Consider the following 71,151-nt stretch of genomic DNA (forward strand, 5'->3'; position numbering starts at 1 on the left):
ATACACATAGGTTTAGTGTTTTCTTATTTACTGTTAAACTTTTATTGCGTGTCTTTTTGAGGTATTTTATTAGTAAATATGTTTTTGAAGGTTTAACAATTCTGTTGGTCCCGACAGTTTTACGAAATTATTTATTATGTCCCCATAAATTTTTTCCCTTCAGTTGGGTCCCTACACTACTTTTAATTTTGTAATTAAACGTGCATTTCAATGTAAAATTATTAAAATTAACATAATTATTTTTACCAAAATACATCCGGTCAAATATGTAATTAAGTTTTTAATTATAAAAACCTTTAATAGTGCGCCTTGAGTATTCAATTAACTCTACTATTTTTTACACTGGGAATTACTAAATTACAAAATTAAGGCATAGTATGAACCTAACTGAAAGGAAAAAATGTATGGAGACCTAATTAAAAATTTCATGAAACTAGTAGAGCCATCAGATTAAATAAGCCGTTTTTAAAAATTTATTACATGTGAACGGCAGAGTATGCTTATGTTACAAATTGCACAACGAATCATGAGTTAAAATTTGCAGGAAAAAATAATTTCGAGATGAAATATTAACAAATAATTTTGACCTTTATCAAATGAAAATAATAAATACACCGCTTAGTAGTTATGCTTAATGTATAACATTAGACCAAATTGAACCATAATGTTTTATTGTTAAATTTTTGGTCAACGAACCATAATGTTAAATCCTATGTTTTTGTATAATTTTTTTAGGGCCCGAAGAGATTAATTTTTTATTAAGACTGTAGTTATAATGAACTTAACAAGTGCGTGCGATTTTCTCAAGGTCTAATTAGTAGTGTAAACTATCTAAATTTATCTTTCTCATTTATGTTTTATAAATTTCATTTTTTTTTACACCACACATGATGGACTATTTATTTCCAAATACTCGTGACCTAATACTTTGTATTCAAAATCGTGATTAAGTAGTAGGCCCTTATTCAGAATTTTATATGTGATGTGGTTATTCCCAATAATGTCATTATCTTCCTGAGTCTTATTATTAACCCCGACTTAACCGACTTGGACGGTGGACTCTATAATGTAATTGATTTTCAAGAAACTAAAGAGGCAAAATGGTTACCGTGACCCAATTTGAGGTTGTTTAAAAAAAGCACAAAATTTACTAATCACGGATCTTTATGGATCTGAATCTTCCAAGATTAGTTACAACAATCCCGTTTCTTGAATGGGTTAATAATTCGAGTCATGGAACACCGGCGACATAGCCCCTCGGCAATTTTTAAATTCACATGCCCCGTTGTAACTCAAACTTGTCTTCAGTAATAGGCGTAGCCTGAACCCCTGGGCAAGGGTCGTGTTGAAGGAACAGGAGCTTCCTTCCAAAGATTCACGTGACTCCGGGCGCGAAAATTTTGCCAAATTTGGGAGGGAAGCAGCGGGCTTATAGCGTGGAACGGCCTGTGTGTAGGTAGGATTTGACGTGAGTGACATATCTCATCGGGAAGCCACATTCACAGGCTATCACTGCAATGCCTTTCACCTGTCAAAGACCAAATTGCCCCTGCAAGGAACCCCTGATTTTTTCCTCTTCTTGTTTATGCCCATGTACCTTTACACAATATTTCATGACTTTCCAATTGAGTTTTCAATCGCAAACAGGGTAGCTATACGGGATCACAGACGTGGCCTCTTGGTAACCACAGGAGCTTACGCTCCTATGTCTGCCCAAGCAAAAATCAACGCTTGTGATAATCCAGTACAAGGATCTTCCTAAAGGGGCACGGTTCCCTCATACCACTGACTCAACAGCTACACTGCCAACACACGGGAGTTCTTATCGAGATTCGTTGCTAGCGGAAACGATAAAATTTGTGGTATTTTTGGAAGGACATGGAAACCTATGTGAGGAAGATAACGACAACCCTATCGAAGAAAAGTTAACAATCCTGCGCATCAGCGGCTCCCTCTGCTCACTGCCCATTAAATCTCTGACGGAAAAAAGCAGATTCTTCCCACCGTATCCACATCCCATACGTCGGTTCCACATGTCCTCCCTTCGGAAAGATACTCATACTCTGCACAACCCAGCTCGATCAAATGGTGCTGAACAGTTAAACCGTTCTTCACCGAGGTTAGTATTGAAACAGTTTCATCGTACAATATGGTTGTCTTTAGTCATGAATGTAGATGCATCTTAGAGTCCCCTGTAAACATTGAACTTGTATACGTTAGACCCATCGGCTATTCTTAGGAAACCCTGAAGTAACCGGTGATCTCACCGGAGCTTGTGAATGTGCGTCAAATCCAAGGTAAACCAGGGGTGGTGCACGGTTCCGATCGTGCCCAATAACAATTGCTGTCTTTTTTTTTTTGCCTCTTAACAAAACATAGTTGGGCAATAAATGTCCATTATGGCTAATAAATGATCGGGCCCTCTTGTCCTATTATGGCCAATAAATGTCCATTGTCATCTTACATTTTCAACGGCCACCTGAGTTAATAAAGTTCTTGCTTTCTGATTAACAATTTTTCTGTTTATTGGGCCTATTTCGAGAATTTAAAAAAAAAATGAACCATCATTTGGGACTACTGTGGGAGAGTCGAAAATAGAACCTCACTGATAATACCGTAGCTGCACCTCAGCTATTAACCGTTTTTGTTGTGCATGACGCAGGCGGTTGGCACGCCACCCTGGTAGAAGGTCCACTGCAGGAAATGACTTCTCGAAACCTCCTGTGACAGTGGGGGTTAGATCAGTCACCCCGTCTGCCTCAACGCCATCATGTGCAAGGCGAGCTAGCCCGCACACTCCTAACAGGTTAACAACAGAACCTACATCCCACATGGGATTCCTATTGTGAATGGCTTTACGTATTTGTTTCTGTTATTGAGACTCATAACCGCTCTCCTTATAGCTTGCCAAGAGGGACACATGACCGTTCAAGGCAATCGGTGGTGCGTACAGAATCATCCTATGCCGGCATCCCAAATGTAAGTGTCTGCATCCATGGACTCCTGTAATATGTTATCCAATTTATGCATCTTTAACACTCATTGCACTGCACAACGCGCCGTACCTTAGTAACCGAGTCCCGTGCCCATCTATCCCTTCTGTTTCTGATGGCGTCCATTCCTTGGCATCCTTACACCACCGCCTCAGTATCAAGCCCGGTGGGATCTCTGCCAAGCCCTCATACTTCATCAAGCAGAAAATGTGGAAGCAAGGAATACCTTCACTGTTCCACATATGACAATCACATTCAATCTTCGGCTCACTTGGATCGTATAGCACCCTGTGGACCCTACGACGGTTCACCATATTTGAGAAGCTGCAGACGGACGTCGTGCTTATACTATCTTTCCCCAGAAAGAGTAAACTGCCGACCCCCTTGATTTGTTTCCTAACCTCCTTGAAGACTGTTCTGGTGTATATCTTTGAAGCAAACCCCTCTATGTTATCAAGACCTGTGTTCAGTACGGGCGTGTAATAAGTCGAATAAAACTGGGCCGTCACCTCGTTATTGCGATAATCCTTGACCACCCTATCCAAGCTATGAACCAACACCAGAAGGCTATTTGTCGATTTAAGGAACCCTTTCACGAATGCATTAATCCCCTCACATCTCGAGGTTGTCCTATAGCCAGCGCAAAAACTCCCTCGTAGGTATGCCGTTGCCCAACTATGTCTTAACTCATAGGTGCTTTTTACCCAGCTATTGTTCATTAATCCTAGACTCTGCACGGCCGTTGATGAGCGGATAATTTATACGCTTTTTGGCATTGTTTTTAGTATGTTTTTAGTATGATCTAGTTAGTTTTTAGTATATTTTTATTAGTTTTTAGTTAAAATTCACTTTTCTGGACTTTACTATGAGTTTGTGTGTTTTTCTGTGATTTCAGGTATTTTCTGGCTGAAATTGAGGGTTCTGAGCAAAAATCTGATTCTGAGACTGAAAAGGACTGCAGATGCTGTTGGATTCTGACCTCCCTGCACTCGAAGTAGATTTTCTGGAGCTACAGAAGCCCAATTGGTGCGCTCTCAACGGCGTTGGAAAGTAGACATCCTGGGCTTTCCAGAAATATATGATAGTCCATACTTTTCCCAAGATTTGATGGCCCAAACCGGCGTGGCAATTCGGCCTCAATATTTCCAGCGTTTAACGCTGGAACTGGCATGAAACTTGGAGTTAAACGCCCAAACTGGCATGAAAGCTGGCGTTTAACTCCAGAAAAGGTCTCTACACGAAAATGCTTCATTGCTCAACCCAAGCACACACCAAGTGGGCCAGGAAGTGGATTTTTAAGTCATTTACTCATCTCTGTACACCCTAGGCTACTAGTTTACTATTAATAGGATCATTTGACATTGTATCTGTACCTCATGACACTTTACACGTTTTCTTTGTGTATCTTCCACGGCATGAGTCTCTAAACCCCATGGTTGGGGGTGAGGAGCTCTGCTGTGTCTTGATGGATTAATGCAATTACTACTGTTTCTCATTCAATCATGCTTGCTTCTATTCTAAGATAATACTTGTTCTTAACCTGGATGAATGTGATGATCCGTGACAATCATCATCATTCTCAACTATGAGCGCGTGCCTGACAACCACCTCCGTTATACCTTAGATTAAGTAGTTATCTCTTGGATTCTTTAATCGGAATCTTCGTGGTATAAGCTAGAACTGATGGCGGCATTCAAGAGAATCCGGAAGGTCTAAACCTTGTCTGTGGTATTCTGAGTAGGATTCAATGATTGAATGACTGTGATGAGCTTCAAACTCCTGAAGGCGGGGCGTTAGTGACAGACGCAAAAGAATCACTGGATTCTATTCCGGCCTGATAGAGAATCGACAGATGATTAGCCATGCTGTGACAGAGCATAGGAACATTTTCACTGAGAGGATGGGAGGTAGCCACTGACAACGGTGAAACCCTACATACAGCTTGCCATGGAAGGAGCCTTGTGTGTTTGAAGAAGAAGACAGTAGGAAAGCAGAGATTCAGAAGATGGAGCATCTCCAAAACCTCAACCTATTCTCCATTACTGCAAAACAAGTAATCATTTCATGTTCTTTTGTTTTTTTTTCTTTTTCACAATCAATCCTGATAATTTCTGATATCCTGACTAAGATTTACAAGATAACCATAGCTTGCTTCAAGCCGAAAATCTCCGTGGGATCGACCCTTGCTCACGCAAGGTATTACTTGGATGACCCAGTGCACTTGCTGGTTAGTTGTGCGGAGTTGCAAAAGTGTGATTGCAATTTCGTGCACCAGCCGTCGTCCAATACTCCTCAAACTCGGAAACTTCGAAGTTTGCGTAAATTTCCTTCTTGAACACCTTCCAAAATTCAGGTTCCTTCACCCGTAACACACAATTTTTTTCCAAGTGCCATTCACATAGGTGATTCCTGGCTGAAGGCAGTACTTCCGCTATTGCAGCTCTCATGGCTTTATCTCCGTCGGTCACCACGACGGAAGGCATCTTATTATCCATTACGTCGACAAGATTCAACAAAACCCACCTATATGTACGGACCTCCTCATCCTCAAGTAACGCAAACCCAAAAATTGCTGTCTGCTTGTGGTGATTTGATCCGGAGAAGACTACTAGAGGCTTCTTGTACTTGTTGGACCGGTACGTTGCATCAAATGTAAGCACATCACCGAACAACTTATAATCCGACATCATCTGTCCATCTGCCCAAAATAGGCTCCCTAGTCGACCGTCTAATGTTTTGGTGTATCTGGCGACTGACATCATGTCAGCGTTGGCCTTGCCCTCCAAATAACTTATCGTTGCAGCCGTGTCTCCGTCATTTAATTGAGCCATTCTTTGGCTGTGAACTTAATTGTATAGATCTCTTTTGGTAAATCGAAGCATCCCGTAGCCCCCTGACTGCCCGGCCATGTAAGCCATAATCTTCGATGTGGCTATACCGAACTTCTTCAAACTATCAACTTGGGCCTTGTCACTCTCACTCAAACTCCGATGACTAGGAAGGAGATGATTAAACATACTTGTAGCAAGAGGGTGGTTGTGGATGTCGTCGATCTTCCTGACTTTCCAAACATGGTCTTGTGCATCTAAGTAAATTTTCAGCTTTGCCGTACAACCCGTGCGACTTTCCAACTTCTCCTCCCGAACTCTTTCTGGACAATCGTAGTGTTTGTCATGCCTTGTACCCTGCCGGTGGCAAAAAAAGTCTCGCCGTACCAAGACACCCTTGATTCGAGCCACATCACCCCTCCTTACACCGAAACCCCTAAGCCGGGCAAACTGTTTGTAAGCTGCATAAGCCTCTTCCTCAGTCTTAAACACTTGGTCCACAAAATCCTCTGAAGACCTGAAACCTGGCGCATCCCCCTCACTTGTCACTGGGGCTGCGCCAAAGTCGTTCCCCTGCACCTCGTCACCCTTTTCGCCAGCCACAGACTCATTCTCAAACGAGTAGTCCTCCTCGTCCCCACTCGAAATAGAGACACCAAAATACTCTTCTTCACTTACCTTATCTGTGTCATCCTCACCACCACTAAGCTGCAACTTCGGATCCATGTTCGAAATCAGAGGACTTCAGTCACCTGAGAAATATTCCTTGGTTACATGATACAACCAAGACTAATGTAAGTGAAGAAGTTCGTACAACCGATTAAGAAGTTATCACAAACTAAGGATATCTAACTAGTTAAATCAGCCTATAACACCAGATGGTGTTCATACATCCAGTTAGAAATCAAACCTAATTCAATGGTACTACCGGACGGGAAAGATTCTATAAAACTCTGAAATCAAAAACAGGGTGACAGCCAGCACATTTTAACATAATTAAACGCATATCAAATCATTTTTATAACTACTGATCCATAGTTAGGGAACACTGAATTACCGGTGCAATGATCAATTTAATCGGAACAACAACAAACTTACATATCCTCCTATCAAATCTTGGAACTGGTAGTTAGCGACCTTCAATGAGTATCAATGACTGGGCGTTCCTTCAATAATGGATCTCTTTCAACCCTCTCTTCCTGAATGAATGGTTCAGTTGAGGAAGTCATCAAAATTCCATGGCGTCAAAACAGTTAAGAACAATATCAACAAGAGGGTTAAGTGACATTATAATAAGAACCAATACAAAAACGAATGGCAGCCATACTCTATCGCATGCTTGGCATAGGAAACATTTTATTCTGAAAACAGATAACACACACACATCATCAAACCTCCGTTGTTTATTTTTAGGAGCCTAAAGATTTGCGATATATCGACCGTTTTGTCTTACAAAATCTGTTTCACTCGATTTCGCCTTCAACTAAATTTACCACTAAAGTTATCAGAATAGAACCTAGTACTTGACATTTTTCGGCATATTCTCAATAAAGTGTTGTTATGGTGAAAAATTTATTTGTTTAATACTATGCATTTAAATAAATAATGAATATCATGCCTAAAAGACCTTTCTTCCTTGTTCACCATAACCAATGACTAAATTCCCTTCCCTAACTAATATTGCTTACACATGCCAGGCATGACTCACGTGAAGCCAAGCATCATAAAGCATTCTCCAATGCTAATATACACTGCACCCCCTTTTTCCAAATTTACTATCCCATAAGAAGCAATATTTTAGCCAAAAAAAAATAAAAAATCTCCCTTCATTGAAAGAACCAACACATTTCTAACATTTTCATTACCAAACAGCACGTTTATGTTGGGAGATATGGTTCTGACGGACAATGTCTAATGGCAATGATCAATTCCCAGAAACAAAAAAATCAACTTCTTCACACAGGCACCATAATTTTTTTAAACCACCTCATGCTTATAGCCATCGAAATATAATAAGCCTACAAAAATTCGATAACACTCAAATCTACAAGAATCATTTTCTCCCCCAATCACATGACAGTTTCAAACATGCAAATGAAATAAAAGATGGACACATGATGAAAGAACACTACTCACCGGAGAACATGGATAAGACCCCTGCTGCTACATGGTTGAATACAATTTACTCCAAAAGACATACCACCGCAGACGACACAACGCCAACAGGACCAACTTCCGACCACGCCTGCAGCGGAGACGTCTACGGCCAGATGCACTCGGCGAGCCTTACGCCACGATTCCACACCGTCGACTGCTGCCTGTTTCCCGGCTTGAACTTGCACGACTCCAACATCTTCACTGCCACTGTTCCTATTCTTCGACCCTAGGGCATCGTTTTTGGGGACAATGACTTCGTCATAGCTTCACCTCCATGGATGCAACGCATCATTCGTTTCTTTTTTTCTTTATCCCACTACCAACTTAAAAAAAAATAAATACCCATTTTCTTTGAATACCCTCTTTTTTTTTTCCTAAGCCCACCTCAGAAAATCCATTAATAGATACTCCAGCAAAAAACCATTGGCTAACGGCTCAGCCACGGCTACCACAAAGATGGGAGACAAGCCCTGTCAAAAGGCAGCAACGTGTCAATGTTATATTCATTCAGATATAAAATCTGTAAATCTGTATGGATTTACATCTGTACCATATAGTGACCCGAAGATTGAATATATCTTCAATGATGAGTGGTAATTGCATTGACTATATTGTTTCTTTTTTATTCTTATAGTCTTTATGGTAGTTTAAGAGTTATGATGGATGATATTTTATTTTGGGTTTCATTAGGTTATGATGAAAAATTTTAAACTTTTTATTTTTTAGGTTAAGTCTATATAGATATGTGGATGTCATCTGTTTTATGGATAAATATTTTTGTCAATATTTATTTTGTTTATAATTTTTTATTACCTCGATGACAAATCCTTAGTTATCAAAATATTTTTATTAGTGAGCATCATTTGAAAAGTGTATGCTCATTGATGATGAACACAAGTCAACATACCTTTTAATGACAGTTTTAAAATTCATACCTTGTCAAATCGTGGTGATAATGTATTGTACAAGTTGTGTATTTTCATTAAGGACAATTTTCAGTAGGGAACTCATCCCAATTCCTATTTATGGCCCACCTGTCATAAAAAGTAATTCCACATCAGCTTTTGCGTCATAAATAGTAAATAGGAACTCAAAGCATCTTTCTCTTCTCCAATAGGAGGAACTAACTTTAGTTCCTATTATGGTCTCACTTAATTAATTAATTAAGATGCATCTTAGAGTCCCCTGTAAACATTGAACTTGTATACGTTAGACCCATCGGCTATTCTTAGGAAACCCTGAAGTAACCGGTGATCTCACCGGAGCTTGTGAATGTGCGTCAAATCCAAGGTAAACCAGGGGTGGTGCACGGTTCCGATCGTGCCCAATAACAATTGCTGTCTTTTTTTTTTTTTGCCTCTTAACAAAACATAGTTGGGCAATAAATGTCCATTATGGCCAATAAATGATCGGGCCCTCTTGTCCTATTATGGCCAATAAATGTCCATTGTCATCTTACATTTTCAACGGCCACCTGAGTTAATAAAGTTCTTGCTTTCTGATTAACAATTTTTCTGTTTATTGGGCCTATTTCGAGAATTTTAAAAAAAAATGAACCATCATTTGGGACTACTGTGGGAGAGTCGAAAATAGAACCTCACTGATAATACGGTAGCTGCACCTCAGCTATTAACCGTTTTTGTTGTGCATGACGCAGGCGGTTGGCACGCCACCCTGGTAGAAGGTCCACTGCAGGAAATGACTTCTCGGAACCTCCTGTGACAGTGGGGGTTAGATCAGTCACCCCATCTGCCTCAACGCCATCATGTGCAAGGCGAGCTAGCCCGCACACTCCTAACAGGTTAACAACAGAACCTACATCCCACATGGGATTCCTATTGTGAATGGCTTTACGTATTTGTTTCTGTTATTGAGACTCATAACCGCTCTCCTTATAGCTTGCCAAGAGGGACACATGACCGTTCAAGGCAATCGGTGGTGCGTACAGAATCATCCTATGCCGGCATCCCAAATGTAAGTGTCTGCATCCATGGACTCCTGTAATATGTTATCCAATTTATGCATCTTTAATACTCAGATGTCATAGACTGACCCACTTATCTGTACAGGACTGTAGCCCCATCGCACTCAGTGTTATCACTAGCGTTTTGGTGCGCGAAATTGTGAACAATACTTTTCACAACTCTCATAATCCCCGGTCATGAACCCCAAAAACTTGGTGTTCAATACCATGGCATTAACACAACTTCGCACAACTAACCAGCAAGTGCACTGGGTCGTCCAAGTAATAAACCTTACGCGAGTAAGGGTCGATCCCACGGAGATTGTTAGTATGAAGCAAGCTATGGTCATCTTGTAAATCTTAGTCAGGCAAACTCAAATGGATATAGTGATAGACGCATAAAACACAAAGATAAAGATAGAGGTACTTATGTAATTCATTGGTAGGAACTTCAGATAAGCGCATGAAGATGCCTTCCCTTCCGTCTCTCTGCTTTCCTACTGTCTTCATCCAATCCTTCTTACTCCTTTCCATGGCAAGCTTATGCAAGGGTTTCACCGTTGTCAGTGGCTACCTCCCATCCTCTCAGTGAAAATGTTCCTATACTCTGTCACAGCATGGCTAATCATCTGTCGGTTCTCGGTCAGGCCGGAATAGAATCCAGCGATTCTTTTGCGTCTGTCACTAACGCCCCGCCTGCTAGGAGTTTGAAGCACGTCACAGTCATTCAATCATTGAATCCTACTCAGAATACCACAGACAAGGTTAGACCTTCCGGATTCTCTTGAATGCCGCCATCAGTTCTAGCCTATACCACGAAGACTCTGATCTCATGGAATGGTTGGCTCGGTTGTCAGGCGAGCACTCGGTTGTCAGGCGATCAACCATGCATCGTGCAATCAGGAATCCAAGAGATATTCACCCAATCGAAGGTAGAACGGAGGTGGTTGTCAGTCACACGTTCATAGGTGAGAATGATGATGAGTGTCACGGATCATCACATTCATCAAGTTGAAGAACAAGTGATATCTTAGAACAAGAACAAGCGGAATTGAATGGAAGAACAATAGTAATTGCATTAATACTCGAGGTACAGCAGAGCTCCACACCTTAATCTATGGTGTATAGAAACTCCACCGTTGAAAATACATAAGAACAAGGTCTAGGCATGGCCGAATGGCCAGCCTCCCAATGATCTAAGAACTAGATGTCCAAAGATGATCTAGAGATCTAAAGTGATCCAAAGATTCAAATACAATAGTAAAAGGTCCTACTTATAGAAAACTAGTAGCCTAAGGTTTACAGAAATGAGTAAATGACATAAAAATCCACTTCCGGGCCCACTTGGTGTGTGCTTGGGCTGAGCAATGAAGCATTTTCGTGTAGAGACTCTTCTTGGAGTTAAACGCCAGCTTTTATGCCAGTTTGGGCGTTTAACTCCCATTTTGGTGCCAGTTCCGGCGTTTAACGCTGGGATTTCTGAGGGTGACTTTGAACGCCGGTTTGGGCCATCAAATCTTGGGCAAAGTATAAACTATCATATATTGCTGGAAAGCCCAGGATGTCTACTTTCCAATGCCGTTGAGAGCGCGCCAATTGGGATTCTATAGCTCCAGAAAATCCGCTTTGAGTGCAGGGAGGTCAGAATCCAACAACATCTGCAGTCCTTTTTGGTCTCTGAATCAGATTTTTGCTCAGGTCCCTCAATTTCAGCCAGAAAATACCTGAAATCACAGAAAAACACACAAACTCATAGTAAAGTCCAGAAAATTGAATTTTAACTAAAAACTAATAAAAATATACTAAAAACTAACTAGATCATACCAAAAACATACTAAAAACAATGCCAAAAAGCGTACAAATTATCCGCTCATCACGTTTCAGGGTTGAATAAAGAAATTCGGAGGCTAACCAAATGCATATGCCACCAAAATGAAGTGGTGGAAGATTTCCGGAATGCCCTTACTATGCTAGCAAACATCCAGAATAGGGAGCATGAACGTGATTTGAGTTACGGATTTAGGTCTACCGGTACGAATGCCAAGCGGACTAAGCGGCAGTTGCGACTGGATGGTCTTACTGTCAACGAAGAAAACAGTTTGGTGAAGACAGCAATGGATGGTGACGACCCAACGTATGCACCCACGTTGGACGTAAACTTTAGCATGGACCACATGCCTTTCAGAAGCACTAGGTTGAATAGAGGCCGGCGCAATCGACGATCTGCTCATGACAAAACTCAGCCACCGAAACCCCATCCACTGGTAAACCCATACACGAAAACATTAACCTCTAAATTGGTTCGGTTGTATGCATGTTAATCTTCCTTGGTTTCCACCGCCAGTGATTTTTTTTTACATGTGACATGTAATAGGTTGATCTGACCAGCGACGTTGGTCGCCAACATCGCCTACCTCGTAGGCGACGGAGCAAGTCGCCCTGGCGCTCCAACTCACTACAGAAGCACTATAATTTTCTTGCCCCTGTTGGTAGTGACGGCTATGTCCATGAGTCGGAACTGCTAGCCATGAATGCTAATAAGATACCAAAGGTAACATAATGTTATCTGAACATGTACGATAGACTTCCACTGTATACCACAACGATTTAGGTTGTCTAATTTATGTATACTGTTACAGACCTTCAAGCTGGCTTTCTTACCGACACGGAAGATGGATCTCAGAGGAGTTGAGCTCGCTGTTGCGACATACATCTTCAGCACGGATCTCCCAAAAAGGTATAATAAAGTAATTTACAATTTTTGACGTCATATGGCTTGCCCACCTTAGTAATTTTGCAATCATGTGACTACGTTGCTTGTTAGTATCAAGTGAGTAAGTCCCACAGAATATACAGGAAGGTAACCCACAATTTTTTGCAATGCGCTTTGGGCTGTGCATTGCTAACGTTGCATTTACTAAAACGGACTCGTTACAGGGTGTAATTCTCATTGTTTCATTTCACTGTGTATCTTTCTGAGTATCGATTGAAGAAAACACCGCATTCTCGTTCTTATGAAATTTGACTGAGTGTTGTTACCAGTGAAATTCTAGCTGATGTCGGGCACTGCATTGCGGACAGGACGGCCTTAATGACGCTCGCCCCAAACGAAAGAGTCATGGATGACGTGGGTAATTTCCATATTAACTTCAACTCTTGCTTTTGTAAAAGCGTAGTATTCCCCTTTTATATTCTAGTTCATAGCACATGATGTATTGCTGAAATTTTCAGGTTATAACAGTCGTCGCCATGATGTTGTCGAAGACATCCAGCAGTCACCAGTGGTTCATGCCGACGATGGTCATGGTGAGTAAGAACTTTTAAATATCAATTACGTTTATATTCTAGTTAAGTCTTGATGAAATGTGGTGTAACTTAAATATTTGACGCTTTTTAAACGGTCCTACGCATGGATGCGATCCTGTGGTTCCCTAGCAAGATGCCCTTCAAGGAACACGCCTGACTCAGGCTAACTTAGACACAGTGATTTGCAACCATATGAGGTGCAAGGTCGACAAGGTTACCGAGGTTTGTGAATTTTTTTCCTTTACTTTTGGGGGAATCTGAATGACTAAGCTATATGAAGTTCTCAACGCTCATGTACCCTTTTGACCGCGTTTCGATTTACAGATTTTTCAACCGATGTGGACTGATGGACATTGGTACTTGATGGTGGTTGATGTAAGAAGAAAGAAGCTGATCTACTACGACTCTCTGAAGTTAACAACGGAGACGGAGCACAGAAAGCTTGCTATGACACAAGTGGTTAGTATAGCTAATGGCTGCATGAGCCAACCAGTTGTATCAATTACGAGATGGTAAAACTTTATGAATCCCATACTTGCTTAACTATATAAGGACCTGATTTTTTGGTACACCCGGATTTAGGTAATGCACCCATGTCCAGCACTACTGTGCTATTTGCTTCAAATAACGGTTGTTAAATCTCACCCTCTACACTATAATGCAATAAGCACAAGATAGGATTTGTTACGATTTTACTTTTTGTCCCCGATTATGTATGACAACAATTGACCAAATCTATTATTACCTAGAAAGGTTAACTTTACGTTTCCACAGCACTTCATAACACGATGTTGGTAGCCAGTGTATGTGTTCTAGTTAATATACTGGATACTCGGTATTCGAAAGCATATCTGCGAGTTGCTAAATAGCATACCATTCGGCACTGTCCGCATCCTTTTTCTGCCCCCATTAAAGGTTTAAGTGGGCTCCTTCGACAAGGAATTTCTTCTTTATACAGTAATAGTGAATAATAAATTATGTCCTGCTTTCTTTTGTTTTCCAGACTAACTTGTTTCATGAATAGGCACTGCATCTGGAGTCGCTCACTGTTGGATCCAACTGGCTATCTAGTTCCACTGCTGGAAGGCCGAGATTCTCCTCGTACGAATACGAGCAGCCCGTGGTTCCTCAGCAACATCGGCGTTCGTGAGTTGCCCGTAAACCATTATCTGAACATAGTAGATTCGTGTCCATGCCTTTTTACTTCCTCGTAGTATATATCCTGTGGATAGCAAATTTGATGATTCTTTGCTTATAAGGCTTCTCAGTTGTGTCTGACATGCTATAGGATGGATTGCGGGGTGTGGGTCTTGCAATGGATGATTAGGGGAGCTTTGTGGGCTATCCACAGTGTAACGGTGGGTATTTAATTAAAAGCGTGCCACAATATCACCGTGAGATATATAAACGTTGTACATTTCAATATCCGTGCTGTGTAAATTATGACTTAAGTTATGATTCTGCTTGACCTGCAGGCTGTGAATGACCAAACCCGGATGCGGATAGCCATCGATCTTGTGTTGCGGTCACATAACCCGATTGCCATCGATGTTGTGGAAAAGGCTATGAGTTACTGGAAAAAAAAGGTGGCTGCCTCACGATACCGTCGTGATGGATAGTTGCAAAACTGTGACTTAAGTAACCAGTTATATATTTTGCGGCGACTTTTGTTACAATTTTTTGGGTAATTAGATTCAATTTCAGCCATGCTACAAACTATTGTCATGTAAAGGATTGCGCAATAACTCTTGCGCAAGTGTTAGTTATTTGTATTGACATAGTTGGCCAGTCTATAATGAAACCGTGCGACCCGGCTCGTAGTCCAAAATCTTCCCACCAACGAGACAAGTGTCCCACCCGGATCCAAACAATAATAGTGCGCCTTGAGAACTGTATCCGGTTTGGAAACTTCACCTCTACCGTGACAGGTAGGATTGTGGGACTGCGTTTAAGGATACTTTTTTTGGAGTATATGTTTTGGTTAAATGCATGCAATAGTATCCCCGTAGTTGGATATAGAAAATAGGTTTGCCTTCCTTGTAGATCTAGTATATTCAATGTTAATGTAACTATTATTTGGTACAAATATGGATAGCACGGCTGAACTCGCCTGTTATAGACATACTTGGGTGTCAAATGAAGAAACAAGCCTGAATGCGTATTGTATACTTTAATTTCCTGTTATTCACTTATGTTTCATGTAGTCGTAATTGAATATGCCCATCCCTCACAAACAGGGATGGAGTTAGTTTTTTTATTAAGTAATTTGAATGTAACATATAAGTTGTGTGCGTCCGACTTGAGCCCTTTATTTGGGCATGCATTTACCCTAATTTCGTGCAACCACAGTTATGCATAGGAAATGCAATTGCAATGTTGGACAACCTAACAGTTTCCAACTGCGCCACGTAAGTAGGGCATGGGCTCCCCTGAATTTTGTAGCCCTCATGCTTTTTGACTCGTGAAAAAAAATGATTCCACCATCTTGTATTTTAATAATTCAGGTGGGTGGGCTTAGCTCTAAAACCCCCCCAACCGAGCTCCCTGGTATCATTTCAATAATACTATTACACAAGTTGGCAATGTATACAGGGCAAAGTAAAGAACTTTGGGTACAAGACCTCGATTCATTACGATAACCCCTTCGATGATTGAGAGTATAGTTATTTTGTTTAAAGCAATTAGTGCAAAGACAATCCAACGTTATAATACATGGTTCTTATAAATTTCATCACGAGACACATGGGAAACGGAAAAAACACAACCACTACAAGGTTATAGTAGGAAGCACGTCATTTAGGAGCAACACCACAAACTCATGTAAAAGTAAGGAACCTAGCTATTATTGGCTTCCCTGGACAACTTGTAATATGCCAATTCGATAATGCACGAAACACAAATGTTGCAAAGCAGACCATGTTCTCAACATGTTTTTTGCATCAGACAACAAGAATCTGCGTTGTTTCCGTGAAAACAGATGCTTGGAGTATCAAAACCGGTTTTCGGACGTGTTTGCATACGATGCCTTCCCGTTCGCATTCTGAAACAAATGGTAAAATTCACTTAGTTACGTCAATCCTATGGAACCATTCAAACTGAATTGTGGTGATATTAACTTGGACACAACTGAAAACAAGTTTGCAATATGTAAATGATCGAAGTATCAAACCTCAAGCACCCAATGTAGGAAGGCATCGGAATGTGGAACGTTAAATTGACTCGGAGTGAAAGCGGCAGCTCGCTCGGGTGAGTTTGCCGTGGCAGGTGATTGGGTTACACTGAACCGACATGTTCATGACTCTACGTGTGCAAATTGTACAATGCATACTAATCCGAAATGGCAGGTTATAGCCTATGCAAGCATCGTCGATACTTATGAAAAGCACTTTTATACGAAGCAGACACACACAACTATTCATCTACATACCGTAACACCGAAACTTTGTAACTCATGCATAGGCAATCATGTATGAACATCGTGGTGAAAAAGAAACCCGAATATAGTAGAAACATACAAAATTGATACATACTTTGAAGCAAGAACTAGTCGTTCGGTAATTAGAGAATGGTAATGCATTTTAGGTTATTCAAGGCCCACTTGACAAATCAACGCATAATAGATGATGTTAACCGCACACCACAGTACCTAAAAGTATCTCCTATCGAGAATCACATATTCCATATTCTTTGTGTTACACTACATTACCCACAGCTAAATCACAGTTTGAATCGGAAAGCCTTATTCAATGTTGCAAACTGCTGACTGTCCATGGATACCTAATTAGAATATACAAAATAAAGGAAGGCAACAAACATACCTCCGAACAGGCAGGTCGGTTGCGATTCCCAGTGGGGTCTCCGGATGATGAATTTCCTCTACTGCATGATATCCCTTGCCGGAGACCAATATGGCTGATATCCCTTTGGGACAGGCATGTCCTCTTTGTGTGACCTGGATGCCCGCATGAAGTGCAGCAACGCCTCTTCCCCCCAGGCGCGTCTTGAGTTGAGGATGCGGCTTCCCTACCATGCTTCGGGGCCCCCTTTGTCCTGGCTATAGACGGTTCCTTCATGACATCCTGCTGCCTCCTTACAGACTCATGAGCTACCGTATTCCCCCTCTGGCCGTTTAGCTTCTGTGCCAACGAGGCTATGACATCCCTGGCCGCCGCAAAGTTGGCTGAATCATTAGAAGCAAGTTTTGCGACAACACTCATTGCACTGCACAACGCGCTGTACCTTAGAAACCGAGTCCCGTGCCCATCGTTCCACATATGACAATCACATTCAATCTCGGCTCACTTGGATCGTATAGCACCCTGTGGACCCTACGACGGTTCACCATATTTGAGAAGCTGTAGACGGACGTCGTGCTTATGCTATCTTTCCCCAGAAAGAGTAAGCTGCCGACCCCCTTGATTTGTTTCCTAACCTCCTTGAAGACTGTTCTGGTGTATATCTTTGAAGCAAACCCCTCTATGTTATCAAGACCTGTGTTCAGTACGGGCATGTAATAAGTCGAATAAAACTGGGCCGTCACCTCGTTATTGCGATAATCCTTGACCACCCTATCCAAGCTATGAACCAACTCCAGAAGGCTATTTGTCGATTTAAGGAACCCTTTCACGAATGCATTAATCCCCTCACATCTCGAGGTTGTCCTATAGCCAGCGCAAAAACTCCCTCGTAGGTATGCCGTTGCCCAACTATGTCTTAACTCATACGTGCTTTTTACCCAGCTATTGTTCATTAATCCTAGACTCTGCACGACCGTCGTCCAATACTCCTCAAACTCGGAAACTTCGAAGTTTGCGTAAATTGTCTTCTTGAACACCTTCCGAAATTCAGGTTCCTTCACCCGTAACACACAATTTTTTTCCAAGTGCCATGCACATAGGCGATGCCTGGCTGAAGGCAGTACTTCTGCTATTGCAGCTCTCATGGCTTTATCTCCGTCGGTCACCACGACGGAAGGCATCTTATTATCCATTACGTCGACAAGATTCAACAAAATCCACCTATATGTACGGACCTCCTCATCCTCAAGTAACGCAAACCCAAAAATTGCTGTCTGCTTGTGGTGATTTGATCCGGAGAAGACTACTAGAGGCTTCTTGTACTTGTTGGACCGGTACGTTGCATCAAATGCAAGCACATCACCGAACAACTTATAATCCGACATCATCTGTCCATCTGCCCAAAATAGGCTCCCTAGTCGACCGTCTAATGTTTTGGTGTATCTGGCGACTGACATCATGTCAGCGTTGGCCTTGCCCTCCAAATAACTTATCGTTGCAGCCGCGTCTCCGTCATTTAATTGAGCCATTCTTTGGCTGTGAACATAATTGTATAGATCTCTTTTGGTAAATCGAAGCATCCCGTAGCCCCCTGACTGCCCGGCCATGTAAGCCATAATCTTCGATGTGGCTATACCGAACTTCTTCAAACTATCAACTTGGGCCTTGTCACTCTCACTCAAACTCCGATGACTAGGAAGGAGATGATTAAACATACTTGTAGCAAGAGGGTGGTTGTGGATGTCGTCGATCTTCCTGACTTTCCAAACATGGTCTTGCGCATCTAAGTAAATTTTCAGCTTTGCCGTACAACCCGTGCGACTTTCCAACTTCTCCTCCCGAACTCTTTCTGGACAATCGTAGTGTTTGTCATGCCTTGTACCCTGCCGGTGGCAAAAAAAGTCTCGCCGTACCAAGACACCCTTGATTCGAGCCACATCACCCCTCCTTACACCGAAACCCCTAAGCCGGGCAAACTGTTTGTAAGCCGCATAAGCCTCTTCCTCAGTCTTAAACACTTGGTCCACAAAATCCTCTGAAGACCTGAAACCTGGCGCATCCCCCTCACTTGTCACTGGGGCTGCGCCAAAGTCGTTCCCCTGCACCTCGTCACCCTTTTCGCCAGCCACAGACTCATTCTCAAACGAGTAGTCCTCCTCGTCCCCACTCGAAATAGAGACACCAAAATACTCTTCTTCACTTACCTTATCTGTGTCATCCTCACCACCACTAAGCTGCAACTTCGGATCCATGTTCGAAATCAGAGGACTTCAGTCACCTGAGAAATATTCCTTGGTTACATGATACAACCAAGACTAATGTAAGTGAAGAAGTTCGTACAACCGATTAAGAAGTTATCACAAACTAAGGATATCTAACTAGTTAAATCAGCCTATAACACCAGATGGTGTTCATACATCCAGTTAGAAATCAAACCTAATTCAATGGTACTACCGGACGGGAAAGATTCTATAAAACTCTGAAATCAAAAACAGGGTGACAGCCAGCACATTTTAACATAATTAAACGCATATCAAATCATTTTTATAACTACTGATCCATAGTTAGGGAACACTGAATTACCGGTGCAATGATCAATTTAATCGGAACAACAACAAACTTACATATCCTCCTATCAAATCTTGGAACTGGTAGTTAGCGACCTTCAATGAGTATCAATGACTGGGCGTTCCTTCAATAATGGATCTCTTTCAACCCTCTCTTCCTGAATGAATGGTTCAGTTGAGGAAGTCATCAAAATTCCATGGCGTCAAAACAGTTAAGAACAATATCAACAAGAGGGTTAAGTGACATTATAATAAGAACCAATACAAAAACGAATGGCAGCCATACTCTATCGCATGCTTGGCATAGGAAACATTTTATTCTGAAAACAGATAACACACACACATCATCAAACCTCCGTTGTTTATTTTTAGGAGCCTAAAGATTTGCGATATATCGACCGTTTTGTCTTACAAAATCTGTTTCACTCGATTTCGCCTTCAACTAAATTTACCACTAAAGTTATCAGAATAGAACCTAGTACTTGACATTTTTCGGCATATTCTCAATAAAGTGTTGTTATGGTGAAAAATTTATTTGTTTAATACTATGCATTTAAATAAATAATGAATATCATGCCTAAAAGACCTTTCTTCCTTGTTCACCATAACCAATGACTAAATTCCCTTCCCTAACTAATATTGCTTACACATGCCAGGCATGACTCACGTGAAGCCAAGCATCATAAAGCATTCTCCAATGCTAATATACACTGCACCCCCTTTTTCCAAATTTACTATCCCATAAGAAGCAATATTTTAGCCAAAAAAAAAAATAAAAAATCTCCCTTCATTGAAAGAACCAACACATTTCTAACATTTTCATTACCAAACAGCACGTTTATGTTGGGAGATATGGTTCCGACGGACAATGTCTAATGGCAATGATCAATTCCCAGAAACAAAAAAATCAACTTCTTCACACAGGCACCATAATTTTTTTAAACCACCTCATGCTTATAGCCATCGAAATATAATAAGCCTACAGAAATTCGATAACACTCAAATCTACAAGAATCATTTTCTCCCCCAATCACATGACAGTTTCAAACATGCAAATGAAATAAAAGATGGACACATGATGAAAGAACACTACTCACCAGAGAACATGGATAAGACCCCTGCTGCTACATGGTTGAATACAATTTACTCCAAAAGACAAACCACCGCAGACGACACAACGCCAACAGGACCAACTTCTGACCACGCCTGCAGCGGAGACGTCTACGGCCAGATGCACTCGGCGAGCCTTACGCCACGATTCCACACCGTCGACTGCTGCCTGTTTCCCGGCTTGAACTTGCACGACTCCAACACCTTCACTGCCCATGTTCCTATTCTTCGACCCTAGGGCATTGTTTTTGGGGACAATGCCTTCGTCATAGCTTCGCCTCCATGGATGCAACGCATCATTCGTTTCTTTTTTTCTTTATCCCACTACCAACATAAAAAAAAATAAATACCCATTTTCTTTGAATACCCTCTTTTTTTTCCCTAAGCCCACCTCAAAAAATCCATTAATAGATACTCCAGCAAAAAACCATTGGCTAACGGCTCAGCCACGGCTACCACAAAGATGGGAGACAAGCCCTGTCAAAAGGCAGCAATGTGTCAATGTTATATTCATTCAAATATAAAATCTGTAAATCTGTATGGATTTACATCTGTATCATATAATGACCCGAAGATTGAATATATCTTCAATGATGAGTGGTAATTGCATTGACTATATTGTTTCTTTTTTATTCTTATAGTCTTTATGGTAGTTTAAGAGTTATGATGGATGATATTTTATTTTGGGTTTCATTAGGTTATGATAAAAAATTTTAAACTTTTTATTTTTTAGGTTAAGTCTATATAGATATGTGGATGTCATCTGTTTTATGGATAAATATTTTTGTCAATATTTATTTTGTTTATAATTTTTTATTACCTCGAAGACAAATCCTTAGTTATCAAAATATTTTTATTAGTGAGCATCATTTGAAAAGTGTATGCTCATTGATGATGAACACAAGTCAACATACCTTTTAATGACAGTTTTAAAATTCATACCTTGTCAAATCGTGGTGATAATGTATTGTATAAGTTGTGTATTTTCATTAGTGACAATTTTCAGTAGGGAACTCATCCCAATTCCTATTTATAGCCCACCTGTCATAAAAAATAATTCCACATCAGCTTTTGCGTCATAAATAGTAAATAGGAACTCAAAGCATCTTTCTCTTCTCCAATAGAAGGAACTAACTTTAGTTCCTATTATGGTCTCACTTAATTAATTAATTAAAATACTTAAAATTAATGTAATTATTTTTTTCAATAATATTATTTAAATTTATAAATTTAAAAATAATTTACTATTAAAAGATATTAATTATTGAAAAAATTCATATATAACAATAAATATACAATATATAATTCAAAATCACACTAATTTGTAAAATTTTTTAATAAAAAATAAATAATTAATTAAATAAAAATTTAATTATTTAATCTAATTAATTATTATAATTATTAATAAATTAACTACAATTTAATTATTATTTAAATTATTAATATAAATTATTAATTAAATAAAAATATAATTATTTAATATAATTAAGTAAAATTTTATATAATTATTTATTTAAATAACGTTACTTCCAGTCCCTATTTAGAGGGACTTTGTTCCTTTAGGCCTTGTGCAAGGACCTATTTCATTTTGCTCCAACGGGAGGAACTTATTTTGTGTCAGAAAAAATTGCCAAAGTCCTCACCGTTGAAGATGGTTTATGATTTCTGTAAAAAGTGTCTTATCACTAAAAAAATTGTGCATTAACTATAATATGTATCAACTAATTTTTTTTTGTATACTTTTTAGTTTTACAGTCTTAAAAATAAAATAGTTTAAGATAATATATTACAATTCATTCATAATTGATATATTTATATCATAATTATTTTATCTTTAAATTTATTTATTTCTTGCATTATTTTTTATTTATAATTGTCCCTCTAAAATTAATTATCAATTTATAATACACTTTCAAATTATATAAGATTTTAAATGTTATATACAATGACAAAATAAAATACTTTAGGTAACAAAAAAATATGGTAAATTATAATAATTGTTAAAGTTTTTAAACAGTTTTATTATTTTAAGTGTTTTACATATTTATTATTGTATTTTATTTTCTAATCACTAACTAATTCTACTATAAGTCATACAGTACAAAAATTTTTGTGTATAATTAATAAAAATATTTTATATTTCATTATTTTATTTATGTAATTTATGAATGCATTTCGTTTTTGTTGACGTACTTATCTTTTATCACATTTTATCACAATTGATATGTGATACATTTAAGAAAAAAATTTAAAAATCTTAAATCTCATCTTAATTTTTAAATAAGAAAGTATTAAATCTTTTTAATAATTTCAAAAATAATATATATTTAAATTTTTATTTTTTTAAATATTAAGAGAATAATTAATATTTCAAATAATTACTCATTGTGTTCTATAATGCACGATGTCAATCAAATTTTGTTATTAGTAGTTAAAATAAATCACAATTGGTAATTTTATATATTTATATCATTTATACCTATAAAAAGATGTCATTATGTTGACCTAAAATGTTATTATTAAATTTATACGTTGAATTCCGACCCAAAAAAAAATTACAATAAACATGTAGAATTTAATTTTTATTTCTTCAATTCCATTCACATAAATTAGCATGCTTATGAGTTATGGGAGTAATTATTCCATGATGCTATATTAAATCCTGGATCTTATAAATAAATTGATCTATTGTATACTTATATGTTTTTTTGTCAAATTTTAATCTATATGTGTATTTAAGCTGACTGAATATTATTTTTATACGGGCAAAACACTAAGATAAGCCAAGAAGAGGTAAATATTTCGCAAATCAACCAAATGGAAAGCTGATTCAGGAATCCACCATTGCACAAAATCATATAGTTGGAATCAAAATACATCGAACTAGGTTTGCATGTAATTCGAAACAAGCTGGTTCGAATCACCTTAGCACGTGAACATAGCATAATTCGAATCCGATTACACATTGGATAAATCGAGGCAAGCTTATTCGAATTAGCTTGTGAAACGAAACACTACATAATTCGAATCTACCTGATTCGAATTACTCTTTTTTAGCCACTAGTAGTAATTTGAATTAACCTGTTTCGAATTACACTAGATTTGGCTATAAAAGGAGTTCGAATCCACCCCATTCGAATCACTTTCCTACTCTCAGACCCACCAAATCTTAGAGAAAACGACCCAGATTCGTTCCGACAAAGGCTCGAGCAAGATAGTTAGCTGATGGGGGATGATCCAGGTAGACTATATCGCTTGGATAGAGTGGCTCATATTGCCGGGGTCATCAACGATGAGGTTAGTAGTTAATTATTTTGCTAGTGGTTTATGTTTGTGGTGCTGCATGTGGTGTTTATTGGCGGTATTGCATGTGGTTTATTGAAATGGTTTTATTTGCGGCTTTGTTGGCGGTTTATGTTAGTGGTTTACGTTAGTAGTTTTGCATGTGGTATTGTTAGTGGTTTACGTTAGTGGTTTTGGATGTGGTTTATGTTAGTGGTTTTGAATTCAGTTGAGTTTTGTGCTTTTAGTTAGTGGTTTTGTTTGTGGTTTATGTTAGTGGTATTGCAAGTGGTTTATTTTAGAGGTTTTGCATGCAGTTCTGTTAGCGGTTTATGTTAGTGGTTTTTGTTTGCGGTTTTTGTTAGTGGTATTGAATGCATTTGATTTTAGTGGTTTTGTATACGGTTTTGTTGATGGTTTATGTTATCGGTTTATGTTAACGGTTTATGTTGGTGGTCTTGGAATTGGTGAATGTTAGTGGTTTATGTTAGCGGTTTAAGCACATAGTTTTGCTAGTGGTTTATTATGTTCGTTTTGCATGTAGATTCTGTTAGTGGTTTCTATACGTGGTTTATGTTGTTAGTTGTTTTTGTTAGTGGTTTTGTAAGTGGTTCTAATTATGCGGTCCATGTAATGCGTAGCCCCAGCGATGCATCTCGAGCATGCGGCGGCAACAGGGCATGCGACTCGATGAGAGATACGTTCCGTACTTGTAGATGGCCGGATTATACCATCTTGCGAGACTGAACAATAGATGGTTCCGATTAGATGAGCCCCTTGTCAGTGCCTTCGTCGAGCGGTCGCGTCCAGAGATGCACACATTCCACATGCCGTTCGGAGAGTGCATGATCACACTTCAGAATGTGGCGTACTAGTTGGGGTTGCCAGTGGACGGACGTTATGTCAGTGGTTGCCTGACAGATTTTCACATATACATCCAGGGTGGCCGTCTAGCTTGGGTGTGGTTCCAGGAGTTGCTTGGCGTGTTATCTCCTACGAACCAAATTCAGAAGTTCGCAGTGAACTACACTTGGTTCCAAGAGACTTTTGGAGAGTGCCCCGCGGGAGCCGATGAGGAGACAATGAGGCGCTTTGCTCGCGCCAATATCATGATGTTGTTGGGTACCCAACTATTTGCCAACAAGTCTGGCAACCGTATTTACATCAGATGGCTACCCTACATGGCTAAGCTTGAGGAGATGGGTGGCTACAGCTGGGGTTCGACAGTACTAGCATGGTTGTACCGCTGCATGTACCGAGTGGCCAACAGACATGTGGTGAAGTTAGCTGACCCTTTATAGTTACCTTAATCCTGGATCTTCTGGCCCTTTCCTACATTTAGGCCTCCTGGGTATGATACGTTCAGCTGGCCGTTGGCCTCGAGGTACCATTCTCGGACTTTTCTATTTCTAGCTGTGTTTTTTAATTCCATGTCTGCGTATAATGTTATACTATTTTGTCACGCCTTTAAAACGCTATAACATCGATGTGATATGCAGGTGGTCAGGTCACAATCCTTCCGGTAGCGAGAAGGGACCTTGAGTGCAGATGTGGAGACTGAGGATAGACATGTTACAGGCCAGGGATGTGAGTATACTAACCTCGTTTGTCTAGTTAATTATAGTTTCAGCATTTGGATTACTATTCGGCCTTACAATGTTCATATCTTATTTTAGTTTATCTGGATGCCATATAGCTCTCCCGACGTCCTTCAAGTTGTGCATCCAGAGGTGTTGGAGCCTCGTCATACGGCGTTATGGCGGTGTGTGACGGCACTGATATATTTTGCGGTGATAGAGTGGCATCAGATTGATAGGGTGTTACCGCAGTTCGGTGGAGTTCAGTCCCGCCTTCAGCCTGCCCTGAACATCGACTTCTTGATATCGAAGGACGGGAGAGGAAGTGATCGTTGGTTTCCGTACAATTTGCAGTTCTGGCATCTTCATTGGGAGAGCCGCACAGACTACGTTCTCCAGTTTGATGTTGTTGCTGACCCGGGACCCTTACATGACTTCTTGGACTGGTGGAGTTAGCATGGAAAGAGGTTCTTGTCACTAGAGATGTACCTGGGGATCCGAGAGCCGTTCCTATTCCTGTTGAGGTGACGTAGAGGGGTGCCGATTGAGTTCCTGACATGGACCGTGTTGACGACGTTCCGGATAGGCATTGGGTTGAGAGGAGAGCTCGCGTCGGGACACGACGGAGCCAGCGTGAGTGGAGGTGGCTAGACCAGGCCTTGGACGAGAGTGACGCAGCGGGTAGAGGTGGAGGTAGACGACGAGGGCGTAGAGGTAGACAGAGAGCGCGTGCTGCAAGGCAGGATCACCGTGATCATGGTTACGATGACAACGGCGGTCATCAGCAGGGTCCTGGCAGGAGAGATGCTGGAGGCGATGCTGGAGTAGGGGGTGTTAGTCCCCATCATGGCGGGCATGGTGGAGAGTAGTACGGGTCTGGTATGGGAGATGGTTCTGGCGATCGTGACGGCGGACTTGGATCGGGTCCACTAGGCGATTACTTCGTTGGTGTTCTCGGTGCCGACCAGACACTTCAGGAAAGTACCCCATTGGTTAGCCCGAGGATGATGTATGCAGACTTCCTGGCCGGTGATGGTCTTGATGCAGATTTCGGGGGGTCACACTTCCTAGACGAGATGAATGCCATTATGCAGGAGGATGAGCTGGCACGTCGGTGGGGTCCAGTGACGGGATACAGGCACCATTAGATGTCGATCTGAACGAGCCTCCTACCGTGGCTGCTCCTGATTATTTTGCATTGGGTGGTACCCCTCCTTCCGCATATATTGCTGGGTCATATTCATTTGCCGGGCCGTCTAGGGCACCCGTCCGAGGAGAGTCATTTCCTTCAGGGTCTGCCTCACGACTGTTAGATGTCCAGCCTAGGCCATCTGCACAGCAAGCACCAGATGACAGCGAGGATGAGATCGAGGACGAGGAGCCACTTATTCGGAGAGGCTATAGGACACGGGTTCTCCGTCGTTGCGGCACCGGTTCGCACCTATTTAGATGACTTGTGTATGATGTATGCCTTTATTTCATGATTAGTGTTGTATCTTAGACACCTTTATTTATGTCTTTCATGTATCTTTACGATCCGAGTTGTATTTTGGTTATGTATGTTTGCGTTCCGTATTGCTTTATCGTGTTTCCGTTAATTTGACCATGAGTGTACACTATTTTTTAAAGATATTTGGATATTTTGTTTATCATGTATCATTTAATTTGAAGAATGTGTTATTGCCTTATGTATTTATCGGAGACGTCATATGGCACGTTGGACACGGAACACATTCATTAAGTAATAACCAAATCAAAGTACATCAGTTAACAGTAACAATTTTTTTTTTCACTTAACAACTCCATGTAACAAAACCGAAAACATTGGACTCTAACAGCAAAAGTGAAATGAACATAGTAATAAAGCTAATAGTACAACTAATCATGTGGTCCTGTATGGCTTGGTCCTCCAAGCTGTGGACAATCCTGATGTGTGTGCCCGGGCTGCCGACATAGGCCACATCTCTTTGGCCTGTTCGGATCTGTCTCATCCATAGTGGTCTGTATCCTAGTGGACCTGGGACGTTCCTCCCTCGCACGCCTCTTGTTCGGGTTTGGGATCACTGTCGGCCCATCGTATGGTGGTCAGAAACCCTCGGGAATGGGAGGTGTGAACCCCATCCGATACACACTGAACACCGAGCTAAGACGATACACCTGGTGTACATATGGCAGCCAAGTAAGCCGTGAATAGGCACAGCACGCCAGGGCGTGAGGATACGGGAAATGAAGTGCCTGAAAGTATCCGCAATCACATGTCTGACTTGCAAGTGAGACCCTGTAGGTACCCAGTGAAAACATACCAGTAGGAGTCGTCTCCGCGACGGTGAACTCTGAGTTATCTCTGTCGTACAAAGTCACCGTAAAGCACCTCGCCGTCTTCAGATTGGCCTTGATACACTTCACAAGGTGTTGACTGAACTGTTGTCCGGTGCCGAGCTGGGCCTCAGCCTCTCTCCCCTTGCGGACGAATAGTTCGGCCAACCTGTCGTAAGTTGCCTTGACCAGCGAGCACACCGGGAGATTCCTGACCCCCTTTAGGATTGAATATACACACTCGGAGATATTTGTCGTCATGTGCCCAAATCGCCGATCGTCATCACGATGTTGTGTCCACAAAGAATATTCAATCCGGTTCGTCCACTCACACATGGCAGGGTCTTCAGACCGCATAATATCAAACCAGTAGTCGAACTCCACCTCAGTCTTAGCATATGCTGCATTCACAAGTAGCCTCCTTGCGTCCTTGCCCTTGAAGGTCAGGGCAAAATTTGCTGCCACATGTCGAATCCAGAATGCGCGGTAGGCAGCTGGAGGTAGCCATCCTCCGTCAGGAGCCTCAAGGGCGGCCTTGATGTCGTTATGCCTGTCTGATATAACCAGCAGTCCCGGCTGCGGGGTCAGGTGCTGACGCAGGTGGGAGAGGAAGAAGGGCCAGGAATCGGCATTCTCACCCTCAACCAGGTCGAATGCAACAGGCAGAATGTTGGAGTTCCTGTCCTGTGCTATCGCGACGAGCAACGTTCTGCCATACTTGCCATACAGATGGGAGCCATCAATACTGACCAACAACTTGCAATGATGGAATGCCTCGATACATAGTGGAAACGTCCAGAACAGTCGGTGAAAATAAGCTTGCGACTCGTCCACCTGTCCCCAAACTTGAACTGGGCTCGTCCTAAGGACTGCAACCGTACCAGGCATCGTCAACTGAACTCCTAACACCCACCTAGGGAGCTCGTTATACGACTCATCCCAATCACCATAGATGTGGGCAACGGCCTTCTGCTTCGCCAGCCAGACCCTCCTGTATGTCAGTCTAAACCCAAAGTGTGCGGCCGTGGCATTTAAGAGTACCTTGATGCATACAGATGCATCAGCCCGAACCATTGGCATGATGAATGCTCAGATCACATGATAATCCAAACTCCTGTGATCGCTGGAGATGGAGGTTGCTAGACACGTATATGGTCTGTTGTACCTCTTGACCTCCCAAATGCCCTTGCGCTACCGGAGGCTAAGCTGAATCAACCATGTGCACCCATTCCCAAACTCAGTACACTTCCCAACATACCGGTGATAGTCAGACTCCACCACCTTGTACTGTACCCCGCGTCGGATGCTGTAAGTCTTCACACTTAACACAGCCTCATCCTTGTCCTGAAATTGCTGACCAACCTGAAACTTTGTTAAACTTACAGACCCTTCCGCATCTCTAGCGCCAAAACCAGCAGGCTCCCCAGGATCCCCCTCCTGTCTCATTGCATCCAAGTCGAAAGATGAAAAATGTGGAGGGTACTGCTGTGTGCCAGAGCTAGAACCACCTCCCGCACCAGCAGGCTCACTCAGTCCAATATCATCGCCACTGTCGTCAGCAATGATATCCGGCTCCACATCGTCGTCGTCTCGATCATCCAACAATGCATCTCCAAGACCAGCTGGTGCAGCAAACTATAAAGGGGTCGGCACATAATCCCCTATTCCAACCTTGCCACCTCCGCTTCCGTTGAGATCCACTGCGAACGAAGGGGAGGCGACAGGATGGACCGGAGGATCATACATAGGTACGGAGGAAGATGCACCGGCATGTCTGGAGCTAGAACCGGCTACCGTGGCTACAGTGGGGTATTCCGGTTCGAACCCTCGAGCTGGATACCACGTCAACTAACTTTGCCAACAGTTCTGGTGTCCTCACTTCAGAAAACTGCCGTCGACAATGAAACAGGACCTGCAAGTCCTCATCACTACTGATCGTGAAATAATCATATTTCACGATTTCTTGGAGGACCGAGATTGGAATGCGATAGAAGAACTTCTTAACCCGTTTCACGCCTTCTAGACCAAGTTTCCGTAGAACAGAACTGACAAGGTCATCATAGCTCGTCGTAGGCCTCAAGAAAATACTGAGAGGATCCTTACCAGTGAACTTTACACCGGATCGTGTTTTCCTCTTAATCGATCGTCTGTGGTGAACCAAAACTACAAAACTCTCCTCACTAGCCATTTTTCCACTCTAATGAGATCAATTCATGTTCACACCATATATATACACGACTGGTCCTTTATAATTCGAATTAACCCATTTCGAATTACATGGAATTGCGTCATTGTGAGTAGTTCGAATCAACCTGATTCGAATTACTTTGTTAGTGTGTAATTCGAATCAGGTGACTTCAAATTATGTTAGTTCGTGTGTCAGTGTATAATTCGAATCTACATGATTCGAATTATATGTTAGTTGAGTTCGAACTTACCTGTTTCAAACTACATGTAAACGTGATTTAGTTGATTAATGAAGCAAATTTTACTTTGACTGATTTATGTAAAATATTACTCAGCTTAGCTTATTTTTATTTTTTGCCCTATCTTTTATTTTTTGCCCTATCTTTTTTATACATATACCTAATATATCTTTTATTAATTTTTTCTCATGCCCGTGCAACGCATGGGTGGATGCACTAGTTAGAGTAGGAAAGGGGAAAGAAAAATAGTGGTAGAAGGGCATTTTGGTAAAGTACGAGGGGTGAGTGAAGCTCCGATTCCGAATAAGGTGAAATGGGTTCTAATCATCCCATAAAAAGGAGGCGCTCCTCTTCTCTGGAATGGCTTTATGCCGAATAGCGCACCCTTCACCAGTAGTTTTCCGTTTCCCGAAATACCCTTCGAAGCTGCTTAAATTCTCGTCGCTGCCACTCTCCTTTCGTTGCTCATCATCATCGTCAATGGAAGCTGCTCCCGAAGGTTACCGCAGGAACGTTGGCATCTGCCTCATCAACAATGACAAAAAGGCACCAACTCTCTCTCTCTCTCTCTCTCTCTCTCTCTCTCTCTCTCAGTAACTGTCTTTTAATTAGGGTTTCTCTGTTTTCAGATCTTTGCGGCTTCGAGGTTGGACATACCCAATGCTTGGCAAATGCCGCAGGTCATTCATTTTTATTTTTTATTTTGCAATCATTATTATTTTCATGTTATCTCTATTTTGTTTACTTTTAATCACTGTATGAGTTTTCAGCTACTTTTAATAAATTCAAATTAGGTATATTTTCTGCCCTAATTTATTTAGTGTAATACTTAATTGGCAATTTAGTCCTCAATCTTTTAGAATATTAGAAAAAAAAGTCTGCTTTCAACTATATTAAAATGTTATTGTAAAAGTATAAACTATTTACTTGTGGGTTGATGTTTTGGATGGGAAGAGAAGAAAGTGAGGCTTCATGGAGTAACTAACTATAAATCCATTCTTGGCTCACAAACCCACCCTTGAGAACAATTGTTTTTTTAGGTGCAAGTGTATAATTATTCTTGATAACTAAACTTAGAGTCCCTTTTATGATTATGTTATTTGAAACTAAAAGTATTTAGTATCTGACTAGAAATTTGCATAGGCTGCACCAACATGGGAGTTCTAAATAGTGTTGCTACTTGCTAATGAGTAAATAGACAGAGAAAGAAATCCAAAGACAGAGAGTTATGCTGCTTATATCGTTCTTGCAATGTATTATTTGTTGAAAGGAATGATATATAGCTGTATTAAGTCTGTAATGAACTTAATGTGGTATTTTTTAGGGTGGTATTGATGAAGGTGAGGATCCAAGAAATGCAGCTATCAGAGAATTAAGGGAAGAGACAGGAGTTAGTTCCGCAGAAGTGATTTCTGAGGTGCAAATTATAAAGTCCTTTTCTTGCCTTCTACAAAGATTTTCGGACAAGTTACATAGTTCTTCCATCTAGGTTCTCTTATAAGTTATGACCACTCAATCATGTTTTGCCATTCAAATGTCTCGTTGATTAAATATGGTTATATTTATACTTATATTGTTCCATATAATACTAATTAGGCATTGCATATGTTACTATATGATATATATGAAACCATGTTATATAGCAAGCTTCTACTACTTACCAACCTATTTTCCTCCTCCATTCTCTCTCTCTCTCTCTCTCTCTCTCTCTCTCTCTCTCTCTCTCTGTGGAAGAACTTCTACATACTCATCGTGTTGGATTTTTTCTTGCAGGCACCTCATTGGTTGACATATGACTTCCCACCACAAGTCAGGGAGAAATTGAATATTCAGTGGGGATCTGATTGGAAGGGTCAAGCACAAAAATGGTAAACAATTGGATCTGCTCAGTCCATATCAAATTATGTTGCTAACAACCCCATACTAGTCAGATAACATTTTGTAACCGATGGATGCTTCTAACAATTTTTACCCCCCTATTCAATGAGTTTATAGAGAGTTATAGATATACTTTAAAGCTGTGTGTGTATTAATTTGGGGAAGAAGTTATATCTTGGTTTTGGCAATACTATTCTTGATCCCTTGATATTCATAGGTTTCTTTTTAAGTTCACTGGTCAAGATCAAGAAATCAATCTTTTGGGTGATGGTACTGAGAAAGCTGAGTTCGGTGAATGGTCATGGCTGCCACCAGAGAAAGTAATTGAGCTTGTGAGTAATGGTGACTGTGATAAACATTTCTTCACCCCAATTTAGAATGTGTGATGCTCTAAGCGAAATTGACTTGGCTTATATCTTCTATTTGCATTTTTCAGGCAGTGGATTTCAAGAAGCCTGTGTACAAGGAAGTCCTAGCAGCTTTTGCTCCACATCTCCAATAAGTTTTGCTGAAATTGTTATGGCAATGACAGTTGCCTTAGAATTGTGTGGGCTGCGTAGAAAATAATGTATACAAACTGTGTCTCTTGGCCATAACCTGTATTGTGTTTTCATTTGGGGAGGGCCATGAATTGTATTTATAGGCATCTGTCCAATTTTGTTTCATGAATGAAGTATCTGATACCTCATTTGTATTTGTCTTTGATACCTATCTAGAGTATGTACAAAAATAACCCGATACAAATAAATTTTACTGGAAAATTCACACTTATGTCTTGGAAGAAAAGGAAAAACTACTTAAGGATGTTCAACAATGTCTGTGCCTTCAAATAAGGGACCCTGAAACTTGTCACCATATAGGGCTACCAGATTCCCAATGGACATGAAAGTAATTCACTAGTAATATATTTCTATTTTAGTATCAAAATAATATGCGCATCAACAAAGTGAGATCGTGTTTTACACTTTTACTAGGATTTCTCTTTTCTGTACACTGGATAATTTGCACAAGCAAACAGTAGTGTTATCCCTCTCTCTTTGCCCCTACTAAAACAGCAGCAAAATATTGCCCAAAATTTGATGGAGCCTTTTCAATGAAAAAACATTCACATAAATTTCCAAGAAAAGAAAAAGTATACACATTGAAGAAACTACTTTCCATTCCTTAAGATTCAGTGTCTCAATCAAATTCCTGAGAACTCTGTAATATCTTCACTTAGAACATCAATCACCCTGCGAGTCAAGCATTGCACAGATTCTGACAGCTGTGAAAAGAATAGACAAGACCAGGAACAATAATCTCATTGCCTTAGAATGTTTTCTATCTGTTCTGTCACAATGTCAGCCACAATCTCAGGTGAGAACCTTCTTATCATGTCCTCCCTCGCCTTTCTTCCTTTGGCCGTAGCTGCATTGCGATGATCCTTCACCCACCTCATAAGATTCTGAAGTTCATCCACGCAAGGTTCAGCCCAAAGATGCCCCATGAATGGCCCTTCCATCACTTCACTCATTCCATCCACAGGTAGTGGATAGCTATTATCATCTGTCAAATACTCAGTTGGCCCTGACCAATTCGTTGCAATCACCGGCAGCGACATTGCCATGGCTTCCACAAGAGGTCTCCCCCATCCCTCTCCTCTCGAAGGAAGAACAAACGCATCAGCCGCTTTGTAAACTCTCGGCAACTCACTTTGCGCTATGTGGGAATTGATAACATATACAGGAGCAAAACCCCCAACCGGTTCTCCAAGATCGGAACTCTCCACAAAATCCATTATTTTGTTCCCAAAATCTCTATCAGTGTGATATGGATTTGTTAACAAGAACAAAGCAACATTATCATCCTTTGAGAATTCCTTCAAGTATGCTTTCAACAAGACATCCCAACCTTTCCTATACTCCCACTTGAAGATACTCAAAAACACAAAATTGTTCTTCGTGCTAGAAGAGCCTAAAATGCATTGCCCTCTTGATGCGAGATCCAATGGCTTGTACTTGGCAGGATCAAAGAACTTAACATCAATAGGTTGAACAATCTTCACCACCTTGGAAGGATCAACCCCACTTCCCACAAATGTGGATTTGTGAAAATCAGTGGGAACCCAAACATAATCCATTTTGTTACATCTCTCTACATGTTCACCATTAACTCTATCAGTCTCAAACATAGTCCTACCAATCACAGACTTGAAATCACTGTAAAAAGGTGATGGAGGGCATGGAAAAGTTTGAAACAATGGGGGGTACCAAGCACCAGGTTCACTATGGCACACCACAATGGTCTCATTCATTCTACACTCTGTTCGGTATAGCTCATAAGCCAAATTCTTCATTTCTTGTGGCAAACCCTCCCAAAATTCCAATGATTCTTGATCTCCATGGTGCTCAATTGCCAACCTAAATGAATGCATTTTGGTGTGGCTATGAAGGGACAGAACATAAGACCAAGCCTCTGAGCTATACCCACCGCCTGAGAGAAAAGGAGCCATCCATAGCACACATTGGGAGGGCACAAAAACTGATTTTGGGGGTGAAAACAGAGACCCAATTGCTTGAATTAGGGTTTGTGATGTTAGTGAGTGTCTCAAGTAGTGAACTTTATAGTAATTTGTTCTTGTGAAACCTAATGTGACTGCTAAAATAAGAAGCAATAAGGGCAGTGTGTAAAATGCAAAAAAATTGAATTTTGATTTGATGGGGTGGGGTGTTATTGAGGGTGAATTGGGATTAACATGTTGGTTTGATTCAAAAGAATTCATGAGAACATGTATTGTTGGAATTATACCAAGGTTCCAGAGAGAGAAGTGAGAGTGACGAACCTGCAGAGGGAATCCAACGAAATACAGACTCTAGAGACCTAATTACTGTGCCGCACTAATTGCTCTCTCCTGATCCATTTGAAAAATGCTCCTTTTAAAGGAAATCTTCAAGTTAAAATTGGGATTTAGGGTTTTCCTTTGACACTCTCCTAATAGGAAAATGGATTGGAATTTTCTTTATCTTTTTTTCTGTTTTTTATTATTTGTATGTAGTGTTAATGTTAATTATTGATTTTTTAGAGAATTTAAATTCTTTTAGATAACTTTTATTTTCACAGTTCAATTTTTATTCAATAATTATACTATAACTTTTTACTACTATCATCCGTTTTTTTTTTTTTACAACTATTTTTTTCAACTATTATCATCCAATTAAATTCATATTTTATCACCATTCAAACGATAATACAATGAAATTTTTATTATTTTTGTAATTATGTATAATTGATTTTTATGTTATCATCCAATTATTTCTTTATCCAAATTCTATTTTATTCCAAGAATATTCAAATCTATGAGAATATTCATGGATTTGACTAAAGACATAAAAGCAATGAGAAAAACAAACTTTAAAAGGAAAAAACTATCCATCAATCTAAGCAAAACACTTATAAATATCCATATTTTATTATAATATCATTGAATATAATTATGTCTTTTAAAAAAGATAATTTCATACATGGTTAGTATTAAAGAAATTTGTAGAAATAACTGGTTGTGTATAACCATATTAGCACATATTAACACAAATAATTAATTTTAAAATTAAAGGTACAATTATGTGATTTGCACATTATATTAAACTTTATATAAAATACAAGTTAAAAGAGTAATGCTATATATACATCAAAATTAGTCACTAAAATCAGCTATCAATATAAAATACATGTTAAAATATAAATACACATTAAAAATAAATTAAATTACACATATTTATACATAAATAGTTGATTTTAGCGTACAAATAGCATTTTTGAAGTTAAAATATAAAACACAAATTCAAAATAAGTTAAACTATTAAACAATACATATAATAATTGATTTGGTAAATAAATTTTTGTGTACATACAATATTTTCAAAAAAAAAATATCTAAATACATAAATTTAATTGAATTACTATATCAAATTCTTTATATTAACGATATATTAAAATTAATATCTTTTAAAAAAATACATAATTAAATATAGTAAAATATAACTAAAAAAATATACAAATTTGTTATGAGTTTTGTAGGACTAATATTTGAAAAAAAAAGTCTTATATCAAAAGACTAACATCTGAAAAAAGTCTTATAAACTCTTGACTTTTCTATCATATGAATTAGTTTTTGTGGTAATGGTTCTCTCAAGACCTTTTAACTCATTATATTGGTGCTTTTAATTTTCATCGAGAGTCGACTTGTTCTTGTCTGGGGAACAAGTCGGCTTCTCGTGACAAACGATTGCCGAGCTTATCTCTCAAGGCTGGACTGTCAATCTTCCAAATTCGAGCTTTTCCTTTTGATGAAGTGTGAGAGCGTGAGCAATGGAAAGGGGAAGGAGTGTACCTGCAAAGGCACTCCAATGCTTAAGTCAGTATAATGTATTGTTCGAATTGTCTGAAGAAGATACTTTACCTTGCTTTTGTATGGTAAGCCTCTCGTCGGTTATGGTTTTAGCATTTACGTTGGCTTGGAGGGGATTGATAACGTATCTGATTATTGTACCGTTTGGTCAGCGGTTCCGATTTGAAACGTTAATTGGCCGAGTTATAGCTCATAAAAGCCGAGCTGTAACGTGCGATACCAAGTTATAAGTTATATTTGTAACTGCCATATCCCAGTCCCAAGCTTAGCCCGAGGAGAGTTTTTAATGAAGCAGGTTGAACTTCTTGATGAGTTATAACTCGATTGGGCGAATTAGTAATGGAGCCCCCAGTTCAACGTACTTCATTAAAAATGTTATTGTGGAAAGTGGGGGGTCGTGTCCACTTTTTACTGAAGAGAGAGAAAGATGTTTGGATCATTAAAAGATTTTTTTATGTTTCCAAAGCAACTGTACCGTTTGATGTGATTGAGGTAGCAATTACTTCGTGACGTGGTTAATTTGATGGTTTGGGTTTCAATTTGCTTATCCCTGACCCTTGGTTTTGCTTCTTAGAAAACAGAATGAGTAAAAGAGGTATGCATGTTCTCTCTTTTATCTGCTAATTTATCATTTCCTTCTTCTTTCTTTTTGTTCTTCTTTTCTGTGTTCTCTCATGGAGTTTGAGAAGGAGAAGAAATGGGAGATTAACTGATCTTATGACTGGGTTAGTGAAGATGTTAAGTCTCGAGTATCCCTGTTTCGTGATGAGGCAGCTGTTAAGGAGGTAGATGTAACAAAAATCATAGGGTTGGGTCTGGTGTTCAAGTGGAGTTACTGCCATGTAGTAGTGAGGATATGGTTTATCATAGGGGGCAGGGATTTGAATATTTCTACCTGCATAGTTGCGTCTTAGAAGAACTACGGGTGGGGTTGCCTTTTATGGACTTTGAGTGTCAAATTTTGAAGCAACTAAACTGTGCTGCCTCACAATTACATCCTAATGGCTGGGCGTTTTTGCGATGTTTTGAAATATTAATGGAATTTCTTGAGGAAGAGCCTTCTGTAGATTTGTTCTTCTCTCTGTTTCAAGCTAAAGGAGTTTAGAAAGGGGGGTGGATTAATCTGAATAGCACTCTTGGATTCGGCATCTTCAAATTGTATAAATCTTCTTTCAAGGATTTTAAAGAAATGTACCTGAAAGTGAGGAGTGTAGAAAAACAGTTTCCATTTTATATGGACGAATTTTTGGCTGAGAGGTCTCCGTTATGGTGGTGTCGGAACCTTAGAATATCCTCGGGGCCAAAGTGATTACTCCAAGGAATGTTTGTATGATTGAGTTCCTCGTGGAACAAATTGATCGAAAAGACCTGATTTCCATGTTTAAACTTTTAAAGTGCGAGGAAAATAGAGATGCTGTGCTAGAGTATATGGGTGAGTTGTGTTGATTTGTTTGTTTATTTGTGTCTTTGAACGCTACTGATTTGGCGTTCCTTTCTTGGAACTTGCAGGGGTCAGTATCCTGGTGTTTCAGCTGCATCGCTGAGGTCTCGATTCAAAAATAAGAACATGGAAAAAGAGGTATCTTCGTCAAATAAGGAAAAAAGCTACCGTAGCTACAGAGGTTAATAAGCCTGTCTCTGGTCGGAGGAAAGTTATTCTGAAGAAGAGAAAAGGTGATGTGGTTGATTTGTCCGAGGAGTCTAGCCAAAAGGAAAATGATGTTTCTCTGGAAGAAATTTATGCGTTTCTGTCATATCAAAGGAAACTGCATGAAGTGTCTGAACATAGTGATGGGTTATCGGTTTGGGGTAGGGACTTTCCTTACATGGCTGTGGCGGATGACGTTTTTCAATCATCGGCCGATGTGTCCCTGGCAAACGAGGTTGGGAAAGTAGCTATCGAACAATATATGCAGGTAATTTTGGAAGGTAAACTTCAACATTGTATTTCATTCTATTCTGATTTGATGTTTGATATTTTTATAAGTAGTTGGCTTTCGAATGGCGAGTTTGGGTCGTAGTCAAGAGTTGAAATATAAGAGGTTGGCGGTCCAGAGGGAAGATTTTGATTTATTGAAAGATGAGCTTGCTCAGAGTAAGGATAAAGTTGCTGAGTTACAAACTAAGCTAGATGACGTGGAGAAACGATTGAAAGAAACAAAAGATAACTATGCTAAGGATGTAGAGGATTTGAAGAAAAAGGAGGCTGATCTGGCGAGTGTGGAAACTCGGTTAATTGAAGTAACCACTCAGCTGAAAGATATGAAACAGAAAAAGCAAAATGAGATTTTGGACTCATTTGTTGAAGGTTTTGACAGAGCTTGTATTCAGGTGAAGTTTATAGCTCCTGAGGTGGATTTTTCGGTGATGGATCCTGGAAAGATTGTCAGAGATGGTAAGTTGGTGGATGATGATGGTGTTGTGGAGGATGAAGCTGAAAACACTTAGTGTTTTGTGAAAGTGAACTTTGTTTTATTTTCTTATGCTCTTAGTGCTCTGTTTGTCTAGAGCTGTTATTTTGTTAAGGCTTTTTGTGTTTGAAATCTGTTTTTGTAGCCAAAAAGGCACTGTAGTTTGAGTTGGACTGATTAAATGACAATCCTTAGTCATTTGTATGCATTTAGAATATATTTGTTTAACTGAGCGTATGTTGTATAAAGCTTTTGGGCATTTTGGTAGGAATATCTTTTCAAGACATTCATTGTTTGTAATTGAATAGATTGGCCGAGCTTGCATAAGTCGGAGTTTGTGGAAGCGAAGGCGCTTGTTTGTTTTGAGATTCGAACTTTGAGAAATAAACTCGGCAGATAGTAAAATAGAGTGTTTGAATAAATGTATGATAATGTTTAATTGATTGATAGACCTTTAATGTCAAAGGCGTATGTAGGCTAGCCTCGTTAAAACCTCTCCAAGGAAAACCCATTTTTTCGGGAAAAAATCTTGGCAGTAGGAAAAAGAGTACAAGCATGTCCCTAACTTTTAACTATAGAAGCTTTTCAGAGAAGAAACATTTCAGGTATTAGGTAAAGTTGTACCATCTATATATTCTAGTTTGTATGCTCCGTTGCCGAGAACTTCTGTAACTCGGTAGGGGTCATCCCAATTTGCGGCGAGTTTTCCATGATTTGATGGCTTTCGAGCAGTTTCTGTTTTTTGGAGTACTAAGTCTCCTTTTTGGAATGATCGGCTTCTGACCGTATTGTGTCGCCGAGCTATAGCATGTTGTGCCGCACGGAGTCGGAGTGTTGCGATGCTTCTGACTTCCTCGATGATATCTAACTCGGCTCGCCGAGCTCCATCGTGGTTGGTAACTTGCGTCCGGATGGAACTTTGTGAAATTTCTAATGGGATCATTGCCTCAGATCTGTATACAAGTCTGAATGGGGTCTCCCTTGTTGATGGTTGTGGTGTAGTATTGTACCCCCAAAGGACTTCTGGTATGAACTCGTCCCAAAGTCCTTTAGCGTCGTCTAATTCCTTCTTTAGAGCGTGTAATATCACCTTATTTGCTGCTTCAGCCAGTCCGTTTGTTTGAGGATGTTCCACAGAGGAGAAGTGATTATTGATTTTTAAGTTCTGCAAAAACGATGTAAATTTCTGATCAACAAACTGGCGACCATTGTCAGTAATGATGTGCCGAGGAAGGCCAAAATGGCAAATAATATTTTTCCAGATAAAGGAGATCATTTGTTGTGATGTAATCTTAGCTAAAGGTTGGGCTTCAACCCATTTTGAAAAATAATTAATTGCAACTACCAGAAATTTTACCTGACCTGGTGCCATTGGGAATGGACTGAGGATATCGAGCCCCCAGTGGTTGAAGGGCCAGCTGATGTCCAAATAATGTAATTGCTCGGCTGGGATGTGTATGAGTGGTGCATGTTTTTTTGCAATTGTTACATGTCTTAACCTTATTATGGGTATCCTGCTTTATGGTAGGCTAAAAAAAACCTGCCCGGAGGATTTTAGAGGCTAAACTCCGAGCTCTAGTGTGTATTCCGCAGATGCCTTCATGGGCTTCGGATAATGCTGTTTCTGCTTCTATTTGGTTGAGGCATTTTAGAAGTGGTCGGGAGTATCCTCGTCGTTACAAAGATTCATTTAATAATGTGAAGAAAGACGCTTGTCGTCGGAACCTCTTTGTATTCTCGACATTGTCCGGTATGTTTCCTATTTGTAAATAATATATAAATGTGCTTTGCCAATCCTGTTCCTGTGTGACACTCACAACATCGGTTAGAGTAACACTTGGAGATGTTATAGTTGATTGATTTAATATAGAAAGATTGGCTTGTGTGCTGCCGACTTTAGATAAGATATCAGCCCTGTGATTCTGTTTCTCGTGGTATATGATGTATTTCAAACTTTGTAAATTTTGAAGTTAAATGTTTTACTAACATTAAGTATTTAGAAAGAAGTGGATCTTTTACCTGGAAAATGTCGTTTACCTGCTGTACTACCAAGAGTGAATCGCAATATACCTTTATGTTGCAGATATGGTGATGTAAGCAAAGTCGGAGTCCAGTGACGAGAGCCTCATATTCTGATTGATTATTGCTGGCTTTGAAGGTTAAGTGGAGTGAATGTTCTAGAATGAAGCCATCGTCGCTCTCAATTCGGATGCCTGCGCCGCACCCTTGATTGTTTGATGAACCATCGATGTATAATGTCCATTGTATTGTATGGTCGTCTTCGGTAGGCATTGTTAATTATGCTATGAAGTTAGCAAGAAATTGTGACTTAATCGGTCCTCTTGCCTGGTATCTGATATCAAATTCTTACAATTTGATTGACCACTTAACAAGTCTGCCTACAATTTCTGGCTTGTGCAGCACCTGGCGTAATGGGTGGTTGGTCCAAACATAAATGACATTGCTCTGGAAATAAGGTCGGAGCCTCCTTGCTAAAAATAATAATGCTAATGCCAGTTTTTATATCCTCGGATAGTTGATTTCAGCGTGCTGGAGGGTTTTACTGACGAAGTAAACTGGCTGCTGAACTTTGTCCCTTTCTGTAACAAGAGCAGAGCTTACTGCCCAGTTAGTAACTGATAAGTATAAGAATAAATCCTCCCCTTGTAAGGGTATCTGTAAAATCGGCGTTTGGGACAGAGTTGTTTTTAATGTATTAAAAGCTCTCTCACAATCGTCGTTCCACTGAAAGGTGTTTTTCTTTTTAATTGTTTTGAAAAAAGGAATAGATTTTGAAGCTAAACATGGGACGAATCTGGATAGTGCAGCAAGTCTTCCTGTGAGGTGCTGCACTTCTTTTATTGTCTTCGGGCTTGTCATCTCCAGCACTGCACGACATTTCTCAGGGTTCACCTCAATGCCCCTACTGGTTAGTAGAAATCCCAGAAATTTACCGCCTTGAACGGCAAAGGCGCATTTTTCAGGATTCAAGCGCATGTTGTATTGTCGTATCTGGCCGAATATTTCTGTGAGGTCGTCGATATGGTTATTGCCGACCTTAGTCTTGGCGACCATGTCGTCGACGTACACCTTTATGTTTCGGCCGATTTGATTTGTGAAGACTTTGTCCATAAGTCGCTGGTTAGTTGCTCCTGCATTCTTTAGTCCAAAAGGCATAACTTTATAACAATAGTTACCGAATTCAGTGATAAATGCCATTTTACCTTGATCAGATGGGTGCATAACTATTTGATTGTACCCCGAATAGGCGTCCATGAAACATAAAGTGGCATAACCAGAAGCATTATCCACCAAATAATCGATGGACGGCAAAGGGTAAGACTCTTTTGGGCACGCCTTGTTTAAATCAGTGAAGTCGACGCACATGCACCACTTACCGTTTTATTTTCTTACCATTACAACATTGGCTAGTCAGGTAGTAAATCTGATTTCTTTAATGAATTTTGCATTGATCAGCTTTTGCGTTTCTTCTAATGATGCTCTTTTCTTTTCATCTCCGAGGTTTCTTTTCTTCTACTGTACTGGTCGTACGGAAGGGTTTATGGCCAACTTATGACTGATGATTTGTGGGTCAATGTCGGGCATGTCAGAAGGCGTCCATGCAAAGAGGTCGGCATGCTTTTGTAGGAAAGCTTCTATTGCCTTTAACTCCACTGTGCTTATTGCTGTACCTACATAGGTGAATTTATTAGGATCATTATTAAAATATACTTTTTGTAAGTCACCTGTTGGCGTAGGTCTTTCAAGAAAGTCGGCTCTAGGATCTAGGTCGGCTAATGCCGAGCTATTAGTGGTGAGGTGTACGTTGTTGACTTGATGTTGATTTGAACGGCGTGGAAGTCTCATGCTGATGTTGTAATACTGCCGTGCTTCTTTATGATCTCCATGGATTGTTACAATGTGTTCGTCCTGCACAGGGAACTTAACGCACAGGTGAACAGTAGATACAATTGCGCCGAACTTATTTAGAAAAGGTCGGCCAAGTATAAGATTATAGGGGCCGAAACAATCTACTACTAAACACTGAATATCACATGTTTTTGAGAGAGAGTTCTCACCCTTTAACCACACTGATCCCAATACCAGGACTCGTTCACCTGAGAAACTGACTAAATCTCCCTCCGTTGATTGGAGAATGTTGTCGCTGAGCTTCATTTTTTGGAATGTTGAATAAAACAGAACGTCAGCACTACTCCTCGAATCTAGGAGTACCTTCCTCACCAATAGATCTCCTAATTGGAGAGTGATAACCACAGGGTCATCCAGATTCTGTATGTTGGAATCAAAATCTACGTGCGTAAACGTCATTTGTGAAAATTGTGCTGCTATCTGGGTTTCGATCGCTTTTTAGCCGAGCTTGATGATCCTCCACTGGCGTATCCTCCTGAAATACAATTAATTATACCTCACAGTTGGTCATATTGGTTTGAGGATGACTTCTCTTTTCCTTGATTGTGTTGTTAGGATGAAGCATTTGCTGTGGAGGGTGTGGTACGTCTTTGGATGTGACCTCCGATGTACTTGTCAAGGTGGCCTCGCCAAGCTAGACGTTCCAAGAGGTTTTTTGCCACCACACAATCGTCGGTGGTATGGTCGTGCTTCTGGTGGAAAGCGCAGTATTTAGACTTGTCAATGTTCTTGGTGTGTGCCAACCTTCCTTGATGGCTTGATTAATTTTGAATTCAGGATCACTTTGATGATGTCTTCTCGCTTGGTGTTGAACTGTGTGTAAGAATCAAATCGAAGGGTAAGTTTAAAATTTTTTTTACTGTTTTGTGCCTTATCTTTGTTTCTGTAGTATGTTTTGTCGAATTTTTGAGCTTGTCTGAGTTCCTTGATATCGATTTGACCTTTAGCTTTCTCGCAAAACTCGGCAAGGGTTTTCGATTTGGCTACCGCGATGGTCTCTTGGAACTTCCCGGGTCAGAGTCTACTTTTGATGGCATGCAGATGGACTTCGGCGTGGAGGTCTGGTATGCTTATGGCGACTTTCGTGAAGCGAGTCATATAGTCTTTCAGGCTCTCATTTTGTCCCTGCTTGATTGTATTCAGATAATCTCAGTCATGCAAATAAATTGCAGATCCAGCGAAATTTTCCTCAAATAGTTTGGCCAGCTGTTAAAATCATAAGATAGAACTTGCAGGCAAAGCACAAAGCCAATCAAGTGCAAGACCGTCTAAATAATTCAGGAAACAATGACATAAAATAGTATCAGATGCACTGTTAACGATCATTATTGATCAGAATTTCTTGAGGAATTTTGTTAGGTCTCCGAGTCCGTCATAAGGTGTGAGGGTCAGTGGCAGGGTGAATCTTCGTGGTAGTTCGAAGTTTATCACTTCTGGTGTGAAGGGTTCCACGGGTTCATCGAGCTCTTCATTCTCGTCTTCAGGCTGGGCTCCCTCGACACGAATGGTCTCGGAAATGTGAGAGGGGTTGGAATCACTACAACAAAAGTGGAAGTTAGTGGCAACAAATTTGGGGCAATTTAAAAAATGCCACTATCTAGTGATTTTGGGGCAGCTGTTGCAGCGGTTTAAGTCCCCAACCACCATATCGTTTGATTTATGGCAAATTTAAAACAAACTGCCGAAATTATCATCTATTCTAATATATTAGATAAAGAAAAAAAAACAATCTTCATTTTCATTTTCTTTTTCTACATCTAGCAAAAATTTTCATTATTCTTCTTCTCCATCTCAGTCGAGAGATACCTAGGCTCCCTTTTCCCCCTTTTCTTGAATGGCATCATCACGGCCTCCTCTGTCGAAATCGGCTGACCTGGACCTCACAATCATCTCAACCAAGCACCTTAAAAACGTGAACTGGAAGAATAACATTCTGAAACCCTCGTCGTGTTCTAGGTCGGCCCTGATCGCTGATTAGCCACTAAATCCACGATTCTGACTCCACAAAACTCGTATGGAGCAAAAAGTGTAAGAGTAGATAAGAAGGTATGGGATCAATTTTCACTCTTATTTCTATGAAATGCAACAATCTATAAGTATTTGATTTTATTGACACATGCAAATATTATGCTTCTTAGGTTGCTGATGGAAAAGGGTTACCCTTAGAGGAAGCCCTCGTTGTATTGCAGGCCGAAAGAGAGGAACCTGTTCTCTGTTGGGTACAAGAACATGGTGGGTTCAAGGAGGGCTTCATGGAGGATCCTGTCAAAGATAGAGCAGAAGGAAGAGTCAATGGGCAATGAGGTAAATGCAAAGCGCATAAGGGAATACATGCACAAGGTGGAGTTGGAGCTCTCCAAAATTTGCAGTGACATTTGTCTTAGATGAGCATCTTATCCCATCCACTAATGTGCATCTGGTATAGATCCAGAGCTCATCTCCAATCAATGCTTTTACAGAGTAATACAACTGTACTTGAGGATTTCTATGTGCATCTGGTATGTGAAATATCATCCCTGAGGTCTGAGAGATTATACTAAATTAAAACACTTTTGTTGAAGCCTTTAATTTTCAGGCACACTTAGCATATTTATTGAGGTCTCTACTTCCAGTGGAAAAGCATGCTTGGATTGGATCGTTAGGATTTTAATTTTATCTACCTGTTTAACTCTAGTTGATTGATCCTTTAATACTTAATATAAAATTGCTCAATATATATGATAATGATATCTAAGGATTTTCTTAGGTGGATGTTGTTCCAGATCTTATAGAGCATGTTCATAGGACAACAACAAGACTCCTTCTTCATGTTAATGGGTAAATATGACTTGAACTCTTGGCTGTTGCTATGAATCAAACAATATTTCTTAAGTTTTAAAATAATCTCCATGATGACAATGTCGGTCAGTCTATTAGAAATATCAGTTGATGAGAAAAGTTATATGATGCTTAAATTATTGTTTAATAAAAGGACCAATGTGATGTTCTTTGGATACATGTGGTGTTGTTCTCCAATAAACACAACTTTTGCTACTTTTTTGAGAAAACAAAGGATGAGGCGGTTAAAAATTAGTAAACTGGTTATATTATTATTAGAGAAAGCAATTCAAGCACCTAAAGAATTTAGTTTATAAGTTGCGCCCTTAAGAAAAATGATATCCTTATCATGTTTGACTAGAAAGTCCCTTAATCTTAAGTCAGACTAGGAAAGTGGGTAATACCACAATGCTAAAATTACCAAAATGACTCCTACTCATGTAGAATCAGTTTAGTCATACTCAGTTTCATCAAATCTTATTAACCAAGAGATAGTAAAAAGGTCACAGCCAAAGTGCAAAACACACCATATGCACAATGGCAATCTTCTATGATGCTTAAAGAGCACAGAATTCTCTTAGCAAAGGCTTGTGTTTGGTGTTCAATGCAGATTGTCGTTCTTGTGTTTCCTTAAAATACCCACTGGTCCTAATTAATTTGGCCTCTTCACCATTGAGAACTTTCAATTTTATATATTGCATAACTTTAGAAATTTATTATTATATAATTTTAGTTTTCTTAAAGTTACAAATTTCTATATTTTTTTCAACATTTTACAGGTACGTCGAACACATTGCCAATTTTAAATGGGAAGTGAAAGAGCTAGGTCTAGAGCATAATGGGTTTGTATTTCTGGATCATCTTAATATATATTCAATGGCAATAGAACTAGCCTTGGAAAGTGTTAAGTCTCTCGAATATTCAGCAGTATACATGTTTCTCAGTATCAGTAAATAATACACACACCAAGAGGAGTGTGATACTTTTTTTGGTATTGCCTTAATCCTAGAAAATCACTAGCATTTTCTATTACTTTATCCAAACCTGATATTAGTTCCTATAGTATTTTACCTCATTGTTCATCTTGGCCTTTGTGTCTGAGACGACGCGGTATAACTTAATATTTAGCTCTATTGGTGCTATGAAACAACAACTATATAGGTAAAAAATGTATACTATTTAAACAGAACATATAGCTGCAACTTCTTTCGGTTTTATTATATTTAATAATAAATGAGCTGCATTCTGCATGAAGTTTTGATTTAAATTGTTGTTATAGGTATGTTGATTTATTGCTGGGGGAATTTAAGCATTATGCAGCGTGACTTGCTCATGGTGGAATTCGTAAAGAGGTATTGCTCTTGCTCGATGTTGCATATGACATATACATGTATACATATAAATCCAGTTACAAGTTCTGATGACCCAAAGCAAAAATTGGTAAATATCGGTTACAATTTCATACTATTGTTTAATTTTTGAAACCGAAAAACCAAAGTAACCACTCCTAGTCTTTCAAGTATAAATGTGATCTTTGAATGTGTAGATTCAAGTCAAACTATTGGACTATGGACTTGAGATCCTAGCAGAAACGCTTGTCAAAGGACTTTCATGGGTGAAGAGATGTAGTGATGAAGGACGAGCTCTAATGTCATTGGATCTGCAGGTTAATTATTTTTCAGACATGTCTAAGGTCAATTTTAAGATGTGTATTATGTGGTGTTTAATTTTTGTTTAATTTATTTTTTATAATAAATTTTAAATATTTAAAATTTACTAATTTTTATACTTTTAAATTAAATATGAATAATTTTTTGGCATTTAAACACCAAATTTTTAAGTAGCATAGCATTCACCTATCGTTAATATCTTTTTAGTGCTTTGGTTAAAAATTGGTAAACAGACTTACTACCTTCCTGATAAAGAATATGTGCAATGGGCACATGCACACCCGGTAAGGACATTCCATTTATGTGGCTTCATTACAAGTTCTCACACAAACTTTAATAAAGAATTCCATCCTTTGCAGGTATAAAGGGTGATGATTCTGTTTCTGAAGATGAAAATGAGGATCTTCTTGCTGACTTTATTGATGAAGACAACCAACTATCTAGTCGAATTTCAAAACTGAATTTTAAAAGAGGTTATGCTTCCCATTGTAATGATGATGAGAATACAACACACATTAGATCTTCGCTATGTTTGCTAAGGTGAGTTGTTTTCTGTTTTGCATGAACAAAATCAGCTATTATCATGTACTATATTTTGTCTCTGCCACTTTTTGAATGTGTTTATCAAGTTATTTGATGCTTTAAACATGTTAGGTGTATGGATAAATATGTAAGGCTTATGCAGAAAATAGAAGTAATAAATGTTGAATTCTTTAAGATAAGCTCTATTCTACCGTCAAAACACTTGTTTACCCTTTCATGGGGACCAAAGGCCAGGACCGCTGCCAAGATTTGCTATTTTCAAATATAAGCCATCATTATGGTTTTAATTTTTCCTCTGAATTCTTTTTCCTGATTCAGTATACTGCTGCAGGGAATATGCCAGTCGTTTGAGATTTTTTTCCATTTTATATATGAAACTTTTGGTCAGCTGAATAGTAGTTTAAGTGGAAAAAGTTCACCCTGCTCTCATAATCGTAAGTGATATAGTCAGTATGGTATTACATTCTCAAGCATTGGCAATAGAAGAACATTAGTGATAAGCTTGGCACCGGTTAATATTAAAATATTTTATCAATATATTATTTAAATGAACATTTTCAGGTTCAGAATTTGGCAAATCAAAAGTACATTACTGGTCAGTAAATTGGTGACATTATCAAAATGTTACTGCACCAGCACTTCCAAATTTTCAAGACAAGCAGAAAAGGATCAATGCAATTGAAGAGGGGTTACTATTATAGGGCTATTACTTTTATAGTTCACATTATTATTATTGCCATTGTGATTATTATTATTAAAACCTATACCCTTTGGTTTTTAGTACGGTGTCTTATATTGTCTCTATTATTATTATTATTATTATTATTATTATTATTATTATTATTATTATTATTATTATTATTATTATTAGCGTTTTTTAAAAGGAAAATTTATTTTTTTTAAATTTGTATTGAAATTAGAGGCGGTTTTATAACTGCCGCAAATAGTCCTAACTTAAAATTAACGTAGTAACATCGCGGCGGTTTGTAACTGCCGGTAAAAATGACGGAAATCCTAATACTTGCATATTGCGGCGGTTTAAAACCGCCGCTAAATTAATTGCCGCAAAATACAAATTTAGCGGCGGTTATACCAGCAGTTGCTGAAAACCGCCGCAAAATCATTTTCCCGCACCAATAACCGCCGCAAAACCGGGCCATAGCTCGGGTCACCCGAAGTCGGCCCGGTGGCCCGGTCATCATACATAATTAATATTTTGTGTTATTAGTGATGGATAATGACTATTCTTATGTGGAATTTAAGTATTATAAATCTTAATATTTTGTGTTATTAGTCATTATAAGACTATAAGTTAATGTTTTATGTTTAGAATGCATAAGACTTTAGACTAATGCATAATATTGTGTTATTTGTATTGATTTAAATATTTGGTATTATTAGATAATATTAGTATTGATTGTTGTTTTGCTTTAGTATTGATTGTGGTTATACTTTAATTTTAAAGAAGAGTTGGTTCTTGTTATATTTTTCTAAGTGAATTTTATCATGTTAAATAATTGTTGGAGTCTTGGAAATTTGAATATTTTTACATGCTAGCTTACAAGAAGGTATCAACGTAATGTAATATTAACGGCCCGATTTTCACCCGGTTTTCACCCGGTATAATTGTGACCCGAAAGTGTATTGGTTTCATTGGGTGTAGGGTCGAATTCGGGTCTAATAAATAGACCCGGTATATATTTCGGGTCGGGTCTGAGTCCTATTAAATCCGGCTTCACCCGGCCCATGTGCACCCCTATTTTCACGTGCTAGTTTATAAGAAGATATTAAAATAATGTAATGTTAATGGTTCGATTTTTATTCGGTTTTTATTCGGTATAATCGAAGCCAAAAAATGTATAAATTTTATTAAATTTAAAATCAGATTCGGATCTAATAAATAAATCTAGTATATATTTTAGATCAGGTCTAGATAACGTTAAATTCGGTTTTACCCTGCTCATGATGAAGAAGAAAAAAACTCTCGACAAAATATATTTTAAGGAAAAAAAAAGGAAAGGAAACATTAGAAAATCGTAGGATTAGAATTTAGAAGCAGAAGAAAAGACACCCTGGAACAAGAAAGAGTCGAGCAAAAGGCAAAACCGGTTCCTCCGAATCCAAACTTGCAGTGTGTGTTTGTGGGTCCATTTCACAACAACTGCTGCCACCATTCAAATACAAAATCTCCACCCACCACCACCGCCGCCGCCGCCGCCGCCTCCTTCTCTTCTCTTCTCTTTCTTTCTGATCTATTTTTCCTCCTTCTTCTTCTTCAATTGCAACACCATGGGAATTGCAGTGGGAGGAGCTGATTTGCTGAGTGAGAAAGCATCCATGATGAGGGAGTCTCTGCAAAAGAGCCAGACCATCACTGACAACGTTGTTACCATCCTAGGTTCCTTTGATCACCGCCTCTCCGCCCTTGAAACCGCCATGCGCCCCACTCAGGTCAACCTCTGCCCTTTTTGAAACCTTAACTATTTGGATGCTTTTGGCAAATTGGGAGCTTGAATTTGCGTTCAAATTTTGATTTTGGGAACTGGGTCTTGTTTGATTGACTTGACTTGTCTTTGACTTGAGTTGCCATTCAATTTTGTGATTTTTGGAGCAACCTTTCTGGGGATCTGGAAAGTGGCTGGATTTGGGGGGATGTTGTGTGGTTATTGAATGTTTGGATCTTTTCAATTTGGTGTCTGCAGATTAGGACTCATTCTATTAGGAAAGCTCATGAGAATATTGATAAAACTTTGAAGGCTGCTGAAGGGATTTTGGCTCACTTTGATCAATACCGCCAGGTTGATTCTCTAGTTTATTTTCTTGATTTTCATTTTGGCATTCTTTCCATAATGTTTTAGCATGTTCATCTTTGATTGTGTTGTTTTGATCGATTGCAAATGTGAAGGCCTGACCATTCTCCCATTCTAGATGTTATTTTAGAATTTTGATATGGATAGCTAAAATGTCTTCTTATCTCAATGGAATGTAAATTCAAAGGAAAAACCTGCATAATCCATACCAATTAGTCAACTTCATATATAGAAGATTGAAAGCACAAAACAGATCACAGTACTCCACAAATTTCCTACAAACCTTATCAATTTGCTGTGGCTCTGTGTAGGAGTCACATTTACCAAGAGATGTCAAAGAGCTTGAAGGGTATTTTTAATGCTGTGCAAATGTGATCTGTTAGAAGATAATGCCATTTTTTTTAAATTTTTTTATATTAAAGTTGCCCTGTTTTCGGCTTTGAACATTAGTGCTTTGAGTAATTTTCATATCCACATAACAGAAAAAAAATGTTTCATTGGAATAAAACTTCAGGACTTTACTTCTATTTGTATGATTTTTTTTCCCCTGATGTTCATTTCTATATAACTTTGTTTTCCATCCTCAACAATTCAATATGCAGGCAGAGGCAAAAATACTTAAGGGGCCACATGAAGATTTGGAAAACTATCTTGATGCAATTGAAAAACTGAGAAGCAACATCCAGTTTTTTGGCAGTAAAAAAGGTTTTAAGAGTAGTGATGGTATTATCTTCCACGCCAGTAATTTGCTAGCTAAAGCCATTTCTAAGCTTGAAGATGAGTTTAAGCAGCTATTGTCATCTTACAGGTTTGTATATATTTCTTTTCTTAACATGTGGCACATTCAGCCAAGAGCTCATTTTGTTTAATTTTCTCTTAATATGGATAATCTTTCAGCATGTTCAACCAAAAAGTTCATTGCTTGCATTGTACTATCTAAATCAACAGCCATTGGTGGTTACGGTTAGGAAAATGACATTTCATATTATAAATCATTTTTTAATTCAATGGCAAGATAGCAAACTGTCTCTTTACACTTCACATTGCATTTTGAAGTGCGTCACCGTTGTCTTTATCAATGTATGCTCCATTTATTTCTTTAATACTTCATTTTGTTCCTTTTTTTTTTCTAATGAGTTTTGTACTTTTATGACCACATAGGTTTCATAATGTTGTCTGATTGCTCGTGGAGTGCGAGTTGAATCATGCTTTCCTTGATGATATTTATTTTAACAATATCTTCTAAGCTCATAACATTTAAGGAGATGAGTTTTGTGGGTAAAGGATGGTGGTTTCCTTTAGTCATATTTTGGCATCATGCCTGTGCTGCATCATTTCAGTTATGCACTTTGAGAAAGTTCCCATTATTGAGGGGTTAAAGTTTTCATTTGTTATTTATCTGTGATTATAGCAAACCTGTGGAACCTGAGCGCCTCTTCGATTGCCTTCCAAACTCTATGAGACCGTCATCAGGATCACCTAGCCAGGAGGGTGATCCTACGGGAAAGAACCCGTCTTCTAATCATCATTCCGAGTCGCACAACAACAATAATGCTGATGCTGTTGTATACACACCTCCTGCTCTTATACCACCAAGAATTTTGCCACTTCTACATGAATTAGCGCAGCAAATGATTGAAGCTGGACACCGGCAACAGTTGCTCAAAATATACAGGTAATGCTCTTTTGTTCAATTGGTTGGTACAATACATACAGAAGGGGAAGGTAGCATTGCTTTCCTGTAAATCTGAGAAGCTGTGAAATTTGTTGAGCATGAAAATTATTTTGATCCATTAATTGGAATCAACCCTATGAAAGTAGGAAGAAAAATGGGGTAAAATCCAACACAAAAATTTGACAATAAATGATAAGAGAAGCAGTTCAGGCTCACAGGTGAATCCTCATAGCAGCTTTGTCTTCATAAAAAGGATTTAATGAATAACTTAATGCATCTAAAGTATACTATTAACGATCAAGGATAAGATCTCTGTGACTTAGAGAGTGAAGATGAAATCATTGATCAATTATCGTTACACTCCAGAAAAGTTTTAATTCATTTTTCAAATGTCACGTGGCTGTTAAAAGGATAGGAAACTGTTCCTTAGATATTGTAGATTAGGAAAATGTTAATCCTAACTCCAAGGGTTGATATTAAGTACTTAAACACCTATAAATACAAGTTTCCAACAATAATTACTATTAGTATTATTACTGCTGCTATTTATACTTGTTAGCATTTTTTGTTATGCAGAGATTCCCGTTCTAATGTGTTGGAAGAAAGCCTCCAAAAGCTTGGGGTTGAGAAACTTAACAAAGATGATGTTCAAAAGCTGCAATGGGAGATTTTGGAAGCCAAAATTGGAAACTGGATCCATTTCATGCGTATAGCAGTAAGAAGATTGTATAATTGTTCTTTTCTTTACTCCTTTTCATTTTGGTTCAAATACTTAACCATACATGGACAGGTCAAATTGTTGTTTGCTGGCGAGAGGAAGGTTTGTGATCAGATATTTGAAGGCTTTGATTCACTTAGTGAACAGTGTTTTGCTGAAGTGACTACAAACAGTGTCACTATGCTACTTAGTTTTGGAGAAGCGATTGCCAAAAGCAAAAGATCCCCAGAAAAGTTATTTGTTCTTTTGGACATGTATGAAATTATGCAAGAGCTTCATTCAGAGGTATATCTTTTGAAATCTTACAAGTCTTGCTCCTGCCACTCTGTTACGTTGTTCCATAAATCTCAAGGGTCTATCTGTAAATTTTCATGTTATATTCAACCGCCAATGGAGATTTTCCTTGTTGTAACATAATGTTGTTATTGGCTATATTTCATGATGTAGAGTAGCTTTGGTATCTGTTTCAATTTTGTTATAATCTTTTTATCAACAATTTCACTTCTCAATTTGCAGATTGAAACACTTTTCAAAGGCAAAGCTTGCACTGAAATAAGAGAGGCTGCAATGAGTTTGACGAAACGACTTGCACAAACAGCCCAAGAGACATTTGGAGATTTTGAAGAAGCTGTTGAGAAAGATGCTACAAAGACTGCAGTGACAGATGGAACTGTTCATCCTTTGACAAGCTATGTAATTAACTACGTCAAGTTTTTATTTGAGTATGTTCCTCCCTTCTATCTTCTGATCCCAACCATATTATCAGATTATTGCTAGCATTCTGTCATGTTTCTCACTAATCACTAAGTTGTTTGCCACTATTTAATATTTTTTCTTCATACTTATAATTTTTTAAGATGTTTCTTTATTCTTCAAACTTGTTCTTCCATTTATTTGCCCGAATTTCTTTAACCGTTGCATTCTAGCAGATGCTGAAAAACAAGTACTAACCTGAGAAGTTAATTTTGCTTAGAAATTATGCATCTTCACTAAGATACATATATTGGGGTATCTCGGATTCTCTTTTATGTTGGATAATATGGGAAATGTGCAACCAGTGCAATCGATACTTTGTTTGTGTGTCTTTGCAAGTTCTCATGGGATCTTTATTATTGATCTTAACATATTTGACCTGATCAGTATTCTATAAACTTTTCCAGCTACCGATCCACCTTGAAGCAACTTTTCCAAGAATTTGAAGGGGGAGATGACTCTTCGCAATTAGCATCTGTAACGATGCGAATAATGCAAGCCTTGCAAACTAATTTAGATGGGAAATCAAAGCAGTACAGGGATCCTGCATTGACACATCTTTTTCTCATGAATAATATTCATTATATTGTCAGATCGGTTCGTAGGTATGTGATTGGGCATGTAATATTGGTTACATGTTTTTTTTTGAATTAAAAAATTCATAGTTTTATTGCATGCTCTACTGGCTCAGATGTTTTTCACCTAATTTATCCTCTTCGATTTTAGATCCGAAGCTAAGGATTTGCTGGGAGATGATTGGGTACAACGACATAGGAGGATTGTTCAGCAGCATGCAAATCAATATAAAAGAAATGCTTGGGCAAAGGTATTGTAACTTTCTAAGATGTTACTTGGGTATTTGGTTACGTTATATTTTCGGTTTATTGATTTTAATTTTTGATGGGAAAAGGCCCTCCGTATTTATGCCGAAATCGAATTTTCATTTTTAAACAAATAATCTCATTCCTGGCCGATTAAGGGCAAACTATGCTGGGCGTTTTCACCTCTTATTGACGCCTCATCCTGTATCCGCATCTCAGAAAGCTAAGAAATTTGTTAAGAGTTTTCCATCTATGGGTTGGAATTACTGAGAGAAAGATCGTCTCGCTAGCTTAGACTTTTCGTTGCAAGGCTGAGAAAGGGAGTCATTTTTTTTTAATTTTAAAAATGTCTTCTTTTACATATTTTTTTATTTAAATCTTTGTGAAATCATCTGGCCAAGGTCTCAGAATGTACTGTGTGAATGCTGAATTTTGATTCTTCCGGATCGCAGATTCTCCAATGCCTATCTATTCAGGGCCTTAACTCATCAGGAGGTGGTAGTGGTACTGCCGGTGGTGACGCTGCAGCCGGAAGTAGTAGCGGTGCTTCAAGGGCACTCGTTAAGGACAGGTAGCCTTTCAGTTGCTTCTTTATGAAATTCCATTCTAGGGGAAACTGTTATCTGTCACTGTTCCAAACATGTTTATGTGTTATGCGTTATCAGGTTCAAGACATTTAACGTTATGTTCGAGGAACTCCATCAGAAACAATCTCAATGGACAGTTCCTGACACCGAGTTGCGCGAGTCTCTTAGGCTTGCAGTTGCTGAAGTCTTGTTACCCGCCTATAGATCATTTGTGAAACGATTCGGGTGTGTTACCGATGCACTCTTAACCAACTCTTTAGTTTTATGTTCTTGAATATGATACCTTTTTGTTTCACCATAATGCATAACTTGGAACTTACTTGCATTAAAGGCCTCTAGTGGAAAGTGGAAAGACTCCTCAGAAGTACATCAAATACACGGCCGAAGATCTAGACCGAATGTTGGGCGAATTTTTCGAAGGGAAGAACATGAACGAAACCAAGCGGTAAACAAGCTGCGGATTAAGGTGGGATGATTTATGTACAGAGGTTCACACCTTTGTTGCAGCTTAGTTCTTAGTTCTTTTTTTTTTTTTTCAATGGTAGTTCCCCAGTTTGTGTATGGTGGCTGAATGTATTTTACTTTTTATTATGGAGGATTAAAGGGAAAATGAAAAGTTCTCGTTTGTATCAATTAGACTTTTATTTTTTTGGCAAGGAGTTTAAGAACCCTGAGGGGGGATTTTCTTTCTACTATTCCTTAGTTTTGCTGTATAGTATGTTTTTACTGGATCATTGTAAAATGTTTGTTAATTCTTCACTTCTTTTTTTTTTTTTAATACAAGTTGTATACTTTTTTTTATACATTTCATTTTATAAAATGCTCACACCTTTGAGATTTATCAAACTAGTGAAAATACTAAAACATCTTTTTATGTGTGCTTGTCACATGTATTATTTAATTTTATCTTATTCAATAGAAAGTTTTGGTAATTATTTTTCTATTTCTCCAAGCTAAGTTCTCTATATATAGCGATTTTAGGGTTAAAAGCAATTATTAATCAGCTATTTGCGTATAAAAATATGTATTATGTATTTCATAATATTTTTAGAATAAATTATTTTGTCAATTTTTATAGTTTCATCAAATTTGTAATTAAGTTCTTATAGTTTAAAAGCTTCTAATTAAATTTTTACACTGTTTTAAATTTTGTAATTAGATTTTTAATGTGTTAAAAATATTAGAATTAATAAAATATTTTTTTTTTAAAATGAAGATATTCACGCTCAAGGGTTAAGGGCTAAATTTCTAAATTTGATTTTTTTTATTTTTATAATATTCTATTAATTTTAATATTTTTTATAAAATAAAAATTTAATTATAAAATTTAAAAAATATAAAAATTTAATTAAAAATTTTTAAACTACAGGACAGAATATTTCTCTTTAAAATAAAGGTGTCCACACTCAAGAACTAAATTTCTAAATTTGATCTTTTCTTTTATAATATTTTATTAACTCTAATATTTTTAGCACAGTAAAAATTTAATTATAAAATTTAAAAAATATAAAAATTCAATTGAAAATTTTTAAATTTTAAAAATTAAATATAAAAATTCAATTTAAATAATTTTAAATTTTATTATATTACTGACAATAAATTTAATTATTTTATTATGACATATTTTATTATATTAATGATTTATTATTTATTTTAAAAATATGTGAATCAATATATATAAATATACACAAATATATACTTAGTTTAATGGTTAAATATATGGAGCAATATTGGATTAAAAATATCTTCCACAAGATAATTTTAACATAATTTAAATTTAACAGCATGATAAAAGAGACCAGTGTATATTTATAAAATAGAAACAAAAAAATTGTGTAAGTTAAGTTAATACTCAAAATGATCTCTGAAATTTAATGACAACCTCAAATTGGCTCTTGAAATTTCAATTGATTTAATTTAAATTCCCAAATTTTAAGAAGTGATTCATGTTAGCTCTTCTGTTAATCTCCATTAACGGGCATGCTTACCTGAAACCTTAAGTGACACGTGGACTCATTACGTGGTCTGATAAGACTTTGCTGACATGGAAAAAAAGTTAGTTTAGCCTCAATTTAGCCTCTTTTAATGAACATAAAATCCTAACAAGTGTCGAATTCTAAAATTGAGATTGTTGTTTGGGTATTGGAAAAGATGGTGGGGAGTACCAGTCAAGGTTCCGAAAACTACAACAAGTCTCATTCACATGAAAATTTGGGAAGGAATTCAAATCGAGCTAGAGTTGAAAAGGTTCCACACTGGTGTGGTTGTGGGATGCGTCCCGTTCTTCGTTGTTTTGGAACAGAAACAAATTCAGAAAGACTATTTTTTGGATGTCCAAACTATAATTTAAGTTCTTGAATTGTTTCCTTCTTGAATTTACCTCTCTTTTTGTAATGCATGCTTAATTTATTTTGTGGTTCTTGTTGTGACAGACCTCTAAGAAAAGATGGTGTGAACTTTTTGTGTGAGCAAATGGTGAAGTAGAAGAAGATATGACTGGAAAAAATGAAAATAAAAATAGCATTGAGCATTGGAAGATGAATGTAGGTTGAAGGATTAGTGCAATAGAAACTGAAATTATAATTTTAAAAGTATAGAAGAGTATTTTGAGTTTTTCTCTTGTTTTGTTTGTAGTTATAGTCGTTGGCTATGACTTGGGTGTAGAAAAATGATGAATGAAATTTAATTAATGTCTTTACAATTATGTTTTTTCAATACAAATCTATTTTATAAATTGTAAGTTGTGATGAAACCTGCAAATTTACTAAAGATATTACAAATATGTACGATTTTGTAAATCGAAAGTTGTGACTAAACCTGTAAAATAAAATGGTAAATACAAAGATAAACAAGAGACTGATAAAGTATATTACAAATCTACAAATAAAATTAATGAACCAACTTGTCATATATATATCAAATCTCTAAATTGTAAAATAAATTATAATAATAAACATTGAATCTGATTTCATAGGTCAACCATAGTCATGACAATGACCATTCCAACACATTATAAACTAAGAGTGATATCTAGAGTATCATTATTACAGACACAAACCCAAAAGACTATTTAAAAGGTTCCCAAATACAATCTTATACAAGACATTACAAAAGACATAAACAATCATTGACACAAACTTCAACCACAAAACAGCCACGAAATAACCTCAAAACACATAACTTCGGATTACATTTATCAAATTCATCCACAAAAGACAATATAATTTAATCTCTATTTTTTCGTGGGTGCTTTGAAACTCGGAGTGGAGACAAATTTCATAAATCTTGTCAACCTCGATGTTATCCCAAAACTAGCTCCTTGCATTGGGTCCACACTCCGGAGTTGCTCTTTTTTTATGCGACAGCTTATTCCGCCATGTGAGTGGAGGTGGAAGTGGAGACACCTACATGTAATTAGAAGTATTTGATAATTTAAGAATAAACACATGATATTTTCATAAATGTAATTAATTAATGTGTTATATAATATTATCTGTTCTATAATTTCTGCCTGTGAAAAAGTGAGTTGGGTGATGTCAATCTCTGAAGCCCATGGAACATCCACAGTTTGTATACCAGTAGTTGCCGCAACATCATTGTATGCATTTGCGTTAGCTCCATCTTGGAATTTGGATTTAGTTACAACAGCTGCTGCAGTATATTGAAGAAATTATTATTATAAAGCTCAAGTTACATATCTTTTGCACGTTCGATATAAAACTCTGTTTATCTTGTTCATAGTCACCAAGGTCTTCAAGAAGCAATTCCAGGAACCACCTCTAGTTCTCCTTATTCTCGACATCTATAATCGCCCAAGCAATCAGATATATATGATTGTTGGCATCCTACCCCACAACTGAAAGTATTTGTCCCTCGAAATGTGTCTTTAAGAAAGCTCAATCTACACCAATCAATGGTCGACATCCGGCCTCGAATCACTTTTTGCAACCATCCAGACAAATATACATTCTTTGAAATATTAGGTCGTCTTCAACCTGTGGAATCACTCCAATTTTGACTATTGACCCTAGGTTGCTCTTAAGCAATGTCTCACCATAGTATCTAAGTCTACCATATTGTGCGACTGCATCACCATACACCATATTTCTTGCATCTATTAAGGCTCTAGTCAAAGAGGATTTGTTCAAATCCAGGTCACATCTCCTCTTAAAATAAGCTGCTACCTCACAATGCTTCAAGTTAGAGCATTTTCTTAACTTTTTGACTAAGTTCTGAGCAAGCCACTTCTTATTTGCTATCCTGATTTTGTTCTTCCTAGGACATTTATGCTCATTGTTGAACGTCTTTAACTGCCAGCATATCTCCTCATGGTCCTTAGATGCATATGCAACCAATGGACATTTAACTTCTTCATTCTTCCACTTGCAAACTGTCCTCGCCCTGTATCTTTCATTTTTTCTGAATTTTATTTGCCTCCCCTTTTGAATGGTGAAGTCTCTCACAGCTTCCATAAATTCTTGTTTGGTGTTAAATTTCATTCCAACTTGGAGCATCAACTGTCCAAACCAAGCACTTTGTGAGAATATTGAAAAGATGTCATCACTTTCTTCCTCACTAAGTTCGTCTTCAAAATCTGGAGGGAGAGGGAGGGAGGGTTTAACTCTTCCAATTGCCAAGAGTCTTTTCCATCAGAATCATCATGCATTGGATCATAAGCATCATAATATGAACCATCATTGTTCCCTAACACTTGTAACTAGTCCACCTCCTCATTAGAAATCTCTACTACAATTTCATCATCTTCCACTAACACTTTCTCTTTTTTCTTCTTCTAGGCAGACCCTAGTACATGTTTGAACTTCAAATTTCCCTTCCTTACTTAAAAAATTCTACCATCAATATCAGAGTCACTTGAGCTTTCAAATGGGTCAGGCCTATATAAGCTGTCTTCTACAGAATTATATGAGTCACTACTACTGCTGGTTCGGTCTCCACCATCCTGACTTTTTACTATTTTACTTACTGATCTAGCAGATGATCTGGTAATAGGTTTGGTCTTGTCAGAATTAACTAAAGTGGGTTTGGGTTGGGGCTTGTTTGTAGGCTTAGTGGTTGTCACTTTAGATGATGGTTTGGTTGCAGATTTAGATGATGTGTGGTTGGTCTTGGCAGAATTGGTTGCAGTGGGTTTGGATTTGGGTTTAGGTTTGAGGTTTGTGGTGGTGGATTTGGTTGAGGTGAGCTTGGATTTAGATAAGTTGTGCTTGGCTGGTGGATTAGGTTGGGCCTGGGTTGGTGATTTGGGTTGGGCCTAGACTAGTGGTTCTCCTTGGGCTTGGGCTAGTGCTTTGGGTTGGGCCTGGGCTGGTGGTTCTTCAGTGGGCTTCGTAGCTGAGACATCATTTGAGCTTTCTATTGGATTAGGTGTGGTGATAGGTGCATCCTTGTCTTCTTCAGGAGCAATGGGAGTAAGCTCTATTAACTCAAGTACTTCGCCATCATGAGGTTGAGAAACTCTATGTTCAAAATTAAGTGGACTCTTTCTTGATTCATTCTTGCAAGATAGCACATCTCTAACAATTCCTTATCATGTGAAATTGCTCTCAGTCTACTCTTTAAAGGTCTATCAGGAATAAGCCACCAACATTCAACAATGTCAGTATAACTTAGTTCCTTGTAGTAATTTCTTAGTGAAAATACATCCAATCTATCTTCATCTAGTCCAGTTAATTCATCCGTGTTGTCCCTTTTGTAAACTACACTGCCATCATTCTTTGTAACAAAGCTGCCTCTATGATGATAGACAACGATTATCAAATCACCAATCTACAAATATAATTCAAACAATTAACAACTTATCTTCAAAATCTAAGGCCTTTTATGTCATGCATCAACTGACTCTACATTAACATATGCTAAGCAATCTTTTTTCATAACAAAAAATATAAATATTTATATACAAAAGTGATCACTGTAATAATAGCTACACAAATTTTTGCTATCTATAATTAACAGCTACGCATTATCACATTGACAAATATAATCTATTTACTCATTCATGAATTTCTTATTTTATATTTTAGAAAAAAATATTATTACAGAAAACCTAAGAAAGTTATTTGTCAAAAAGACACTGTTAACACTAATCACAGTTAAAGCTCAGCTATTGGAATCATTAATAAAGAGAAATTGGTACATAAAGAAGTGGTAGACTTCACTAACTGGATGTGTTTTCTTCTCAGTAATACAGTTAACATTAATCATAACCAGTCTTTAAAAAATAACCTCTAACAGAAGATGATCAATAACTAAAATTATCTACTTTTACAATGCATCCAATCCATTTGAGCATCAAATAGAGCACAAAGCAATGGCCTGTAAACCCCAACCAAGAGAAGACACAAAACATAACATTGAACCCAAACGTAAAATGGTTGCGTTACTAACCTTTTTGGGAGAAACGGTGGTGTGCAGGTTTTTCTTCCTCGTTCTAGCAAACGGGAACGAGTGCGATGAGCTTTGTCAGCGACCTACAGTAGCAGCAACATTGATCTTTCACAGTACGGTGCATGCGAGAGAATGAAAAAGAAGAAGAGTTTTTCTGTTTGAGTGGTTTGATCATTATTAATGAAGTGTAGGTGAATTTTAACCCCAAAATGGCTAGAATGATGTCGTCTGAAGAGAGATTACGTGCCAAGAAAGAAACGACATTGTTTAATAAGGCTAGGTGTCAGGCCCACGTGTCACTTAACATTTCAAGTAAGAATGCTATTAATGAAGATTAACAGAAGTGCTAACGTGAGTCACTTCTTAAAAATTGGGGATTCAAATTGAGTCAATTAAAATTTTAGGGACAATTTTAGACTGTCTCCAAATTTTAAGAGCCATTTTTAGTATTAACTCGTGTAGGTTTGATGAATCTAAAGGGAGTGTGAGCATAATAATTAATAAACAATGCAAACGTAGGCTTAAAATTTTTTGTATGACTGATGTTTTGTATAATACTCTAAAATGGAGATTTTAGGTGAAATTTAATAATACGAGGATGAATTTATTGTAGGATGAGGCAGATTATATATATTTGTTTCTTCTAGTAGCAAGAAGCTGAGAAATATTTTGAATTATTTTTTAGTTTTTTTGTAGTTTGTCAAAATTTTAAATGGACGTATTATAGAACACGTGGCGGTAACAACGTCTTTTACTATCATGCAAAAAATTAAGAAACAGTAATAGTAAGCAATGGTTAGCTTTTCGCAGCTTGTAAGAAGTCAATATCTTCATAACTAGGCAAATTACTCCCACGCTCCATATATCTGTAATACATTAAATTTTAGTCTATATAAAATTAATTTTTGGCAAATATATGTAGAAGATGAGAGTTTTTGATCTTTACAATCTCCATCTAATTTTGTGCCATCTTATTTTATTAGGAGAAATCACATTCTCTTTATAATCTATCTATTTATAGTTAGGGATATTTATTATTTTTTAAAATTAACTTTTTGTTAAATTAATTTTTTAGTCTCTATAATTTTATTACCTTTGTAATTATATTCTAACACTTTAAAATTTTTAATCAGATTTTTACACTAATTTAAAATTGTAATTACATTTTTATCGTTTTAAAAATATCTAAATTAATAGAATATAATGATACATTCGATAGTGATGTGAGATAAATGAAATATAGATTCTGAATGTCCTGATCTTAGATCCTGCACGGATGGGATTTGGTGAATGTCAGGGAATAGTGGGTTGCTGGAAGATGGATCTAAATAAACTCTAGGAATAAGGGTCTTTCGAGTAGGTGAGGTGAGAAAGGGGTGGAACCACCTATAAGAACTCCAACACTCAAGTCAGTGTCCGTACAAAGGCGGCTATTAGGGTTAGGTAGGGTGACGTACCTGGGGAGAGGGGTAGGGCCCTCCCCTTATATATTCTATACTCGAGTGAGACCCACAGGAGCGGACCCTCCTTTCTGAAAGCTTCCTTCCAGTTGTCCAGGCGCTGAATCAGGTAGGAAAGGAGGGGATTCGCGGGTCAGGGGACCTGTCGGGTCGTCTTCCCGGTACCCATGTCCGATTCGCTAGTGGACTGGGCCAGAACATGAATTATGGATAAAATTTCTAAACTTCAACTTCCTCTGATATTTAAAAAGATGAAACACTATTTTCTTCTCGTCTTCAACACAAGACTAGACGTGTGAAGAACAAAGGTATACCTACAAAAGCAACGAATTATTTTTCTTTTCGTTTGGAACCACTCATCACATCTTTTTTATGATCAATATATTCAAAAATGTTATATTTTTGACACTCTACAACAAATAATATATCTCTTACTAAGATTTACTCCAGCAAAAGATGAGAGCACCATCATTGCTTTATAAGTAAAGGTGGCAAACGGGTCTAAATCTGTCGGGCCGGCCCGTGTAATCCGCCAAAAAGGCGGGCCGGGTTGGAAAATTAGGACCGCCAAATAGTAAAATCTCACTTAATGCGCACCGCTTAAACCGCGAGTTTTGGCGGGGCGGGCTTTCCCGCTGGGTTTAGTATTTTTTGGCAAGGGGTATTTTTATAATTTTTTGCCAAAACCCAACTTCTCCCAACCCAATTTACAAGAGAATGAAGATGAAAATTGAGTATTTTGGATTATGTTTATTTTGTTTTGGAGACAACATTTATAATTATGTTTATTTTGCTTTGGAGACAATATTTATAATTATGTTTTGGATGAAAACTTGGTTTATAATTATGTTTATTAGATATTTATAATTACAAAAATTTTAATATTCGTGAATATAAAAATTATAATTTTTTTATGCCTTTAAAAATTATAATATTTAAAAAAAGGATATTTGGCGGGTTTAGCCCGCCAACCTGCCAGCTCGCCGTTAGGCAGGATGGAGTGGGATTCTAGGACCGCCTCACTAGACAAGGTGGGCCACCCCGCCAAAAGGTGGACTTTTGGCGGAGCGGGACGGGGCGGGGTGGGATGGGACGGGGCGGGACGGACTTTTCCGCTTGTCACCCCCTACAAAAATATAGGTGTCATATCATATTAATACTCTTTATCTCAAATTTTATAAAAAAAAAAAGATAATTTAGATTCATATCGTTTTATAATCATATTTATTTTGAGATTATTATTTATATAAAAAATATAAAATTATTTTTAGTGACGTGTTAATAAGTAATTAGATTGATGTAAAAAAATTCTTTTATAAAAAAATTGAATTCTCACTTTGTTATGAAAAATTAAAATTTTTTGATTGAGTTGTCTTATTTAATGACTAGCTAAGAAAATTAATCTAAAAATGTTAAATAATTAATATTTTTATATTTAAATTAGTATTAAATAAGTTTTTATAATGTTTTTTTTGTTAAAAATGTTAGTTCCTGATAGGGGCTAACTTTTGTAAATATTTTTATTATTAGATCCAAATTCAATGTGGTGTTAAACTAAAAAATTATCCATCAGGTGTGTAATATATTGTGATAAAAATAAATTGAATGTCCATTTATGAGATTGGGCGGCTAATTTTTCCTACATCGAAGGAATAGTTTATCAAGGCAAATTGAAAGTTAATGAAAGGTCGAATGGTTGAATATTTGTATGTATAAATAGGGGACGAATCCTCACGTAACATACACACAGCAATAAAATCTTCTTCTTCTCTTTATATTAAACTTCTCCTCCCTCTCTCATACGCTACTAATATATAAGAGTAGTAAATATATAAGTTTTTATTATTATAGTGAGATAATTATATTGGTGAATATCAAAACTAGAGTCTTCTATTTATACTTATTTACTTTATATTTATTATATCTTCATCAGTTATTTATTGTACAACATGTTATCAACACGAGACTCTGATCAAATTTTTAGAAAGACTTAGGTAACAAATTTTCATTATGTTGAAACTCTCTCATCTTAAATTCAATGCTCTTGATATATCTGAAAATAATTATTTATCATGGATACTAGATGTTGAAATCCATCTTGATTCAATGGATCTTGGAGATACCATTAAGGTTGAAAATAATGCATCCCAAAAGGATAAAGCCAAAGCCATGATTTTTCTTCGTCGTCATCTTGACGAAGGATTGAAAAATGAATATCTCACATTAAAAGATCCTACAGATCTTTGGAAAGACCTTGAAGAAAGGTATAATCATAAAAAAATGGTAATACTTCCTCAAGCCCGATATGAATAGACGCACTTGCGTTTACAAGATTTTAAATCCATAAATGAATATCATTCTGCAATATTTCAAATCACCTCACGAATGAAATTATGTAGGAAAAAGATAACTCGCCATGATATGTTGGAGAAAACTTTCTCAACCTTCCATGCCTCGAATGTGCTCCTGCAGCAGCAGTATCGAGAAAAATGGTTTAAAAAATATTCTGAGTTAATTTTTTACCTTCTTGTTGCTGAACGCAACAATGAGTTGCTTTTAAAGAATCACGAAGCGCACCCTGTTGGTGCCGCCCCATTTCCTAAAGTAAATGCGGCAAATCATTACTTCAGAAGAGGTAAATGGCAAGGTTTTAATAACAAAAAAAATTATGGAAGGAAAAGGAATTATATTCAAAAGAGAGGATCTCACCAGAAGTGGGATAAAGAAAGAAATATCAGGCAGAATAAATCAATAGAGGATAAGTGTTTCCATTGTGGTGGAAAGGGCCATTGGTCATGTACCTGTCGTACACCAAGGCACCTAGTCGATCTTTACTAGGCATCTTTGAAAAAGGACAACAAGGAAAAAGAGTCAAATTTCGTTTCAAATGATGCTGAAAATTCCACCACTCATTATGATGTATCTGATTTTTTTGAGGATCCTGAAGGAAATATTGGCCATTTGATCAATGATGGAATAGTTTAATATGTGGGATTGTTAAGTATCTATGTAAATAAATAATGTAAGGAACTTATTGTTAAGTTTTATTTCCTATGTATTTAAGTTTCAAAAATGATGTATATAAATAATGAAATATTAATGTTTATGAATTTTGAAATCATTAAATGTGTCATGTTTTAAAATAAAATTTTAGTATATGACATTATTTTTATGTACAGTGAAAAATAATTTCGATCAAGTATTCAATTTAACTATGCATACTACTCATTTTACTATTATTTGTCTTTGAAGAAAATGGCAAGGATATAAAATGAAGATGTATGTCTTGCGGATAGTGCAAGTTCGCGCACTATTCTCAAAAGTGATATATATTTTACCCATCTTGTGTCAAAAGAGGAATATGTTAATACTATTATTGGCTTAGGCAATGTGATAGAAGGCTCTAGAAGAGCTATAATTTTGTTTCCTGGAGGAACAAAATTAATAATAAATAATGCACTGTTGTCTACCAAGTCTCGAAGAAACTTGTTGAGTTTTAAAGATATTCGCCGAAATGGATATCATATTGAGACTATGAATGACGGAAGTCATGAGTATTTATGTATCACAACTCATGATTCAAATAAAAAGGTTATATTAGAAAAGTTGCCCTCACTTTCATCTGGTTTATATTATTCCAAGATTAGTGCAATTGAATCACATGCCACTGTAAACCAGAAGTTTACTAGCACAAATAAATTCATAGCTTGACACGACCGATTGGATCATTCGGAAACAACTATGATGAGGAGAATTATTGAAAACTCCCATGGACATTCACTAAAGAACCAGAATATTCTTAAATCTAGTGAATTTTGTTGTGCTGCATGTTTTCAAGGGAAGTTAATTTTAAGGTCATCACCAGTAAAGATTGGATTTGAGTCCCCTGAATTCTTAGAAAGGATTCAAGGTGATATATGTGGACCTATTCATCCACCATGTGGATCTTTTAGATATTTTATGTCCTAATAGATGCATCTTCGAGATGGTCACATGTGTGCTTATTATCTTCTCGCAACCTGGCGTTTGCAAGATTACTGGCTCAAATTATCCGATTAAAAGCACAATTTCCAGAAAATCCAATTAAAGCAATTCGTCTTGATAATGCTGGTGAATTTACTTCCCAAGCTTTTGATGCTTATTGTATGGCTAATGGGTTAGCAGAATCACTTATTAAACGCCTCCAATTAATTGCTAGACCCTTACTTATGAGAACAAATCTCCCAACCTCGGTTTGGGGGCATGCTATTTTAATGCCGCAGCACTTATTCGTTTGAGGCCAACGAGTTACCATCAGTTCTCTCCTATGCAATTAGCTTTTGGCCAGTAGCCAAATGTTTCCCATTTAAGAATATTTGGGTGTGTGATATATGTTCCCATTGCACCACCTAATCGTACCAAAATGGGACCCCAAAGAAAATTGGGTGTATATGTTGGATATGATTCTCCCTCTATAGTGAGGTATCTTGAGATACAAACTGAAAATGTATTTAAAGCCCGGTTTGCGAATTGTCATTTTGATGAATCAAAATTTTCAACATTAGGGGGGAGAGAATAAACTTTCTGAAAAGGAACTTAATTAGAATGCATCATCGTTGATGCATTTAGATCCTCGATCTGGGCAATGTGAACTAGAAGTTTAAAAGATTATACATTTACAAAGAATAGCAAATGAATTGCCTGATGCATTTCCTGATACAAAGAGGATATCCAAATCGTATATACCAGTGGAAAATGCCCCAATTTGAATTGATGTCCCAGTTGGACAAATTACCACCGAAGCAAATACATGCCAGAAGCGTGGCAGGCCTGTCGGTTCCAAAGACAAAAATCCTCGAAAGGGAAAAGAGGTAAATAATATTCCTATTGAAAAAGACATAGTAGAGACACCTGCAGTTGTCCAAAATTTTGATATAGTTTTAACGCCAGAAGACGTTCAGGTACCTAAAAATTATGAAAATAACGAGATCTCGATAAATTATGTCTTTACAGGAGAAAAATGGAACCGAAATAAGACAATTGTCAATGAAATATTTACATATAATATGGCATTAAATATCATGCATAAAAGTAAGGATATTGAGTCAAGATCAGTCGAAGAATGTCGACAAAGGAATGATTGGCCAAAATAGGAAGCCATGAAGACTGAATTAGACTCACTTGCAAAACGTGAAGTCTTTGAACCTGTAGTCCGTACACCAGAAGATGTAAAACCTGTTGGATACCGATGGGTATTTATGAGAAAACGAAATAAGAAAAATGAAGTTGTGCGGTACAAAGCCCGACTTGTGACACAAGGTTTTTCACAAAGGCTCGGTATAGATTATGAAAAAACGTATTCCCTTATAGTGGATGCGATAACATTGCGTTATTTGGTCAGTTTATTTACATATCATAAACTGTATATGCATTTAATGGATGTGGTAACAGCCTATTTATACGGCTCATTAGATCGGGATATCTATATGAAAGTTCCTGAAGGACTAAAGATATCTAAACCATCCAATGAATATTCGCAAGGGTTATACTCAGTCAAATTGCAAAGATCTTTATATGGTCTGAAGCAATCTGGACGAATGTGGTATAATTGTCTTACTGAGTATCTGGCCAAAAATGGATTCAAGAATGATGGTATCTGTCCATGTGTTTTCATAAAGAAATCTGCATCTGGATTCATTATAATTGCTGTGTACATTGATGATTTAAATATCATTGGGACTCCTGAAGAGATTCCAACAATTATAAAAACTCTAAAAGAAGAGTTTGAGATGAAAGATCTTGGAAGGACTAAATTTTGTCTCGACTAGCAGATCGAGCATATAAAAAATGAAATCTTTATTCATCAAACAACATAAACAAAGAAGATCTTGAAAAGATTTTATATGGATAAGTCACATCCCTTGAGTACCCCAATGATCATAAGATATTTGGATGTGAAGAAGGATCAATTCTGTCCTAAAGAAGAGAATGAAGATATCCTTGGTCCTGAAATACCATATCTTAGTGCCATTGGAGCGCTAATGTATCTTGCTAATAATACACGACCTGATATATCATTTGCTGTGAATTTACTAGCAAGATATAGTTTCTCTCCAACCAGAAGACATTGGAGTGGAATCAAGCAAATCTTTTATATCTTCATGGAACGGTTGATATGGGATTGTTTTATCCATATGATGAATCTAAGTCACAATTAGTTGGCTATGCAGATGCTGGATACTTGTTTGATCCACATAAAGGGAGATCTCAAACAGGATACCTATTTACATATGGTGGAACAGCTATATCATGGAGGTCCACGAAATAGACGATTGCTGCAACATCCTCTAATCATGCCGAAATACTAGCGATTCATGAAGCTAGTCGCAAATGTTTTTGGCTCAGGAGTTTGATCCAATATATTCTGTCATCATGTGGACTGATTGATCATAAGATAGCTCCAACTGTCATGTTCGAAGATAATACAGCATGCATTGCTCAACTTAAAGGCGGATACATCAAAGGTAATAGAACAAAGCATATTTCTCCCAAATTTTTCTTCACTCATGATCTTCAAAATCAAGGGACAATTGATATTCAACAGATTCGCTCAAGTGACAATCTGACAGATTTATTTACAAAGTCACTCCCAAAATACTCCTTTGAAAGATTGGTACATGAGATTGGGATGCACCGATTTCGAGACATTAAATGATGTCGAGAAGAGGGAGAGACTGTACTCTTTTTTCCTTGATCAGGTTTTTTTCTATTGGATTTTTCTTGATAAGGTTTTTAATGAGGCAATCCCCATCATTACAGGATATTGTACTCTTTTTCCTTCACTAAAGTTTTTTCTATTGAATTTTTCTTTAGTAAGATTTTAACGAGGCATATTCCTAAATGGACATCCAAATGGGAGTATTGTGATAAAAATAAATTGAATGCCCATTTATGAAATTGGGTGGCTAACTTTTCCTATACTGAAGGAATAGTTTATCAAGGTAAATTGAAAGTTAATGAAATGTTAAATGGTTAAATATTTGTATGTATAAATAGAAGATGAATCCTCACGTAACATACACACAGCAATAAAATCTTCTTCCTTTCTTTATATTAAATTTTTCTCCTCCCTCTTTCATATGCTACTAATATATAAGAATAGTAAATATATAAATTTCTATTATTATAGTGAGATAATTATATTGGTAAATATTAAAATTAGAGTCTTCTATTTATAATTATTTATTTTATATTTATTATATCATCAGTTATTTATTTTACAACATAATAGGCCATTTGGGGAGTGGCAGGTGGCAGCAGTAAGTTGCAAATCGTCAACGCTGTTAGGTGTAAAACGGTGTCGTTTTACAGAAAACACCAACGACATTTTGCTCTATATGTGTAACAAGTGTACACTCTCTCTCCCACCCAAAATTAACCTGAAACCATTCTTATCTGTTCTTCTTTCTCTTCAGTTCTCTTTCTGTCACTTTCAAATTCTCAACCCCTCACCCACAAGGCCACAACTACTAACTCGCTCAACAAAACGTCAAGGGAGGCTAAATCACTAACTCAACCACTAAATACACACAAATAAGTAGTAGTTAGTTATTGTAATTATTTAATTTTTTAAAGCTGAAAGTAGTAAAAAAGATCATTTATAATTTATTAATATTATTTTATTATTAATTAGCACTCATCTAGTATTTTTACCCGTAATAATATTACGAAAATATAAATTTTTTAAAATTATGTCAATTTTGTCCTGAATTTTCGATATTATAGATTATAGTATAAAAGATTGATAGAATTAAACTACTTTTACAAAAAGATTGTAGGGGACAAAAGTCCCCATACTAAGAAGACCAAGATTTTCGTAGATAAAAAATCAAATAATAAGATTTTTAGTTATTATTTTCATGTGAAAGAGTTTGATTTATTACTAATAATTAATTTTAATATTCATTATCTAAAATTTGAAA

General features: G+C 37.7%; 7 protein-coding genes across 18 annotated transcripts; 4 read left to right on the forward strand and 3 right to left on the reverse strand.

The window, feature by feature from the left end:
- The first annotated feature begins 1,111 nt into the window (after positions 1–1,111).
- Positions 1,112–15,428, forward strand: LOC112711460 (uncharacterized). Of its 3 annotated transcripts, XM_072203373.1 has the most exons (9): positions 1,112–2,119; positions 2,663–2,806; positions 2,904–2,979; positions 12,316–12,492; positions 12,581–12,678; positions 12,984–13,072; positions 13,173–13,247; positions 13,377–13,469; positions 13,572–14,010. In XM_072203373.1, the coding sequence occupies exons 1-8, from the start codon at positions 2,034–2,036 to the stop codon at positions 13,412–13,414; spliced, it is 783 nt and encodes a 260-aa protein (XP_072059474.1). In that variant the 5' UTR covers positions 1,112–2,033; the 3' UTR covers positions 13,415–13,469; positions 13,572–14,010. The 3 variants fall into 3 exon arrangements, with proteins under 3 accessions (XP_072059474.1, XP_072059476.1, XP_072059475.1); XM_072203375.1 differs by lacking the exons at positions 12,316–12,492; positions 12,581–12,678; positions 12,984–13,072; ... (1 more) ...; positions 13,377–13,469; positions 13,572–14,010 and adding exons at positions 14,272–14,393; positions 14,536–14,605; positions 14,723–15,428; XM_072203374.1 differs by lacking the exons at positions 12,316–12,492; positions 12,581–12,678; positions 12,984–13,072.
- Positions 15,429–17,487: 2,059 nt separating this feature from the next.
- LOC112709419 (protein FAR1-RELATED SEQUENCE 5-like) lies at positions 17,488–19,296 on the reverse strand. The gene has a single exon (XM_025761305.1). It carries the CDS (start codon positions 19,294–19,296, stop codon positions 17,488–17,490), a length of 1,809 nt encoding a protein of 602 aa, XP_025617090.1.
- An 8,369-nt stretch (positions 19,297–27,665) lies between these two features.
- Positions 27,666–28,970, reverse strand: LOC112709420 (uncharacterized). The gene has a single exon (XM_025761306.1). The coding sequence runs from the start codon at positions 28,968–28,970 to the stop codon at positions 27,666–27,668; it is 1,305 nt and encodes a 434-aa protein (XP_025617091.1).
- Positions 28,971–30,178: 1,208 nt separating this feature from the next.
- On the forward strand, positions 30,179–32,971 carry LOC112711462 (nudix hydrolase 26, chloroplastic). Of its 2 annotated transcripts, none has more exons than XM_025764126.2 (6): positions 30,179–30,868; positions 30,952–31,002; positions 31,647–31,739; positions 32,096–32,190; positions 32,418–32,532; positions 32,637–32,971. In XM_025764126.2, exons 1-6 carry the CDS (start codon positions 30,683–30,685, stop codon positions 32,700–32,702), a joined length of 606 nt encoding a protein of 201 aa, XP_025619911.1. In that variant the 5' UTR covers positions 30,179–30,682; the 3' UTR covers positions 32,703–32,971. The 2 variants fall into 2 exon arrangements, with proteins under 2 accessions (XP_025619911.1, XP_025619912.1); XM_025764127.3 differs by having other exon boundaries at positions 32,431–32,532.
- A 118-nt stretch (positions 32,972–33,089) lies between these two features.
- LOC112711461 (uncharacterized) lies at positions 33,090–35,259 on the reverse strand. The gene has a single exon (XM_025764125.3). The coding sequence runs from the start codon at positions 34,959–34,961 to the stop codon at positions 33,501–33,503; it is 1,461 nt and encodes a 486-aa protein (XP_025619910.1). The 5' UTR covers positions 34,962–35,259; the 3' UTR covers positions 33,090–33,500.
- A 9,241-nt stretch (positions 35,260–44,500) lies between these two features.
- On the forward strand, positions 44,501–48,738 carry LOC112711463 (uncharacterized). 9 transcript variants are annotated; one of them, XM_072203379.1, is made up of 9 exons: positions 44,501–44,974; positions 45,067–45,426; positions 45,675–45,745; positions 46,525–46,587; positions 47,025–47,097; positions 47,292–47,411; positions 47,649–47,699; positions 47,775–47,955; positions 48,520–48,738. In XM_072203379.1, the coding sequence occupies exons 7-9, from the start codon at positions 47,681–47,683 to the stop codon at positions 48,638–48,640; spliced, it is 321 nt and encodes a 106-aa protein (XP_072059480.1). In that variant the 5' UTR covers positions 44,501–44,974; positions 45,067–45,426; positions 45,675–45,745; positions 46,525–46,587; positions 47,025–47,097; positions 47,292–47,411; positions 47,649–47,680; the 3' UTR covers positions 48,641–48,738. The 9 variants fall into 8 exon arrangements, 8 of the variants coding, with proteins under 8 accessions (XP_072059478.1, XP_072059480.1, XP_072059482.1 ...); XM_072203377.1 differs by having other exon boundaries at positions 47,025–47,185; XM_072203383.1 differs by lacking the exon at positions 47,649–47,699 and having other exon boundaries at positions 47,025–47,185.
- Positions 48,739–49,931: 1,193 nt separating this feature from the next.
- Positions 49,932–56,168, forward strand: LOC112711464 (exocyst complex component EXO70A1). Its single transcript, XM_025764128.3, has 12 exons — positions 49,932–50,409; positions 50,661–50,756; positions 51,371–51,576; positions 52,180–52,443; positions 53,020–53,158; positions 53,234–53,446; positions 53,678–53,883; positions 54,322–54,519; positions 54,641–54,740; positions 55,188–55,306; positions 55,401–55,547; positions 55,654–56,168. The coding sequence occupies exons 1-12, from the start codon at positions 50,248–50,250 to the stop codon at positions 55,769–55,771; spliced, it is 1,968 nt and encodes a 655-aa protein (XP_025619913.1). The 5' UTR covers positions 49,932–50,247; the 3' UTR covers positions 55,772–56,168.
- The last annotated feature ends 14,983 nt before the right edge of the window (positions 56,169–71,151 follow it).

The sequence above is a fragment of the Arachis hypogaea genome, chromosome 9 (genome assembly GCF_003086295.3).
Source record: "Arachis hypogaea cultivar Tifrunner chromosome 9, arahy.Tifrunner.gnm2.J5K5, whole genome shotgun sequence".
NCBI classification, from domain to species: domain Eukaryota; kingdom Viridiplantae; phylum Streptophyta; class Magnoliopsida; order Fabales; family Fabaceae; genus Arachis; species Arachis hypogaea.

Coding starts and splice junctions, on each gene's coding strand:
- LOC112711460 (XM_072203373.1), top strand. CDS start 2,034: ATGTCCTCCCTTCGGAAAGATACTCATACTCTGCACAACCCAGCTCGA. Junction 2,120..2,662: donor TTAAACCGTTCTTCACCGAG/GTTAGTATTGAA, acceptor TGCATGACGCAG/GCGGTTGGCACGCCACCCTG. Junction 12,679..12,983: donor AGCACGGATCTCCCAAAAAG/GTATAATAAAGT, acceptor TGTTGTTACCAG/TGAAATTCTAGCTGATGTCG.
- LOC112709419 (XM_025761305.1), bottom strand. CDS start 19,296: ATGGATCCGAAGTTGCAGCTTAGTGGTGGTGAGGATGACACAGATAAG.
- LOC112709420 (XM_025761306.1), bottom strand. CDS start 28,970: ATGGTTCGGGCTGATGCATCTGTATGCATCAAGGTACTCTTAAATGCC.
- LOC112711462 (XM_025764126.2), top strand. CDS start 30,683: ATGGCTTTATGCCGAATAGCGCACCCTTCACCAGTAGTTTTCCGTTTC. Junction 32,191..32,417: donor AAGGGTCAAGCACAAAAATG/GTAAACAATTGG, acceptor TGATATTCATAG/GTTTCTTTTTAAGTTCACTG. Junction 32,533..32,636: donor CAGAGAAAGTAATTGAGCTT/GTGAGTAATGGT, acceptor TGCATTTTTCAG/GCAGTGGATTTCAAGAAGCC.
- LOC112711461 (XM_025764125.3), bottom strand. CDS start 34,961: ATGAATTCTTTTGAATCAAACCAACATGTTAATCCCAATTCACCCTCA.
- LOC112711463 (XM_072203377.1), top strand. Junction 47,186..47,291: donor ATGACCCAAAGCAAAAATTG/GTAAATATCGGT, acceptor TTGAATGTGTAG/ATTCAAGTCAAACTATTGGA. Junction 47,412..47,648: donor TAATGTCATTGGATCTGCAG/GTTAATTATTTT, acceptor ATTGGTAAACAG/ACTTACTACCTTCCTGATAA.
- LOC112711464 (XM_025764128.3), top strand. CDS start 50,248: ATGGGAATTGCAGTGGGAGGAGCTGATTTGCTGAGTGAGAAAGCATCC. Junction 50,757..51,370: donor ACTTTGATCAATACCGCCAG/GTTGATTCTCTA, acceptor TTCAATATGCAG/GCAGAGGCAAAAATACTTAA. Junction 53,159..53,233: donor TCCATTTCATGCGTATAGCA/GTAAGAAGATTG, acceptor ATACATGGACAG/GTCAAATTGTTGTTTGCTGG.